This window comes from Bufo gargarizans, chromosome 1 (assembly GCF_014858855.1).
Source record: "Bufo gargarizans isolate SCDJY-AF-19 chromosome 1, ASM1485885v1, whole genome shotgun sequence".
Taxonomy (NCBI): Eukaryota; Metazoa; Chordata; class Amphibia; order Anura; family Bufonidae; genus Bufo; species Bufo gargarizans.
In genome coordinates, this window is record NC_058080.1 from 142148728 (window position 1) to 142220816 (window position 72089).

At 42.8% G+C, this 72089-nt stretch overlaps 1 protein-coding gene across 4 annotated transcripts; it reads left to right on the forward strand.

The window, feature by feature from the left end:
- The first annotated feature begins 16634 nt into the window (after window positions 1–16634).
- On the forward strand, window positions 16635–46033 carry PDGFRA (platelet derived growth factor receptor alpha). Of its 4 annotated transcripts, none has more exons than XM_044299175.1 (24): window positions 16635–16766; window positions 20349–20442; window positions 29382–29445; window positions 31584–31901; window positions 32172–32438; window positions 33616–33746; window positions 35068–35239; window positions 35901–36090; window positions 36462–36577; window positions 36667–36793; window positions 36880–37073; window positions 37484–37578; window positions 37799–37931; window positions 38022–38126; window positions 38250–38360; window positions 38757–38910; window positions 39446–39612; window positions 39756–39865; window positions 39957–40079; window positions 40369–40480; window positions 40717–40816; window positions 40912–41017; window positions 42276–42511; window positions 43205–46033. In XM_044299175.1, the coding sequence occupies exons 3-24, from the start codon at window positions 29394–29396 to the stop codon at window positions 43350–43352; spliced, it is 3267 nt and encodes a 1088-aa protein (XP_044155110.1). In that variant the 5' UTR covers window positions 16635–16766; window positions 20349–20442; window positions 29382–29393; the 3' UTR covers window positions 43353–46033. The 4 variants fall into 4 exon arrangements, with proteins under 4 accessions (XP_044155110.1, XP_044155096.1, XP_044155103.1 ...); XM_044299168.1 differs by lacking the exon at window positions 20349–20442 and adding an exon at window positions 28510–28778 and having other exon boundaries at window positions 16659–16766; XM_044299161.1 differs by lacking the exon at window positions 20349–20442.
- Window positions 46034–72089: the final 26056 nt, after the last annotated feature.

Genomic DNA, 72089 nt, shown 5'->3' on the forward strand with positions numbered 1-72089 from the left:
CGGGCAGATGGACAGATAAGAGTTTCATTTAACAACTCCTCTAAATGTGTGAATCCTTGTTAGGATTTTCAACAAAAGCATCAAGAAGACCACACAGTTCACAGGTTCTGTTCAACAACAATCTTCAATCAACACCAGTAATGAGTAAAGGGTTTCTTCAACATAACCTTTTAGCCATAGGAAAACCAATGGGTCAATACAACCCATCTCTTCTGCTGACTTTCTTCTATAAGTGGACGGCCACACGTTAAAATTTCTTGATGCAGTTTTGGAAGTGAATTCAAAAATGAGAAGAAATAGTATCTATGCTTAAAAGGGTTATCTGAGATTTTGATATGTATGGCCTATTCTCAGGATAGATCTTCAATATCAGATCTTTGGGTGTTCGACTCCCAGCACCCTCACCCATCAACTGTCTGATGAGACCAAAACTATTTCCTAGGCCATGTAAAATTACTAGTGATGAGCTAAGCGAGCTTCGGATGCTATATCCAAAGTCCCTTCGCTCAAAACTTCAGATTAAGGCTACATTCACACAACCGTGGTGTTTTGCGGATCCACAAATTGCAGATCTGCAAAACACGGATACCAGCCCGTTTGCGGACCGCACATTCCACCGCATTCATAGAAAATGCCTATTCTTTTCCTCAATTGTGGACAAGAATAGGACATTTTCAAAAAATTTTGCGGGGCCACGGAACGGAACTTCTATCTTTTGCGGCCCCATTAAAATGAATGGGTCCGCACCCGTTCCGCAAAATTGCGGAACAGATGTGGACTCATTCATGCGGTCGTGTGAATGTAGTCTAATGCTGTACGGAGATCCGCCTCTGTACATTATTAAAATGTATGGCCTCTGATGAGCCAAAGTCAGTTATTCGCAAAGTCGCACAAGACTTCTTTGAATAACTTCGGTAGTTGATTTTTAAAGTGGAAAACCACTTCAAAGCTTGGAACCAGTCAAAACCAAGTTCAGTTTTTAAGTTTTAAAGTGGTTTTCCACTTTAAATATCAACTACCGAATTTATTCAACAAAGTCGTGCGCGACATCGCAAATAACTGATTTCGGCTCATCGGCGCCCATACATTTTAATGGTGTACAGAGACGGATATCCATACAGCATTAATCTGAAGTTTTTAGCAAAGCGATTTTGGATGTATCATCCGAACTTGCAACGCTCATCACTAAAAATCACATTCATCAGTCACATGGCCTAGGCACAGCTTTGTCCCATTCAAGTAAGTGGGGCTAGGGTGCAATACCAAGTACGGCCTCAAAACAATGGCCGGCACTGTGCTAGGTAAGCTGAGAGGAGACCACAGCTCCTTAAACAGCCAGGGGTCAGACCACCTCCAATCTGATATTGATGACCTATCTAGAGGATAGGTCATTAATATTAAACACATGGACAACCCCCTAAACCTAAACCATATTTCTCCATGATGAAAAAAAAATGGCTCCGAAATAAAGGTGTCCTTAGGTTCAGGAATTACATGTGGCATTCCAAAGTAAATTGTGCTCCAGCTACTTATTTTCAGCATCCAGAGCATTAGAATATCTAAGATTATTTGTTGACATTTCCATGGTAAAAAGAAGCTTTCACTATTTATAATTCAATCCTTCCACCTAATCCAGTAATTAGACCACTGGCATCTTGGCAGTTCGGTTCCTTATCCGGATTTTATTTACTTTCCTATTATTTACTCTTTTACTTCATTAAGCATTTACCCAGCGGGATCCGGGAAGAAATATGTTTGCTACCTGGTAAAAGTTCATGTAAAGTCAAACCTAATGAAAAGAAACACTTGAGATTAGTCAGCGATTTAAGAAACGTCCAAAGAATTTAAGGCAGCTTTGTGCACTCGGCAGTGCCCCTTGTGGCAGAGACTTGAACTGCACGTTGCTTTTTTCTTGAGGCGGGGAGCAGCTGGTTAGGAGCCTGCTTTAAATTAGATGATTACAAAATGATGTTTTGCCTCAGGCAAAAGCCTCCTCTGAGGCCCTTTATATGCCACTTGTCGACAAATTAATGGGAGGGTAAATAAAAAGTATATTTGTTTTTTTTTTGAGACAAGACATAAAATGTGCACGGTTACACGTATGAGTGTTGTGCTTAATTTTTCACAAGTGTCCTCTATTACAACTCCCATCTGGCCACATTACACATTATATATAATGTGCATTCCGTCACCTTAGCCCCTTTATTACCTTGTTCAAACAAACATAGCCCAATACTGCTGCCTGCCCCTTGCCTTCAGCCTCCAACTTGTTTGCTTAAGTATATTGGGTCACACTCCAGTTGCGGCGCTGTATACATGGAGCATGCACATGAAATGTGACTCTTTTCAGACCAATTTTCACATCTTTACCCAGTCTGTAAGATATTGAGCAACAGAACGAGAGAGGAAAACTAGGATTTCAGGCTTTATTTTCCCGTAAATACCTAGGGTGTTGGAAAAATGACTTTCTAGTAATCAGATAATTGCTAACAGCAGAGGCTCCTTGCATGCCTTCCTGCAAGAATAGACTTTTTTAGATGGTAATGTCTACACATTTGCCTACCAGGCTCATCCCTCCTGGTGTGACGCTCAGACACGGGGTGCTAATATCACATTAAAGCCTGACTTCAAGCTCAGATATGCTAATTTCATCTATCAGGGTATTACTCCTTCCAGGTAACATCTATTATACACAATTAGCCAGCAGTGACAGGACATTCCATTAGACTACTCAGCCATTTCCTGCCTTGGGGATCTTGAAGACCTTTTGCTGGGGTCCAGTCTTAATTATGTCAGTTGTGTCGCCAACATTTCTATTAGGTATTCTTTACATAAGTTTGCATTCGTTTTAAAGGAGACTGATCATAGCACTGGGACTGTAGCTTTGTTCTCAGGATCAGAACTATTATTTAGCATTCCTATCTATGTGTATTGTGTGATTGGGCACTAAAGAACAGTTCAGACATGAGGCTAGCCATGAAAATGAAAAGAAGATTAAACTGCCTCACAGAACCAATGCCTGATGTGTACTGTCTACCCATATTCATTAGGATAGTGTGGAACCCACTAACATCAGTCTAATGGCTATATATTTAAATACATCCTCAATATAATATAGTTTCTCAGTACATGACCCAAAATTAGCTCTAAATGTTCAAGAAAGGGCCCAAAGCTCATATTAAGACACATAGCATAACACATCTTAATGTAGACAGCGTCATAATAATAGGCTTGACCAATGTGTATTAGAACTAACACAAAAAAGTTGAACTACGGCTCCACCATGTAAATAAATAGAAAATTCTTTATTCAATAAACATTAGACAGACATTATAATATGTAAAATCGGCAGTGAAAAGACATACTTCGCATGTTCCACGTGACCGATGCGTCACATCGGCTGCACGCCTAGCTTCATATTGCTGTGCCAAACCGGCCCCCTTTTGTGACCACCTGACCCACTTATGTGAGTTTCTATTGGAGAGTTGGTCTCCATGACACACCTAATGATGACGGTACTATTTAACCTGCACCTGTGAGGACGCCATAAAAAACGGAGTGTTGCATGAGTTTCTCATCCCCGGAAGAAGCCAGTTCACTGGCGAAACAACGTTGGGAGGAGGCAACTGAGGGATCGGCGCGCACCTTTGGGGTATTTACTATTGCCTGTTCATTTCCACATTTAGTTTACCAACGTCCTTATCGGACTTTTATGTCCGGGGGCTACTTGTTCCTTGTTGGTTCTATGTGTGGCTTTTTGTTTTGACTCTGGATGCCCCTGTGTGTCGATCCCCCAGTCCCCTCTAGGGTTTTATTCCTCATCGAAGTATGTATCTTTACTGACGATTTTACATATTATAATGTCTGTCTAATGTTTATTGAATAAAGAATTTTCTATTTATTTACATGGTGGAGCCATAGTTCAACTTTTTTGTGTGTTAGTTTTGATTAGTGGAGGCTCTTCTCAGTATATTTTTTCTATGACCCGGTGCTAAAAATTGGTGGGCAATGCGTATTAGATATGCAGTAAGGGTTAATATGTCCCTTGTATACACCAATCAGTCATAACATTAAAGGGGTATTCTGGTAATTTCAAGTGATCCCTATCAATAACTGTACTGGGCTAATTCCTGCAGTCTCAGAGAGATAAATAGAGCGGCAGTGTGCATGTCTGACCTGCTGCTCCATTCATTTCAGAGGGCATGTCAAAGTATGGAGCCACCATTCTCGTGATCGTGTTGGTCCCATTGGTATGACCCACACTGAATAGTTGTCCCCTAAAGTTTGAATCGGGGGTAACCTGGTTGGTTTATGCCTTGTGGCATGCAGCTGAAACCCAACCTACCTGTAGTGACCAATGGTTGCATGATTTTGTGGGTAAAACTGAGTACTTACCCTCAAAATTGTTTCAACCTTATGCGGAAGCCATGTCGGATAAATCAAGTCTAGGACCACTGACAAGTGAAGTGAATAGCATTGATTATCTTATTACAATGACATCTGTCAAGGGGTGGAAAATAGTAGGCAGCAAGTAAGGATCTGAATGATTTTGAAAAGGCTCCAATTGTATTAAGGCTAGATAACTAGGACAGAGCACCTCTGAAATGGCAGGTCCTGGCGGGGATTCATGGTATGGAGTCATTAGCCCCTGCCAACATTTGTCCAAAAAAGCACAATCGATGATCTGCTGACAGTGTCTTGAACATCTAAGGCTCATTGGTATGCATTGGGAGCAAAGGCTAGCCCGTGTGGTCCTGTTGCATAGAAGAGTTACTATAGAGCAAGTTGCTGAAAATATTACTGCTGCATATGACAGAAAGGTGTCAGATACACATGGCATGGCAGCTTGCTGTATATTGGACTGTGTATTTGGAGACCGGTCCATGCTGACCACTGCCCACAGCCAAAACTGCTTACAATGGGCATAAGGGGTGCACGGTTGTTTGCTTGCTTGTATCTACCGCAAAGTGTCCTGAACCTGGTCCTCCACCAAACTCTCCACCGCACCCATGCACCCAAAAACACTACAGATATGGGCTGTTGACTGGCTCATGCAGCTTTATATCTGCTCCCCTATTTTCCCAAGATGGCCGGACCATTGTACGAAACAAACACTTTTACCTTTTGTGTCACCCCAAACTCCTCATAGATTGTAAGCTGCTGCGAGCAGGGTCCTCATTCCACTTGTTGTAATTATTGACTGTCTGTTGTTATGTTATTTATGGCTCTTTGTACATGAACCCCTGAACTGTAAAGCGATGCAAAATATGTTGGCACTATATAAATGAAGTTATTATTATTATTATTATGAGCGAATCAGAACTGGACCATGGTAGAAGGTGGCCTGGTATAATAAGTTACATTTTCTTTTTGATTGTGTGGATGGCCGGCTGTGTGTACATCATCTTTCTGATAAGGAACTCGTCATCAGGATACACTATAAAGTCAGCAGAGGCAGTATGCAAGTCAAGTTAATATAAGACATACCATCTACCTAAACATTAGTGCAGACCAAGTACAACCCTCATGACAATGGTATTCCCTAATAGCAGTGGCCTCTTTCAGCAGGATATTGCAATGAGTGGGTTAAAGAACATGACAAGGAGTTCAAGATGTTGACTTGGTCTTCAAATTCTCCAGATCTCAGTCTCATCAAATATATTTGGGATGCTGTAGAACCACAAGTATGATCCATGGAGGCCTCACCTTGCAACTTGCCACAGGACACCTTAAGATGTTTTTAGGAGACCATTCCTCAACGTGTCATAGCTGTTTTGGAGGCAAAGGGAAAACCTACACAATATTAGGTGATTTTTATGTTATGACTGATCAGTGTACATACATCAAATAAGCATGCATATGAATCTGAGGCTATCTATAAGAGGGCCACCAACAACTAGCCCCTTCTCCTAACATTTTTAATTAGGCTCAGCATATGTGAAGACTTTAAGTGAAAAGAATGGTGGCAACATTTCTGATGGAATGGGGAAGGATATAGGTTCATATACCTCACATGGTGATGGTCACTTCACTTTAAAAGGAACACCACTTGAAACATGCTACCAACATGGTCATGGTGGTTATTGGTATCTTGTGCTTTTCTGTGAGGAAATTTCAATGATTGCTTGTTGTTTAGCAATTTTGGTGGAATCTATTATCCTTATACCCACTATCCAGAAGACAGGAAGGTATATGAATGTTAACATAGAGAGATATCAATGTGTATCGAGTGTCTGCTTCCGGTTTTCATTCAGAGAGACAGTTTTTATTAAGAAATAATCCACCTCACATCTTGACAGAAGAAAATTAAATTATGAAATATTTTGGTTGGAAGATTGTAGCAATCTGATTTATGAGCGCTGAAAAATGGCAGATAATAGCATAGAAAATAAAATGACTTACTGTTTAAGTTTAGCAGCTTAAAAGCCTCATTTTTATATAAGAAAACTGAGCATTTTGGAATATCAAGGCCAGTTAATGAGACTTTTTTTTAAACCCACCTCTAATCCCCCCAAAAGATATCTTAATGCTGTAGATGTGTAAGATATAATGCAATAAGGCATACATTATTCACATACAGCCCGCGTACATTAAAGGGAACCTGTTACTATGGCAATGCAGGCAGCATATTATAGAGCAAGAGTAATTGAGAAGATTGATATTGTTTTATAGAAAATGATTCAGTATATGACGATGTATACAGTTATAGCTCTCACTTCCTGACAAGGACTACCCATATGCATGGGCGTAGCTATAGGGGGTGCAGAGGTAGCAGTCGCTACCGGGCCCAGGAGCCTGAGGGGGCCCAAAGACCCTTGTGCCACATAAGAAGACACACAACGCACCGAGGGAAGGGGGGCCCAAGCTGAACTCTTGCACCAGGGCCCATGAGCCGTTAGCTACGCCCCTGCCCATATGACTCCTAAGCCTAGAAAGAGCAGAGATGACAGTGAATAGAAGTTATAATGATTATTGAATCCCCCCCCCCCCCCCCCCCAGAAAACTATATATCAATCTGTTCAGCTCCTCCTGCTCTATAAGCTTTTCAAGGTGACAGGTTCTCTTTAAGGCTAACTTGGCTGATGGCCAATGTGTATGAAGCCTTCTGACCCTTTCCTGCGCCAGAAACATAAACCTAGGAGCTGGTGCAGATATTAGTAAAACTTTATCCTCGTTTTATTGGTGTAAATTATTGTAAATGTTTCAGGCATTTGCACAAACAGTTGCAACTTTTGTATTCCAGAAAACTGGCATACAAATTTTGTAAATGACCCCCAGGGCGTTTTACTCCCCCTCCACATTCAGAACACATGCATGCGCTATCCATATGACATAATTATACTAGATGGGGATACTTGTATAGGTTGTAGTGGGGCAGGACAATTTGTGCACCACCCATGAGCTACAGTATGTTGCGTGGATCATGTTTTTTTTTTTTTTTTTAGTTCTATGTGGTCTTAGGCCTCATGCACACGATTGTGTTTTTGGTTCTCATCCCATCCACATTTTTTGCGGATCGGATGTGGACCCATTCGTTTCAATGGGGCCACAAAAGATGCAGATATCAGACTGTGTGCTGTCCGCATCCTAATGTCCATTCCGCATCCCTACAAAAAAAAAAAGAACATGTGCTGTTCTTGCGGACAAGAATAGGCAGTTCTATTATGGGCCCTGATGTTCCATTCTGCAAAAGACAGAATGCACAAGGCCGTATCCATTGTCCTGTGTTCAGAATATGTGTTCACTTAGGCTAGGTTCACATCACCGTTTCGTTTTCCGCTATTCTGATCCATCAGAAGAACAGAAAACAACAAAAGAAAAAATGTATCCTTTATTTTGAATGTCCGTTATGCGCAGTTATGCTCATTTTTGCATCAGTTTTAGCCATTTTCGTTTTAGACCCTTTAAAAACGAAAATGACAGAAATGGCTAAAACGGATGCAAAATGAGCATAACTGGGCATAAAATAACGCATAACGGATGCTCAGAATAAGGATACTTTTTTTGTTTTCTTCCGTTCTTCTAATGGATCAGAAGAACAGAGAACGAAATGGTGATGTGAACCTGGCGTTAGTGTGCTGTGCTGTACCATGAAACTAAAGGAACATGATGTTTGTTTTTCACCATAATGAAAAGTTTGGGTGGTTTATTTCTGTTTTAATTTTTTACAAAGTTCTTCTATGACATTACTTTTGAGTTGTAGGTAATAAAAATAAGGGCATAATATCTTCTCATTGTGTTCATTCATTGCTCAATGTTCTATACAAAGTGTAAAAAAGATTGCAAGCAGTTTTTCATTTCAATGGGTCCACAAAAAATTCGGACAGCACACCGTGTGCTGTCCGCATCAGTATGTCCATTCCGTAGCCCCGCAAAAAAAAAAAAAAATAGAACATGTCCTAATCTTGTCTGTTTTAGGCATTGTTACAATGGACCTGCCCAAAAAAAACGGATGTCATAAGTTATTTTTGCGGATCCGCAATTTGGGGACTGCAAAACACATACAGTCATGTGCATGTGGCCTTTTCAGTGAGTTCCCAAAAGGATCAGGCATTTTAAAATCCAAAGTTCCACATCCCACTACTCCCCAACATCTGCTGTCAGCGGACAGTGAGGAAATCCCCAAACACATGAAATTATTGCCAAATTCTGCAAAAATTGGCTGCTTCTGACTCATATACATGCATGCTTGGCTCAGCTGATGCATGCATATGGTCTCAATGGGAAGTGAAGAAAAAGTTTCTCCCAGACACCTGCCAGATCTCTTTACTTTTCTCCTGTTCCTTCTTTCCTCCAACATCTGCTGTCGGGACCCTCACATATACTTTATGGCAGGCATGCCCAACCTGCGGCCCTCCAGCTGTTATAAAACTACAACTCCCACAATGCCCTGCTGTAGGCTGTTCGGGTATGCTGGGAGTTGTAGTTTTGCAACAGCTGGAGGGCCGCAGGTTGAGCATTCCTGCTTTATGGGAAAACAAAGGGTTCAGATGACATCCATCTTATGTGTATGGCAACCTCAAGTCATAGTCAGAGCAGACTCTATCTGTTGAGGAGACTGAAGTCCTTTGGAGTGCAGGGGACGCTCCTAAAGACCTTCTTTGACTCAGTGGTGGCATCAGCCATATTCTATGGTGTGGTTTGTTGGGGGAGCAGCTTATCTGTGGCTGAGAGACAGAGATTAGATAAGCTTGTTAAGAAGGCCAGCTCTGTCCTAGGTTGTCCCCTTGATCCAGTGCAGGAGGTGGGTGACAGAAGAACTCTAGCAAAATTAACATCACTGTTAGACAATGTCTCCCACCCCATGCACGAAGCTGTTGTGGAGTAGTATTGAGCACGAATATTCGAATAGCGAATATTAATCGTGAATATCACAACTTCGCTAATTCGCGAATATTTCGAATATAGTGCTATATATTTGCTAAATCGAATATTCGTCATTTTTTAACATCTGAAAACATGATTCCTTCCTGCTTCTTTCTTGTGGGTCAATGAGTCAAGTTTCATAATATTCAAAGCTTTCAGAATATTTGTCGCAATACGCGATTAATTAAATCACATATTATTCGCGATAAATAGAATAATGACGAATATTCAATTTCAACGACTATAAGACGAATATTCAATCGAATATTTGCGAAATATCGCGAAATCGAATATGGCACCTCCCGCTCATCACTATTGTGGAGCTGGAGAGCTCCTTCAGTGACAGACTGCTGCATCCTAGGTGCATGAAGGAACATTATCGGAGGTCCTTCCTCCCAGCAGCGGTTAGGATTTATAACCACCACTGTTCCCAGAAACCCAATAGTGAATTTTTTAAGTAAATTCTGCGTTATGTTTTTCTTGTATTTCACTCTTTAATTTCTAATTACTCTTATTTTTGTTCCTGTTGTAAATGTGATTGCTGCTGTTATGCCAAAATCTCCCGCTGACGGACAATAAAGAGATTTTCTTCTTCTTCTACTCAAAAGGCTCCATGCAACATTGGACTGTTGTACCTTCCAGAGTTGTGGGCGTAACTAACAGGATAACAGGCATGGCATCTGCTATGGGGCCCAACAGCTAAGGGGACCCAAACCACTCAAACATATGGTGCCATTAGTAATGAACTGTATGTAAATGTAATGCAACTCCATTTTAAATGTTACTATAGATTCCCAAGGTTATCCCTGCATTGGGCATTATTCCGTCTCATCAACCAATACCATCTAGTCTGCACCCCTTAGGGGGGGTCAGATCTTAAGGATGACAATACTCATCTTTTTCTGGCTTTACTTCGTAGAAAAGTCAGCAAGATGTAGACAGAGATGGAGCTGGATGTTCCTGATGACATATCGATATTAGATGATGTGGAAAAAGAGGAAAAGCAGATGGCAGAAGAAGGGCTCCCACCTGTAGGGCAGGAGAGCGCTGGGGTTTGGAGAAGTGGGTATGCCAGAGCTGATAAAATTAACCAGCAAGAGATTGCAGCAATAATATAAATATTGTGCCCCCACCTAACCAGCCAAACCCCATACCAGCAGCAGCCCCTGTTTAAAGTTGCCCCACAGCCAATAACAATGAAGAAGGACTATACAGGTCTTCATTATTACATGTAAGGCAGCTGCAGGCTAATTGGTTGTGCTGTTCTTCACCACAGTATACCCGCAACCCGCCCACAACATGGCGGCTCTGTGTGGCCGTACCCTAAGGCAGAGTGGTCTGGGTATACCTGATTAAAAGCGATTTGTGATTAATTAATTTGTAACAAATTGAATTTCTTGGGGAACTTTGGCAAAGCTGCTGAATCTAATTTTTTAAAACTTTGCTCATCTCTAATTGACATGGCCAAGTATATGGGGCCTCATAGTAATTTGTTACACCCCCGACCAGAGGAAATGATTCTAAATGTATCTGTAATAAAGACTATAGTGGTAATATGCTTCAAGGTCAACTTCAAATTAGATCGAGGTACTGTTGTATCAGGTGCCATAATTGTGTCTAAACTTAGGCCCCAAAGGGGGTGCTTTGTGGGCCAGTCTGATTCTGGATATAGGAAGCCGACATTTGGGGTGCTGTAGTTGTATGAATTACATGGAGTGAACAAAGTCATCACTAGTGATTTGGGTTCCTAAATAGTGACTCTGTATGACCCCCTTATACGGTAAGTGTTTCTGTAGATACAGCTAATGCATAGACTACTCCTTCAGATGTCGGATTCCCAACTGCAGCCACACATTTTGTGGGTCATTAAAGTGGACCTGTACAGAAAGCATATCTCATACATCTCTTGAAGTTGCTTTATGACTGTTAATTCTTTCACAATAGCAGACATGTTTTACATGAGCAGTGACCATCATGTCCAAATGATCATGTACATTGATAATGTGTGTGTCAAATGAACATCTGCCCAAATCATTTTGCAACACATTGTAAACTCATTGTAACCGCCATCTGTTAATGGCATGGCACAGAAGCAGTCATTTTCCTTCTGCAGTCGTACAATCCTCATTCGATCCTTTAGGCCTCATCCACACGACTGTGCTGTTTTTTTTTTTTGCGGACCGCAAAATGCGGATCCTCAAAAAGCGGAAGCCGCCCGTGTGCCTTCCGCAATTTGCGGAACGGAACGGGCGGCCCATTGTAGACATGTCTATTCTTGTCCGCAAAACAAACAAGAATAGGACATGCTATATTTTTTTTGCGGGGCCTCGGAACGGAGCAACGAATGCGGACAGCACACAAAGTGAATGGATCCGCACCCGAGCCGCAAAAACTGCGGCTCGGATGTGTACCCGAAAAAACGGTCATGTGCATGAGGCCTAAGTCTTAGAAATATCACATTGTATGAACATTTTGACTTGTCAGAGAATCGGGATCAGTTCATTGAGGACTATAGAAAGCCCCTGCTTAAAACATTGGTAAAATACGCTACTGCTGAGATCAGCGATTGGCTGCAGAGGTCACTTGTTGTCAATGTGATGTCACTGGTGGATCCAGGTAATCTAAGCCCAGCGGGCAGAGCCAGTGTGCTGGCGCTAAACCTGCTACATAAGTACTGCTCCATATTGTTTACTTTCTAGACAATTCCCCTGCAGTGTCGTCCAGTATCTTGCTGAGACAGGACAACCCTTTTATAGAGATATCTCTAAAAATACCAACTCCTTCATTAAATTGCCAAGAGATCCACAAGCAGAACAGGTATCAACACCAAGCAAACCGAGTTGCACGATGCTAGGCTTTGGCTGATCTGGGTAAGTATGCTTTGTGCCTGTCAATCACGGGGAATTGGAGGCAGGGCGTCCTTGTGCCCTATCACCTAAAGTTCCACGTACAGCTTACCCTGGCCTTGTCTACAAGACTATACATTATACACTCACCTAAAGAATTATTAGGAACACCTGTTCTATTTCTCATTAATGCGATTATCTAGTCAACCAATCACATGGCAGTTGCTTCAATGCATGTAGGGTTGTGGTCCTGGTCAAGACAATCTCCTGAACTCCAAACTGAATCTCAGAATGGGAAAGAAAGGTGGGCTACAACAGCAGAAGACCCCACCGGGTACCACTCATCTCCACTACAAATAGAAAAAGGGGCTACAATTTGCACAAGCTCACCAAAATTGGACTGTTCAAGACTGGAAAAATGTTGCCTGGTCTGATGAGTCTCGATTTCTGTTGAGATATTCAAATGGTAGAGTCCGAATTTGGCGTAAACAGAATGAGAACATGTATCCATCATGCCTTGTTACCACTGTGCAGGCTGGTGGTGGTGGTGTAATGGTGTGGGGGATGTTTTCTGGGCACACTTTAGGCCCCTTAGTGCCAATTGGCCATCGTTTAAATGCCACGGGCTACCTGAGCATTGTTTCTGACCATGTCCATCCCTTCATGACCACCATGTACCCATCCTGTGATGGCTACTTCCAGCAGGATAATGCACCATGTCACAAAGCTCGAATCATTTCAAATTGGTTTCTTGAACATGACAATGAGTTCACTGTACTAAAATGGCCCCCACAGTCACCAGATCTCAACCCAATAGAGCATCTTTGGGATGTGGTGGAACGGGAGCTTCGTGCCCTGGATGTGCATCCCTCAAATCTCCATCAACTGCAAGATGCTATCCTATCAATATGGGCCAACATTTCAAAAGAATGCTATCAGCACCTTGTTGAATCAATGCCACGTAGAATTAAGGCAGTTCTGAAGGCAAAAGGGGGTCCAACACCGTATTAGTATGGTGTTCCTAATAATTCTTTAGGTGAGTGTATAATATCACATAAGACAAAAATTCATCTTTGTACTAAACCAATCAAATCTGCAAGGAAGAGTAGCAACTATAATTAGTTAACCATTCATATCGGGAAATACTAAGGGAATCCCTTCGTTGGATCCCATCCCTGACAAGCCTCTAGTTCATCCCACTGGAAACTAATGGACTGAGATAAAAGATGACAAAATCACTAAAGTCCCAGTCCCTCTACCCCAGAACCATGCATGGTGACACCGGCATTAGCACATAGGATCACAATATCCTAACACAGGGATGAGCAACCGCCGGCACTCCAGCTGTTCTGATACTACAACTCCTAGAATCCTCCTTTCACTTCTGTAAGGCCTCATGTACATGACCGTTGAGTGTTTTACGGTCCGCAAATCCCGGATCTGCAAAACACGGGTTGCGTCCGTGTGCATTCCGCAATTTGCGGAACGGCACGGACAGCCATTAATATAACTGCCTATTCTTGTCTGCAAAACGTGGGCAAGAATAGGACAGGTTATATTTCTTTGGCAAACCACGGAATGGAGCAACGGATGCGGACAACACACGGAGTGCTGTCCGCGTCTTTTGCAGACCCATTGAAGTGAATGGGTCCGCATCCGAGCCCCCAAAACGTCAGCTCGGATGCGGACCAAAACAACGGGCGTGTGCATGAGGCCTAAGTGTGCATATTGGGAGTTGTAGTTCCTAACATATACATGGTTTACCAGAGTTGGTCATCTGGCACAACTGTTTGTGGAAACAATAAACCACCAGCTCCTGAAGTTGCATGGAAGTCTGGGGGAAATATTGTTTGGGTCATTGGTATGGTTTTTCTTTTTTAATTGCAACATGCTCCTGGTTTGACATTTTTGACAACTAAAACAAACACCAAGAAAAACAATGTGTGGCTAAAAAAATTGGCACCCCTAAAAAACACCAGAATTTCCTTGCGCTTTTTACAAGCCAAGAAAGGCTAAAAAAAAAAAAAAAAAAAAAAAAAAAAAAAAAATGACGATTCTCGTGCAGAAAAACCACAGCATGGTACCAAAAACCACTGTTAGGGTACAGCCACACGGAGCGGCCATGATACGGTCGGGTTGTGGCCATGTTGTGTTCAATAACCATGTGGCCAATTAGCTGCCTTTCAGTTAGTGCTCATGCACAACGCCGTTGTCCGGCCATTTTGGAATTGTGGCCCGCAAACAGCGGGTCCACAATACACGGGCACTGGCCGTGTGCACCCCACATCACGGATGCGGACCCATTCACTTGAATGGGTCCACAATCCGGAAGGTCGGTGCCGAACGGAGGCACGGGACCCCACAGAAGCACTACGGAGCGCTTCCGTGGGGGTTCTCTCCGTTCCTCCACGCCGCAAAAAAACCCAGGACATGTTCTATTTTTTTGTGGTGCGGACAGATCACGGACCCATTCAAATTGAATGGGTCTGGATCCGTCTGCGGAATCTGCACAGATGATGCCAGTGCATTGGGGACCGCAAATTGAGGTCCCTAATACACGGAAAGGCCAATCAACGGCCGTGTGCATGAGCCCTTATAACGAAGACCGCACTGTATAGTTGATCTTCATTATTAATAACCGCGTGGTAATGAAGGTGCCACACGGCCATTAACAATGAAGACCGACTATAACCGACTTTGCAGTGCAGTCTTGTTTTGCTAAATGAAAGGCAGCTGCGGCTAATTGGCTGTGTGGTTCTTGACTGCAACACGGCAGCCACCCGCCATATCACGGCTGCTCCATGTGGTTGTACCCTTAGAAACCGTGGTTTTTGGTGCAGAACCTAAGGGCCCCTACACACAACTTTGCTCTGGCCTTTGTTGGTGCTGTAAACATGCTGGAATACCTGCATGTGTTCTTCTTTAGGCATATCCGTTTTTTTTTTTCCCGTGACAGTTTTTCAGCCGTTCGTTGCAAGGAACATGCTTGACCACTAGTTTTTATGGTATTTTTCCCCTGTAGAGAAGATGTCAAAACACCCGAAAAAAGGGCTACAGCATGCTGCATTTATGAAAGAAGCCAGAAAGACAAAAAAGCCACAAATAGGTCAGTAACAAAAAAAATGCCTGTGTATCCTGTGCTTCACATTTCCTATAGACCTCCAGCTAACATCTGAAGCTGACGTTTTTTTTCTGTAAAAAAACACCGCAAAACGAAACAAAGTACAGAAAAACATCAGCCAAAAGCAACGTGTAAATGCACCCTCACTGTGGTTTTCTGCACTTAGACTTACTGAGCTACTGCAATAATTAGGAGAAAAATGTACTTGTAAGACAATGAGAACGGCTACATCTGTATGCAGTAATACGCCATTTTCACCAGCAGCAATGCCACGTTCATGCACATTGTTTAGAAGCAGTACGGTATCCTGTTAGCATTCCAAAGTGAAATGCACTCATACATTAGCCTCCAATGATTTCCTGAAAAAGCATATGGAAGCAATAGTGTGTCTCTGCAGTCACCCAAGCTGAAGATATATTAGGGGAGAGAATAAAAAGCTGCAGGCTATATGCTAACCACCTAGAAAACCAATATAACAAATAAACATACCTCTGTATATATATATATATATATATATATATATATATTAATTTTACTGTATACTGGAGCATTACAACAATTTTATTCTCTGTGAATTTTCAAAAATTTGCATAGTGCACAAAATAAATGAACCCCCAAATATGCATGCATCAAATGCAGCGATCCACCACCATGCGTGTTATTGTTATTCAGAGAGCACAGCCATGGCTCTGGACCATTTTTATTACTTACAGGTTATATCCAAATGCATGCATTACAATTTGGCTCTCCAAACTTTATAGTCATTTTTTCAAACACATGGTTGCAATTATCCCCATTCTCCTTGCACTTCTTATAGAAGTTTGGAGCAACAGCGCCCCCTGCCTATGAAAACAGGAAATGTGGATTTTCATTCCAATTTCGGATGTAGATGGAATTATGCTCAAGGCAGCAGCTCTCAATGTTGTTCTTTTAGTAACTGGAATTGTAATAACTTCTATATAATTCATAGATAGGACAGTGCAGTTCTAATCAGTGTAACTAATATGTTTACTATGGAGATTATTTCAGTATGTTTTTTACTGTAAATGATGATCAAAGTCTGCAAAAGTAAGGAGCTAATTGGTTTAACTCTTTGTGTGACCTGTGAATGCAGCCCCCCCATTGTTTATGGTGAAGACCCTCAATCCACGTAGGGCTTGTTTATAGCAAGGGGATGTGTTTGTGTATAGGAAAGTCAGCTAGTCTGCAGGGGGAGTAGACTTTTGTGTAAAGAGGAGGGCTTGCTTTTCTGACATCTCTCAGGATTAGTTTTCTTTTGGAAGGATGGGCTATAGCCCTGGATCAATTACAGGACTCTGAGCTCCAGTTTATTACAGTGCAATCTAGAAGAAGGGTGATCCACAGGATTCTCTGGATTATACTCATTTCATGCCCAGTAGATTTCATATTGACAGATAGCATATACTGGAAAGGTAAGGCAGCACTTCTATCAGTGTGCACCCATGTTCTGATCATGCAGTTTGCATGAAAACTTTTTTCTCATATGTAGTCAGATACTTGCAAGGCATGAGTACATAATATCAGAGGCTGGTAGGTATGGACCATTAGATTAGATTTACAGCTACATATATTATGTTTGTTAGGATTCTGAGGTTCTGAAAGCATCAGGTAGGGCAATGGGTTAACCTCCTAGCTCACTGCAATCCAGTAGTAAGTACAAAAGAAAAGGCAGAAAGATTTTGGCAGCATATCATTTTGGATCCAGTTGGGATGGATGATGGCTGATGTTGAGGAGATGTCTACTAAAGGTCTACTTTGCATGGTTCCTCAAGAAGAATACGTTTCCTGTGTGGATCCTCTGGATGTACAAAGAGCAATTGCTTTGCTGGAGCTAAGCAGATTATTTCATGCTGCTGAAGGTCTCAGGAAGGACTACATCTGCCTGGGGGTCCTGTGGATGGTTCTTCTTTAAGGCTTGCGTGAACATCGGGGCATAAAGCGATTTGCGCTAATGACAATCACATTGTGCAGGGAAGGCTTCCTGCCTAGTTTTTGGAACCTGGATTTCTGGAATTCGGAGCTGGATTGGAACTTTTTTCTCCCAAGATTTGAGGATTGTCTCCAACTTTTTTTTTTTGTATGATCTCATAGGAGTAATACATCAGGGATAGCACCAACTAGTAGGGGGAAATCAGCAATGTGGGGTTCTTGGGTGTGCAATGAGAAAATCCACCTAAGACTTAAGGTAAGACATCCATTATGTCACACTGTAGACTTATATTCTTTGTAATGTGCCCAGTTTCCCTCTCCATTACTTTTTCTCTTTGACTTGGACAACCTGAGTCTATACGCTTGTACATCGTCTACCAAAATATATGTTTTCATCTCCTTGTCAAGTCTATTGCGTTCTGATAACTGGTGGAAATAAAAGGAGTCAACTGGTCTCTACATGGTATTTAAAGACCCCATGGGAGGTATGAAATATCTACAACCTCCTCTTTTCCTCTGTTGGCACCACCAACCAACCCTTGTTTGCTATGTTCTCTTGTCCTCAGGATTATCAGTGCTATGAGATGGTGGCAATGACTGTCTACAAGTGTGTTCAGTAATGAAGTAGTGGTTGATCTGTGGAGAAGTTCTACCATGAAATAGGCTTCCACATTTGTGCTCGGTTTGGCAGGAACCCTATAGAAATGGGCCAGGCTAGTTGGCTGGTGTGCGCGCTGTAGAACATTGTTGGATGTTCCTTCTGTAGCTAAAGCATCCAAGTAACATGACTAAATTGACTGTGATATTTTATGAGAAGAAGTCCCCTAGAGCTAAGATCCTTATAGAAAGTTGAAAGAACTGGATTATTGTTCTTGAAGAGAAAATAGAGATCAGAATATTCAATCAATGATAATGAGGAGTCTTTGGTGGTCTGTAAATGATGTTTCTTCCTAAAACTTTCCCTGGAAGAAAAGTCCTTAGATGTCATGTTGTCATCACTGTAGTGACTCCTATTACCTGTATCTATTCCCAGGCTAATCTAGAGCAATCATGCCCATTGCATTACTCACAAAGAAGTGGGATAGATAAGATAAGAACATTTTAGGAGCCTTGCTGAGTTCTATGTAAGGTTTTTTGCAAGACATAGAACATCTGTCTGCAGATGAGATATGTTATGGGACTATGTGAGGAGAAGGACTTTGCATCCATTCACATCTCTCTCTCCAGGTCTATATATTACCCCACTCTGCTTTGGCCTGTGCAAATCTTATTATAGAAAAGTCACATATATATCTGTATACAGATGTACAGAAATGAGTTTGTCAGTGGTTCAAGTTGAACTTAATGTAACACCTTACCTGTAGTTGCATATAGATATCTACTGCATAAGTGAGAGCATTATTATGCAACAAATTTAAGTCTGCTACATCTGGATATGTGTATTGTGCCCAGAAGTTGGGGATGGGATGATGAATTGATTAGTAATCACTATGATTGTTGTAGGAGATTGTATTAAGACACAGTTATTGGATGATGTGGGATCCTAGGCAGCAAGCTGGCAAGATGGGATGAATGCAAGATACTGGCAACCAGTAGCAGAATTAACTGGGTAACCTTTTTTGGCGGGGAGAGGAAGACTGAAGTAGATTTTTAGATTGGGCCCTTCTGTTCCAACTATTTAAAATAGAGGAAAAAAACGCATGTATATGATTATGATGAATATTGCTGAATTTCATCTGCATAAAATAGTATTCCTTTGGTCAACACCAATAATGACCCTGAGTTGGTGCCATCATCCATAGGATCAATGATCAGTTTACCACCTGGTAAACTATTCGGGGTACATGTAAGTGCAGATGAGAACTTTGTCTACTTTATGTAAACGAATGGATGGCATCAAAGTTGTCTCTGTAGATTGCAACAGACTGATCTAGAGGGAGACGCCAGATCTGTGGTATGGAAAAGATTAGGAGAGGGCGCAATTCACTCCCCCTTCTTCCAGATGTGGCACACTACAGAGGGGGTGGGAGCTGTATTCACAAGGACTGGGGTCTCCAGAAAAGGGGGTTGGTGATGGCTCTGTTTATATTACAGGGTGATGGTGGTCACCAGGAAATTTAACAGAGTAGGGTGGAAAAACTTTTTATTGCATTTTCTTAATTTTTCAAGCTCAAGTTTTTTTTTCCATTTTATTTTTATTTTTTTGTAATTTGTTGAGTGATTAGTACAATAAAGTGAAATAAGGGATAATGATGGACATTTTGGCTCCAGTGGATATATACAGTAGTAAAAAAGAAAAAAAAAAGAAAAAGAAAAACAAATTACCCAACAGTTGTGTGGGCAGCTTGACACCATGATAAAGAGAGGCACAGCTATAAGTCAGGGTGGTGCCTGGCGGATGTGCTGGATAACGCTGGAGCCAGAGCACAAAAGTTCCCTGGAGAGAACTGTGCGCAAACTTTTACACCCTGCTGTAAGTCAACTACACAGGGTTATACTGCCACCTAGTGGTCAGAACGGTTACTCGGTCTGTGTATAAGGCGCAGTCACGTAGAATCTGTCTTTTCCTTGTTTCTTCATCTGCCATCATAACATATTATTTATTTATTTGTTGCATTTATTACTCGTATTAAGAAATATTTTTTTAATATGGAGATATATTTATATATTTTAAATATTTTGTTTACAAATGTATTCTGTTTTATAGTACACATTTTTACATTACATTTTAGTTTTTTTTTATATGTCAAATATATTTATATTTTTATTTCTATGCTTAGATTTATTCGCAACATATGGCAACGTTTCAGTCAGTTTTCCTAAGTTACTATTCCTGCTTTTAGTGCCCAGTTGTTTCTTTTTTTCTTTCTGTGTCAGTGATGTTCTTTCATTTCATTGTAAAATATGACAATTGGGAAATCCAATTTTCTACAAGTTAATTAACATTTCCTACACCAGAGATAACTTCATTCAATACATCGGGGTCATTCTGACTCTAGTTTATATCAGGTTGGCAGTAAAAAAGCACCTGGAAAATAAATTCTGCTTCCCCATGTTTTTTTCAGCTGGTGGAGACTTCAAGTAGAACAATGTCCAGTTCTTCATTGCCTCTGCTCAATCCATCTATTTTGTAGTGTCTTCAGATTTGGCAGCTCCCAGGTGACTGGTTAAGATTTTGATTTGAGGTCAAATACTCCATGGTGTTCATAAATTAAGCTGAGTGCAGACATTACACGTGTAAAGTTGGCTTCATGCTAATGTTTGTTTTTTTTCCTTTTTTTTTTTTGCAGCTGCAATTTTTTTCCAGGGCTGGCCAAACAAACTGTAAAATGTGTACATAGAGTATCAGTATCAGTGTGCATCACTTCTTTAATCAATATGCTTTGTATTAACTGATCATTTTGATTGTTACTATATATATATATATATATATATATATATATATACACACACACACTCACCTAAATAATTATTAGGAACACCATACTAATACGGTGTTGGGCCCCCTTTTGCCTTCAGAACTGTCTTAATTCTATGTGGCATTGATTCAACAAGGTGCTGATAGCATTCTTTAGAAATGTTGGCCCATATTGATAGGATAGCATCTTGCAGTTGATGGAGATTTGAGGGATGCACATCCAGGGCACGAAGCTCCCATTCCACCACATCCCAAAGACGCTCTATTGGGTTGAGATCTGGTGACTGTGGGGGCCATTTTAGTACAGTGAACTCATTGTCATGTTCAAGAAACCAATTTGAAATGATTCGAGCTTTGTGACATGGTGCATTATCCTGCTGGAAGTAGCCATCAGAGGATGGGTACATGGTGGTCATGAAGGGATGGACATGGTCAGAAACAATGCTCAGGTAGCCCGTGGCATTTAAACGATGGCCAATTGGCACTAAGGGGCCTAACGTGTGCCCAGAAAACATCCCCCACACCATTACACCACCACCACCAGCCTGCACAGTGGTAACAAGGCATGATGGATACATGTTCTCATTCTGTTTACGCCATATTCGGACTCTACCATTTGAATGTCTCAACAGAAATCGAGACTCATCAGACCAGGCAACATTTTTCCAGTCTTCAACAGTCCAATTTTGATGAGCTCATGCAAATTGTAGCCTCTTTTTCCTATTTGTAGTGGAGATGAGTGGTACCCGGTGGGGTCTTCTGCTGTTGTAGCCCACCTTTCTTTCCCATTCTGACATTCAGTTTGGAGTTCAGGAGATTGTCTTGACCAGGACCACAACCCTACATGCATTGAAGCAACTGCCATGTGATTGGTTGACTAGATAATCGCATTAATGAGAAATAGAACAGGTGTTCCTAATAATTCTTTGCATCAGAATTGTATATGTTTGCTGCATCTTATTATAGGCAAGTTTAAAGGTATATATTTACATATGACATTTCTGCAACTTAAAATTACACTATAAAATCAGCAGCGTATTTAGGCTACTTTCACACTTGCGTTGTTAATTCCGCTATTGAGGTCTGGCAGATGTTCTCAATACTGGAATTAAACAGATCCGTTTTGATTTTGCAGACTAGGATGCATCCGTTCTGTTAGGATGCGGTTGTGTGAAATCAAAACGGAAAAAAAAAACTATACGTCACCCTTGACTTACATTGTTTTCAGCGCAGGATCTATTTTTGTTCTCAGTTTTATGACCGGAGACAAAACCGTCGTTTGCAGTGGTTTTGTATCCGGTCACAAAACAGAATGCTGCCGGAACGGAACACATCCTGATGCATCCTGAACGGATCTCTTTCCATTCAAAATGCATGAGGACTAAACGGAAACTTTTTTTTCCCGGTATTGAGATCCTCTGCAACAGAACAGAAGTGTGAAAGTAGTCTTTAGGCATGGGGGGGAGGGGGGAGTTCAAAATAGCTTTGCATTGTTTTCAATGAAAAGTTTGAAACAATTATATTTTGTAATTGTATTTTTTTACTTTATTTTTATTATTATTATTATTTATTATTAAAGCGCCATTCATTTCATAGCGCTGAACATATGAGAAGAGGTATACATACATAATACAGACAATTGCACTAAGCATAAACAAGACGAGTTACAGAGTGGTACAGAAGGAGAGAGGGCCCTGCCCGTGAGGCTTACAATCTACATGGTATGGGAGAAGGATTATGTTACTGTTTAAAAAAAAAATGCTTCGAGATGTGGCATGTCACTTAAATTTTTTTTCCAAAACACACTCCAATTGCTATTTGGTGTGTATTTTATAGGCATTTAGGCAGTAGAAAATGCTGCTGAAAAAAGGAACACATCACGCCAAAAACAGCTTTAATTTGGAGGCTGATTTTTATTAAAATACATATTTTTCTGCTTACTGTGTGAACATTGGCTTCCATTTGTCTTAATGTTTTTTTTTTTCTGGTGGCAAGCACATGGATTTCTGCAAAAAAAAAAAATAATCTACCGTGTGTAAATATAGCCTAACACCATGTTTGGGTTCTTCTGTGCTCACTGTATGTCCTGGGAAATGCTCTAAAATGCCCATAGATCCTCATTAGCCAGACATGAGTGTCAGTTTGGCATACAGCTGTCTGATGTACCTCACTATACTGTCTGCCCTATAGTATTGAAAGGTGCAGTCAGTTGCATTTTTAATACAACAGTAGGCAAAATTACACAATTTTTAGGAGTTTTTTGCAATGGCAACCAATGATAGAAATATGGCACAATACAGGCATATATGTAGAAGAGGGCATGAACCGAGCCTTGCTGATGAATTGTCTTCTCGAAGATAAAGGGTTATCCTTTTAACGGCATCATTATCTTAAGGCCTCGAACGTGTGCGCCCCGTGGCCGTGCTGCACCAACCGTACGGCAGCCGCAGCGGTTCGCGGACCCGTTCACTTTAATGTGTCTGCGATCCGCCCGTTCCACAAAAAAATAGAACATGTTCTATCTTTTTGCGGAACGGAAGCATGGGACGAAACCCCACGGAAGCACTCGTAGTGGTTCCGTAAGGTTCCGTTCTGTGCTTCCTTTCCGCATCTCCGGATTTGTGGACCCATTCAAGTGAATGGATCCATGGATGCGGAATGCCCACGGAACGGCAGCCGTCTATTGTGGATCCGCAAATACGGTCTGCAATACAGCCAAGGAGAGCACATGTTAGTGTGAAAGAGGCCTAAGGGCGTATGCCCACGAACGTGTGCGGCCGCAATGCACGGGCACCGACCGCGGGGCAGCCGCATGCGCATTGCGGCCCAGTTCACTTGAATGAGGTCCGCGATCCGCACTACTTTTTTTGCGGTGCGGAGGCATGTACAGTAAGCCCACGGAAGCACTCCGTAGTGCTTCCGTGGGCTTCCGATCCGTGCCTCCGTTCCGCATCTCCCGGATCGCGGACCCATTCAAGTGAATGGGTCCGCGATCCGTGTTGCACACGGCTGGTGCCCTTGTATTGCGGACCCGCCGTATGCGGGACGCAATACGTCAATGGCCTGCACGTGTCAGGCTTCCTTCACATCTGCGTTGAAGGCTCCATATGGAATCTCCATAACAGATTTCCTTAAAAATGTTCAGAAAGATGATAGACACCATGATGGAAATCCAACGGATCCCATCATATTCCCCGTTAATGTCTGTCATATGATGGATCGTGTCTTGTCTTTACCTTCTTTCATAATCACATTCATTTTTCTCCACTCAGTGGAGTCCAAAAGTGCGGCATTGGCCTTGTTCACACTGACTTGTATCCGCTTGTTTTCACTGATTTCACATTTCAGTGTTTACAGATTCAGTTCTCAAAAAAGCCAGATGAAATCACCAGTGCGCAAAATCCATGGATACGTGAAAATGGTTGAGAAATACTGTACGTTCCTCTGATTCTGTACAACACTAGTTTGGATCAGTTTTTCATTCATTTCTATGGGGCACAGTTAACACTTGTGTTTCTTTGCAGTATATTGATTGCTTACAGTAGACCACAGTTGATGCGTCCTATTCATGGGTGCCGGCCAGGAATTTCCGTGCGGATTTCTGTGTGTATCTGCACCAAATCCACATCAAAATCCGCATGTGTTACTTACAAATTTTGTTGTGGATTTGATGCAAATTTACGGTAGTTCTGAAAGCCGCACCAAACATTGTCTGAACATATGACAAGCTTCAGATTTCAAAATCCGCATAGCGGGTCAATTTCCGCACAGAAGAAAAAAGCAAAGTCTGCATGAGATATGTCTAACCTCATACACGTTGCTGGTACCGTACCATGCTGCGGTTTTTCCATGTAAGAATTCGTGCAGAAAAAAACCCACGTAATCTGCACTGACCGAAACTGATGGAAAAATGCTTCAGTCTGCGTCCGTCTTCAATCACTTGTCATCAGTTTTTTTTTTTTATTGGGATCAATGCAGACTGATGTCAATTTATCATCACTTTTTGAATTCCAAAATACGTCCCTAAATTAATAACATCGTCCCGCAGTCACAGTAAAAAAACATGGAGGCAACAATGCCAGTATGAACAGCGTCATTAATATGACGCTCCTGGTGCTTCAATAAGAAAATTACATAGAAAAACGTTTTTTTTTTATTGTAAATTATACTTATTTGTTTTCCTTTTTTTATTTTCAGAGGCATTTGCTGGTGAGGTCTGTTGTATAATGTTGTCAAATATAATGTCGATTTTGTCACATTATATAAAAAAATGGCTGTCTGTAAAGACGCTTTCATATAGTGATGCAAGTTATGCCCATGCTAATACCGTTCTAGTGGTATCTATATTATAGGAATACAATGCACTTTTATTGTTTTTAATCTCTGTAACGATATTTCATTGGTTGTAATATTTGCTTCATAGTTGATTTGGTTATAAAAGTTTCTGAAAATGACTTGATTTTAGGCCTCATGCACACAACCGTTGTTGTGGTCCGCATCCGAGCCGCAGTTTTTGCGGCTCGGATGCGGACCCATTCACTTCAATGGGGCCGCAAAAGATGCGGACAGCACTCCGTGTGCTGTCCGCATCCGTTGCTGCTTTCCGTGGTCCGCCCAAAAAATATAACCTGTCCTCTTCTTGCCCGTTTTGCGGACAAGAATAAGCAGTTATATCAATGGCTTTCAATGCCGTTCCGCAAATTGCGGAATGCACATAGACGCCATCCGAGTATTGCGGATCCGCAATTTGCAGACCGCAAAACACACAACGGTCGTGTGCATGAGGCCTTACTCTGTGAACATATGGACTTGTATTTGCAAAGCGTTTGATCTAATAGCTTCAGAATGAACACTACAATTCGGAAGCCGCAGCTGGCACTGCATCCTGATGCCTACAGCTGTGCCACCCCAGAGAGACACTGGAAACCTCTTCTTTTGTGACATCTGTGTGTAACAGTGACCTCTGGTGGTGACTGTAAGAACAGCTGACGTCACAACTGGCTCTACAGGGCTATCCAGCTTTGCAGAGGGGCTCATGCCAGGGTGTTGCACAATTCCCATGACATTTTTCCCTCCATCCAGGTTTTAAAAAGATTTTCGGTATGTAGTATACCAACAGATTTTGTCATTGCTGTTAATTTTAAGAATTATTTAGACTAAGGCCTCATGCACACGGACGTTTTTTTTTGCGGTCTGCAATTTTTTGGTGTGCGGATTTCACCCTTTTCAATGCAACGGTGAAATCTGCGGCAAATCAGCAAGAGATCCGTAACAAAAACCGCAAGTTATATCATGGCTGCCAATGGCTGCAATTGCTCATCGTCCTGCTACCCATGATCCATGCTGTGGATTTTAACCCTAGATGTTCTTCATCTGTTATTTTAGGCTTATTTAGGCAGATTTTACTTGGCGTGATACAGGGTAGCAATGTGGTACATTTGCTTGCAAAATTGAGGGTGGTGTATGAGTACTTGAGATACGGAAAGCGGCTGTGGTGCCAGTATCAAAATACAATACAATAATAAGTAAGGAGGCTTGTGGGTCAGGCTCCAGATACAGCTCCAGAACTTGCTTTTTGGCTCCCACTATTGTTAGGTGTGAAGTTTTTACTCCAGGTCAGTCACACCCTTATGTATGTGACCCTCTGTGTATGCATGGCTATACAGTGTATATATATATATATATACACATAGTATGGCATCCTGTGGTCACACTCATCATGTTCATGGAAGGATAAATTAAACATTGTTCAGTCGTTAAATGGAGGATGACGACCCAAGAATGTAAACTTTAAGGGGGTCATTTATCAAACTGGTGTAAAGTAGAACTGTCTCAGTTGCCCATAGCAACCAATCAGATTCCACCTTTCATTTTGGACAGCTCCTTTGGAAAATGAAAGGAGGAATCTGATAGCCATTTCTACTTTACACCAGTTTGATAAATTAACTCTTAGTATTCTAGTAAGCACTAATGGAAAACTGCAAAGATCAAGTAAATGTAAAAATGTATGAATGTTATACTATGAAGTCTTCTGCTCCATTTCCCTTAAATGATGTATTTGCCCATGGCAACCAATCAGGTGCCTGCATTCATTTTCCATAAGGCCTTTGAATAATGAGAGGAGGGATCTGATTGGTTGCTATAGGCAACCTTTTCCATCACGTATATATTTCTCTTTTATATCGCTTTCTTCACTTGCTATTTTCCAGCATGGCTCCCATTATAGCTCCAGTCACCAAGCTTTCCCAGAATCCAGAAATCAGAGGACAGTAATGACTGAAGTGATACAGAGACAGGCGGTGTCTCACCAGATAACTATGTAGATCTATTCAGGAGAAGACTGAGTGACAGTCACTGTGGGAGCTGTGATGGCAGCCATATTGTTTGTCACCCTCCTGACATGTCTGTTTTAGTAAAAACCTGTATTCCCCATAACATAGCAATTCTGCAGCATCATTTCTTAGAACTCTGCAATGTGCCATGTGTCTGTTATTCCACCTAGAAATAAATTGCCAACCAGATATTACCATTGCTTTTGCCAAAAGGGTGTGCCCCTGCCCAGTCAGACACTGGCAGCTCTGATCGGACAGTGTGTGCACAGTGACACGCCACCACCTGGTAACATCCAGTTGGCAATTTATTCATAAATTTGTTGTTGTTTGAATAAAATACATTTCTGACAAAGGATGTGTCAGGAGTGGAGCACTTCATATTCCGTTTAAGAAACCCCACCAACTCCTGGAGCCCCCAGTGAAAATATATAGCAGCCTCTGAATGGGAAATGTAGAATTGCATGATATGAATGGCTGACTGTGTAATAGATAGGCTGGGTACACCACAGCAAGAACCACTTTTTGTTAGTGACTCTCCTGCAAGCCCCAGCGGAGCAGAGGATAGGAGTGGTAGTGGCTCAGGCTGCAGCAGTCAATCACAGGGGCAGTCCTCCCACCAATGCACCCTAGGGTCAGGGCAGTGATAGAAGGGTGTACCGTTTCTTCCCTTGGGGCACACCATGATTTTGGGGCTCTTGCCTGATGGTAGTTGGTGTGCCTTTGATGCTAAAGGTTTGGTGTGGGTGCAAGGCAGGAGGTGTGAGCACAATGGCCGGCATACTGTGCTGGAGTCAGTAAGGCTACTTTCACACTTGCGGCAGAGGAATCCGGCAGGCAGTTTCGTCACCGGAACTGCCAACTGATTGCATTATAAGACTGATCAGGATCCTGATCCGTCTTACAAATGCATTGCAAGAATGGATCCATCTGTCCGTTTGTCATACGGACAAACGGATCCGTTTTGATTTTTTTTTTTACACATTTTTATCGGTCTGCGCATGGATCCGGCATTCCGGTATTTTGAATGCCGGATCCGGCACTTATACATTCCTATGGAAAAAAATGCTGGACCATTCAGGCAAGTTTTTTGGGCCAGAGATAAAACCGTTGCATGTTGCGGTTTTATCTTTTGCCTGATCAGTCAAAAAGACTGACTTGAAGACAACCTGATGCATCCTTAACGGATTACTCTCCATTCAGAATGCATTAGGATAACACTGATCAGTTCCTTTCCGGTATAGAGCCCCTAGGACGGAACTCTATGCCGGAAAAGAAAAACGCAAGTGTGAAAGTACCCTAACCAGGCCAGATGTAGAAAATAAATGTCTCTCTTTACTAAGTACAGAATGTACCATCGAACGGTGTCAAAACACAGTTCCAAATAATTCACAGTGCAAATCTTCACCAATAACAATGTATGGTTTTGAGCAAGGATGGGATTTATAGTACTCCTTCTCTCTGTCTTCTTCTCTGCAGAATCTATGGGTGTCAATATTACTTCTGCAGTGCTGGCTGTAATTCCCAATTGAGGGGTACAGGATTGAGATGTGATGGGCCAGCCTACCCAAGCATAAAGGGTGAATTAGCAATGTCCCACTCACTGCAGTAAAGTCTATCAGCTTTGACCAGCAAACACCTTACTGACTCCAATGCTTGGCCATGCAAAATGTGGACCTTCTAGTTCTTCATTTATCTCTCTCTCTCTCTGGTGAAGTCTTTCTCCAAGTGGATAATCCTCAGATAAGGTGATTCTCTGGAATTGAAACCTTGGCCTGTGAGGAGTGGATCACTCAAACTCACAACTAACTATATTGAGCTAGGGGCGCACCTAAGCCCACCTAACTTCCTGCAGGGGCTGAGTTAGAATCATTAACCCCGTCTCATCCATACAAAGATATGCTGGTGTATTACAAGGCATTAACATATCAAACAGCATTAAATAACAAAGCAATTTGCAAGTACCTCGGTCTCTAGTCATATACTACTCATATACTTCACTAATACAGGAGGTGTTCAGAGTGAGGAGCAGTCCTCTATAACATCATGGAAAGGTTGTTTTCACGAGACAGCACCTTTAAGAAACAGCCAAATAGATTTTTTAAGAACTATATGTATTGATAAAAATGCTGAGTTATAATTTGTGTTATCCACACAAGTAGTTTGAGACTCAACATAGAAAGAAAAGCCCGAAATTTCATGTGATGCCAAGGAATGCTGAACTGCAGAGGCTGCCTCAGCCCAGTACATTCAGACTCTGAGGCAGGAATTTGCCATGTACAGTAATAATTTGCCATAAATATGCATGTGATCAGGTGTATTTATCATCTTTTTCTTTTAATTTATTGCAGTTTCCAAAAATAATGGCAGCAGCCACGAGGATGTGCCTCATATTGGGATGTGTCCTAATTATGGGTAAGTGTGTGTCTTTTGTATTGTACAACATCTTGTTAGGAGCCCAAGGCCATGTTACACAGACAGATAATCAGTAGTAATAAGTGGGAGGGGCTATATTTGAATTTGCGATATTTCACGAATATTTGGGCGAACAATCGTCATATATTTGCGAATTTGTAATTATTTTCTTGATTGCGAAACATCGGTAATGTAATATTCACGTAATGCGAGCGAAATACAGACGTGGGTCACTTTTGCTACATTTTCCAAGCTGCTAGCAGTTTCCTTAGGCCCCTTTCACACGAGCGAGTATTCCGTGCGGGTGCGATGCGTGAGTTGAACGCATTGCACCCGCACTGAATCCTGACCCATTCATTTCTATGGGGCTGTTCACATGAGCGGTGATTTTCACGCATCACTTATGCGTTGCATGAAAATCGCAGCATGCTCTATATTGTGCGTTGCGGTGCGATAATCCACGCAACGCAGGCCCCATAGAAGTGAATGGGGTTGCGTGAAAATCGCAAGCATCCGCAAGCAAGTGCGGATGCGGTGCGATTTTCACGCATGGGTTCTAGGTGACAGTCTATTCACTGTATTATTTTCCCTTATAACATGGTTATAAGGGAAAATAATAGCATTCTGACTACAGAATGCAGAGTATAATAGTGCTGGAAGGGTTAAAAAAATAAAAAAGTTAACTCACCTTATCCTCTTGTTCGCGTAGTTCGTTCCCGGTCTGTTCTTTGCTAGCTGTGGGCTTGGGCTAAAGGACCTGTGGTGATGTCAGATCACATGCTCCATCACCATGGTGATGGACCATGTGATTGGAGCATGTGATCTGACGTCACCACAGGTCCTTTAGCCCAAGCCCACAGCTAGCAAAGAACAGACCGGGAACGAACTACGCGAACAAGAGGATAAGGTGAGTTAACTTTTTTATTTTTTTAACCCTTCCAGCACTATTATACTATGCATTCTGTAGTCAGAATGCTATTATTTTCCCTTATAACCATGTTATAAGGGAAAATAATACAATCTTCAGAACATCAATCCCACGCCCGAACTTCTGTGAAGAAGTTCGGGTTTGGGTACCAAACATGCGCGATTTTTCTCACGTGAGTGCAAAACGCATGACAATGTTTTGCACTCGCGCGGAAAAATCGCGCATTTTCCCGCAACGCACCCGCCTCTTATCCGGGCAAAAAACATGACGCCCGTGCGAAAGAGGCCTTAAATGGCTTTATATGCAGATAGAGTGCTCCAATATATTCGCGATTGCGCTAATCAGCACTAATGATGTGAATATTTTGGTGCAATATGTGAAACTTCACATTTTAGCAGGTCTGCATGGATGTATGGACAGCAAAACCTATCACACTACCTAACACACTGCACTGCAACAGCTACACTATATCAGGATATAACCTACACTGACTATCTGTATTATATATAAGCTATCTAACTATCTATCTAATGTAGTGTGGAAAGCACAGAGCACAGCAATGACACTGCTCTCTCTCTCTCTCTCTCTCTCTCTCTCAGAACTTTAAAAAACTGCAGAAAATGGCTGCTGGGGAGTTTCTTATATAGTAAGGGGTAGGCAACTTTCCTATTGGTTGCTAGGGATGTTGCTAAGCTCAGACAAAGACATTGCAGCCTTCTCATTGGCCCACAAGCAAGAAAAGAGGTTACTGATGACGTTCATCACATCAATGTTATTAGTTCCAGCTGGCTTTTCTCTCCTGGAGCTCTCTGGGTCCGGCATTCTCAGATGTTACTGCAATGCCTGCCGACCCCATTGACTATAATGGGGTCCGGTGGAGATCTGACCTCTACCGGCAAATATGCCGGGATTCACGTGGACAAAAACCACTGCATGCAGCACTTTTTGAGTGTCCAAATCCCAGCTTATTTGCTGAGTGGCTGTCAGATCTACACCAAACCCCATTATAGTCAATGGGGCCAGCAGGCATTGTGGTAACATTCGGCAATGCCAGATTCAGAATGCTCCGACAGTCTGTTCTCTTGCTGAAGCAGCCAGCCGGAACGAAAAACTCTAGTGTAAAATTAGCCTAACTAATTATCTATTCTTCCTTACAGAGAACTATGAATTGTTGAGGGTTCCACTTATGGTTTCTTATCTTGTGTTTCAGGTCCGTGGCTTATCTGTGGTGAGCTTCCCCTACCTGTAATCTCACCAACAAGTGACCAAACCCTACGGTTGCATGATTCTTTTTCCATCAATTGCACTGGGGATAGCGAACTGGACTGGGACTTCCCCAGCTCGATGACTAATGACGATAACAACGTGGTCACTCGCAGTGAGGAGAACAACAGCGGCTTATTTCTGTCTGTGTTAGAAGTGAAGAATGCTTCTGCCCATCATACTGGAGCCTATACCTGCTATTACCGTGACCTCCAGATTGATGACAGCGAGATCAAAGGCTCAGAAATATATGTCTATGTCCCAGGTTGGTTTATACCCAAGAATGAAGGAAAACATCCAACAACTACCTTTTAAGCCCCTAAATCGCCCAATGTGAATAGGTTTCTAAAAATGTTCCTGTATAAACTGACCATAGGTTATGCTATATATTAATTAGTGCCATTATAAACAGGCTCCAGTTGGCATCCGTGCAGTACATTGTTCTTCACTACGCATGCGCTGGACAGGTTTCCTTAAAAGTGTGGAAACAGTTTGTACTTATGTATTGATGTGCATTTTCCTTGTTTTCTTTCAGATCCTGCAGTGCCCTTTGTCCCATCTGTCTTGTTTGACCACATCATTCTAGTATCAGAAGATGAAATTGCCATCATTGCATGCCGGGTCACGGATCTCAATCTCCAAGTGACTTTAAGGAACAAAGATGATGGCAAAATTGTACATGCCCTCTATGATAGCAAGAAAGGCTTTCTTGGGATCTTCCCCTCAGGTTCCTATGTCTGTGAAACAACAGTCAGTGGTGTGCTCTTCAAAACCGAAGAATTCATAGTACAAACCTGGAAAGGTACAGGCAATGTCTAGAAATGAATATTTACTTTCATGTAGTTTAATAGACCAACTATACATACATTAGCCGAGATTTACTAATCCTATAGATGGTGTAAGCGTAGACTTATCACAGGGGCTCAGGCTGGATGATACATGTGGGGCAGGAACAGACACTTTTCTATGACTCTATACCAACTATTAGTACTTGGTTTACTTTGAGACAGATCCCTTGTCAAGCAGGTCAGAAAATTGTAGAAACCTTAGATGTGCCAAATTGCGCTAATTTGCGCCACTTTTTAGGTTTTTGACGGAGACATATTAGTAAATCTGGGCCATTGTCCATGTCCTGTCAGAATCTCTGACAGCAATTTTAGTAGCCTGTAATTTTATGGTCTATAATTATGTGGTGTGTCAAGAGGGGCAGTAACCTAACTGGGCCTATGATGAAAACCATCTGAACGAAAACTGGATCACTGTTACAATGTATACAAATAGTTTTGTATTTCTTTCTGTGCACTGTCTGTATGGAAATGTGAGATAACCAACCCTTCTGTCTGTTACTAATTCCAAGTTAATTTATATATCATAAATATAAAAATAATGGACAAATATTCAGGTAGACAATGTATATTCTCAAAACAAAGGTTTGGCCAGTAGGTCCATGATCTCTATAATAAATTATAAACAAGAAGAGAAGTCTTAGGCCCCTTTCACACGGGGCGAGAAGTGAGGGGCGTAAGGTGAACGCATTGCACCCGCACTGAATCCGGACCCATTCACTTCATGTTATAAGAGAAAATAATAAAATGAATAGAACACCTAACCCAAAACCCGAACTTCAGTGAAGAAGTCTGGGTTCGGGTCTGGGTACCACATTCAGTTTTTTTTTTACGCGCGTACAAAACGCATTGCACTCGCGCGGAACATCGGAACGCAATCGCAGTCAAAACTGACTGCAATTGCGTTCCTACTCGTGCGGTTTTCCCGCAGTGCACACCCGACGCATCCGGAGCAAATCCGGAACGCCCGTGTGAAAGAGACGTTAAGGTCCGTAACTCTTAACCTTTATTTTCATTACATACTCTATAATACTCTGTGTTTCTGTAAGTAATGGTTGGGATGGGATATTCACATCTTGGTTCTTAACTGCGGTATTATAATGTGGTGATAAAATTGTTCTTTTTTTCTTGCAGCAAATAAAAACATCAGTGTGGAGATGGAAGCAACAAAGACAGTTTTCAGATCAGGAGAAACCATCACCATCTCCTGTGTTGTCCTTGAAAATGAGGTTGTTAATTTGGAATGGAAATACCCAGGGGAGCAGGTAAGTCATGATCAAAGATTAAAGGGCATCTGTCAGCAGATTTGTACCTATGGCACCGGCTGACCTGTTACATGTGCACTTGGCAGCTGAAGGCATCTGTGTTGGTTCCATGTTCTTATGTGTTCACATTGCTGAGAAAACTGGTGTTGTAATATATACAAATGAACCTCTAGAAGCAACGGGGGCGTTACCATTATACCTAGAGGCTCTGCTCTCTCTCTGCAACTTTAGCACCCTCTCCACTTTGATTGACAGGATCAGATGTGATCACATTTACACTGCCTGGTCCTGTCAGTCAAAGTGCAGAGGGCCGGTAGTTGCAGTAAAAACTGAGCCTCTGGGTGTAATGGCAACACCTCAGTTGCTCCTAGAGGCTCATTTGCATATATTAAAACATAATTTTTCTCAGTAATACGGCCAAATATGAACACATGACAAACACAGATGCCTTCAGCTGCCAAGCGCACATGTAACAGGTCAGCCAGTGTCATAGGTACAAATCTGCTGATAGATGCCCTTTAAGGAGTCTTTAAAGGGGTTGTCCAGGTTCAGAGCTGAACCTGGACATCCCTCCATTTTCACCCAGGCAGCCCCCTGACATGAGCATCGGAGCAGTTCATGCTCCAATGCTCTCCTTTGCCCTGCGCTAAATCGCGCAGGGCAAAGGCATTTTTCTGAGTTCCGGTGACGTACCGGGGCTCTCTATGGGGCTGACAGGAACCCCGGTGACGTCACCGGCACTGATGGGCGGGATTTGGCTCTGCCCTAGCCAGTAAAACGGCTAGGGCAGAGCTAAAGCCCGCCCCTCAGAGCCGGTGACGTCACCGAACACACTGCTGGGCGGAAGTTACCGCCCGGCAGTGTGTTATTGTAAACACAAGAGCCTGTGCCCTGCGCGATCTAGCGCAGGGCACAGGAGCGCATCGGAGCATGAGATGCTCCGATGCCAGGCTCAGGAGGGCTGCCGGGGTGAAAATAAGGGTATGTCCGGGTTCAGCTCTGAACCCGGACAACCCCTTTAATTCTGCACATCAAAGAACAGCTTCTGCTCCCTAACACAGTTATATCATTTTCCCTCACCGGTCACTAGAGATGCTCATTGCATTAAGATTTTTACAGCTTCCACTGAATTCAGTTCTAGATCAATATATCCATATACTTGGAGCACCACCTAGTGGTGGTTGCAGGCACCCAGAGTTTCAACATTTAGTCAGGTTATGACTGTGTAAAGGGAACTTGAATCTGTAGGAGTAAAAAATAATAATACTCCAACCACTATTAAGATATGTTATAAATGAATGAATGTTTCCTGTGATTGCAGAGGAAGGTCGGTATCAAAAAGGTTGAAGAAACCAAACTTCCTAAGGTGAGGCTGGAATATACACTCACCATACCAAATGCCACAGTCATGGATTCTGGGGAATATGAGTGTGTGGTCACTAGTGCTATAGATGATGTTACGGAAGTGGAAAAGATCAGCGTGACAGTTCATGGTAAGTATGAGGCGATAGAGAAAATATTGGATAGCTGTGAAATATACTTTGACCAATTTTTGAAATTAGCGACCAGTGATCAGTTGGTTGAAATTCACCACAAGTATCTGATGGACATTTCCCCCAGTAATCATACATGTGTTACAATTCTCGAATGCAAGTAGTAGCATATGTATTGTAGATTAATTCATCAGTTGCCGTTGGTTGAGACATTTCGTTTTATCATTCATCATTGATTCTTTTGTGGGTGTGTATTTAGACTAGCCAGTAATTATCATGGTCATCATCATAAGATGTTTAAAGCAGGAATTTTTGGAATGTGGAATCTTCAACCCTAAGGCCTCATGCACACGACCGTTGTTCTGGTCCGCATCCGAGCCACAGTTTTTGCGGCTTGAGTGCAGACCCATTGACTTAAATGGGGCCGCAATAGATGCGGACAGCACTCCGTGTGCTGTCTGCCTCTGTTGCTCCGTTCCATGGCCCCGCAAAAAAAAATATAGCATGTCCCATTCTTATCCGTTTTGCGGACAAGAAAAGGCATTTCTACAACGGGCCGCCAGTTCCGTAAATTGCGGACTGCAAAAAACGGAACGGTCATGTGCATGAGGCCTAATTCTTATTATAACTAATAAAACATTGCTCTTTTGCTTACTTACAGATAAAGGGTTTATAAACCTGACACCTAACTTTGGATTACTGGAATTTGCCAACCTACACGAAGTAAAAAGTTTCTCAGTGGATGTTCATGCTTATCCAATTCCCAAAATGTTCTGGTTAAAGGACAATTTAACACTAAATAAGAGCCTGACAGAGATCACCACCAGCACACTTGTTACAGAGGAAGCTCGGTAAATCTATAGATTATTAAAAAAAAAATTGCATCTTTATAATGCACTTGAGTGGCTCGCATTACATCAGTCTTCTCCAATGTATGGCTGACCAGCCATTGCAATACTACAATTCCCAGTATGCTGGGCCAGTTTTAGTGGATTGCAAACTAGTCAATGGCCCAGGGACTAAGGGTTTTTCTAGGGGACCTCCATTGGTGGGGCTCAGTCCTTGACAATAAAGGGACCCCACTTTGCTTGTTGCCATGGGCCCTATTTTGTTTAAAACTGCTCCTGGGCCTGCGCATTATAAATCTTAAATTTTTCCTACTGGAATGTTTATTTATTTTAATTTTTTTATTTCGATTCAATCTAATTCTTCTTTTGCACAGGTACATAGCCATGTTGCAACTCATACGTGCCAAGGAAGAAGACAGTGGGCTTTACACACTTGTAGCTCAAAATGATGCCGAAAATAAAACATACTCATTTGAACTGCAAATTAAAGGTGAGTAGAACCAAAAAATAATCAAATTATATATTTTTAAAAAATGAAAAAGAAAAAACTTAAATGATCTTATTTTTAAAATCTTGTAGTCCCAGCATTGATATTACAATTGGCGGATGATCATCACGGATCAACGGGTCAGCAGGCTGTGGAGTGTCTGGCTAAAGGGATGCCTGTGCCTGATGTGGAATGGATGGTCTGCAAAGATATCAAAAGGTAGTAAATATATATATTTTTTATATATATTAGGACAATTACATTTATTTTTATCATTCTGACAATTGATATATTATGTAATGTAGGTGCAATAATGATTCCTCCTGGTCCATTCTGGTAACCAATGGTTCAGAGATCAGCATGGAGACTCATCAGGACCATGACAACATCATAAAGAGTCAAGTGACCTTCAAGAAAGTGGAGGAGACGGTGGCAATTCGGTGCATAGCAAGGAATGATCAAGCTGCTGTGGCAAGGGAGCTGAAGTTGGTCGCACCTTGTAAGTCATTTACCAGTTACCATGTTCAGAAATTCTATTGTAGACTTGTATTTTATAGCAATGTCTGACTATAAATCTCTAATACTGAATCCCAAATGTCGTAGACATCTCTGACGTAACCTTACCTCCAAGACAAGACATTACACTATGTGTTCCCTTTGCAAAAAGAAGACATGGCACGGCTTTTATATAGTTATAGTACTAGTTTAGTAGGGCGTCGGAAGGGAGGCTGCATAAAAGAACTGCTCTATATCATATGGACAACCTGAAACGGCCTTCTAGCCAAAGAAGAATTTCCACAAATTGTGGCTACATAAGATGTGCCTATTATGGGAGATTTACTTTTTTTCTATGATTATTTTCTGATGATCTGAATCTTAAATTAATCTATGATTTATTTTTCTTTATAGCACTACGCTCAGAACTAACTGTAGCAGCTGCAGTGCTGGTATTGCTGGTGATAGTCATCATCTCACTCATAGTCCTTGTCATCATATGGAAACAGGTAAGGGACCAACTTGCATGTGCTATTTATAATACTGGTGTCCCCTCAAGTGACAGGGGCCTTTGGATCCATTCCAAGTATCAAGCCCTGGAGGCAACTGTAACCTTTTTCACCTCCTATAACTAAACAAATAATAATTTGTCTATTGCTAAAGCCATATAATGCAATAGTAAGTATATATTAGTTATTATAAAATATCAAACCTATCTTTTATTTTCAGAAACCAAGATATGAAATTAGATGGCGAGTCATAGAGTCAATAAGCCCCGATGGACATGAGTATATCTATGTGGACCCGATGCAACTGCCCTATGATTCAAGATGGGAATTTCAAAGAGATGGACTTGTTCTCGGTAAGAGCATTTGTTGATAGTTGAGTATGGTTGAAATCCATTGCTTTCTGTATCTGTGTGAGTTAATGTACTTAATTTGTTTTTGCGCAGGGCGAATCCTCGGATCTGGTGCCTTTGGTAAAGTAGTGGAAGGCACTGCATATGGACTTAGTCGTTCACAGCCTGTGATGAAAGTAGCTGTAAAAATGCTGAAGCGTAAGTACAAATTATTTATCTATCTATCTATCTATCTATACATCTATCTATCTATTTGACTATATTGCTATTTTTATACTTCTGGAGTTAGTTTAAGGCATTGATTTGTACTTTTCTCAACAGCTACTGCAAGATCAAGTGAGAAGCAGGCTCTTATGTCTGAACTCAAGATAATGACACATCTTGGAGCCCATCTGAACATAGTGAATTTGCTGGGTGCTTGTACCAAGTCAGGTATGTAATGATTGTTTTATCTACACAAACACTACATAAATTCTTGCGAGTCATGATCACTGGAGTTGCTCAGGCGCAACTGCCTAGTAAATCATTTTCAATGTTAATACAAGGGTCATATGTCAGAACTAAGGCCTTGCCATAATTTTTTTTCTCAAGAAATTCCCCTCTAAACTACTTACTTTGACCTCATTGCCCTAGCTGCACACCATTGTTTGCTTTATTTCCCCTCCAGGTCTGGGTACCCCATTTAGATTTTCAATGTGGACTTTTCACATTATGTATTAATACAGTAAAAACTAAATTCCCTCAATTCTAGTGTAGTATCAAGCCATAGGCAATTCATGTTATCCATATATAAGTAATATCTATAATGCGCTGCTCTTTTTTTTCCAGGACCTATTTATATTATTACTGAATATTGCTTTTATGGGGACTTGGTGAATTACCTGCATAAAAACCGAGATAATTTCCAAAGTCGACACCCAGAGAAGCCAAAGAAAGATCTTGATATCTTTGGTCTGAACCCAGTTGATGAGAGCACAAGGAGGTAAGTTACCATCTCCACCCTGTTAATATAACATCAGCTATGATAGCCCATAGTTGGATGGTGGCTTTTTAGTTTTCTACCAACATATATACCTGCATTAAATGTTATGTTAGGTTAGCTGAAACTGAAAGTGTGTGACCAGATGAACAGGAATAGCTTACCCTTGTTCTGTGGGATCTTTCTACACAATAACGGTACAGCCATACAGAGCGGCCATCACACGGCTGGGTTGTGGCCATGCTGCGATCAAGAACTGCGCGGCCAATTAGTCGCAGCTGCATTTCATTTAACTAATGAAGACCGCACTGTATAGTCGGTCTTCATTGTTAATGGACGTGCGGCACCTTCAATATTGCACTATACAGTGCGGTCTTCATTAGTTAAATGAAAGAAAGCTGCGGGCTAATTGGCTGCGTAGCTCTTGATCAGAGCACGGTCTCAACCCGACCAGATCACGGCCGTACCCTAAGATGCATAATTCTTCCTGGACAGAGACTCCAAAGAAAATTGAAAACCATATCTTCTTACATTGCAGCTATGTGATTTTATCATTTGAAAACAATGGTGACTACATGGACATGAAGCAGGCTGACACCACCCAATATGTGCCTATGTTGGAGATAAATGAGGCGTCCAAATATTCTGACATTCAGAGATCTCTGTATGACCGCCCTGCCTCTTACAAGAAGAAGCCCATGTCAGGTAAATTCTAATAATTTTGCGAACAGAAAAGTATAAATTTAATACATAAAATAAAAAATATATATAAACAGACAGTTGTAAAGATAAAAAGTTTCACTTTACTAAAGTTGTGCTCATAACCTTGATGTCATTTTTTAAAACAGAAGTGAAAAACCTCCTCTCGGATGATGGATTTGAGGGCTTGACTCTACTGGATTTACTCAGCTTTACATATCAGGTTGCCCGCGGCATGGAGTTTTTAGCATCTAAAAATGTACGTACAGTAAACATAGTGAACTCCTCTATGTTCTACATACCTTCTTCTAAAAACCCTAATCTCACTAAACTTTGCTTGTCCCCCGCAGTGTGTACACCGTGACTTGGCAGCTCGCAACGTCCTACTGGCACATGGGAAAATTGTGAAGATCTGTGACTTTGGTCTAGCCAGAGACATCATGCATGATTCCAATTATGTATCAAAGGGCAGTGTATGTATCAAATCTACCCATCATTTACAATGTAATATAGATGGAACAATATAATTACTATGACCACATTTCAGTTTAGAATAGAAATGACTAGTGTACATGTAGTTCAAAGTACAGTAAATTACATGTCATTCATCTTCAACCCCTAAATCATTCACTACATGGTGACGCTCCTATAGAACCACTCCCAAAAGTTTACTGGATCTAGTCATAAAACTGAAATTATTGTGTGGAAAACAGTTGAAGTTCTGTGGGTGACATTAAGTTTTTGATGTCTTCTCCTGCACAGACTTTCCTCCCGGTCAAGTGGATGGCACCAGAAAGTATCTTTGATAATCTCTACACAACGCTAAGTGATGTGTGGTCATTCGGTATCCTGCTTTGGGAAATATTCTCCCTCGGTAAGTAAATTATGATGGTAAAAAATTGCCTTGTTGAGGTAGATTTATCCAAAGCAACCCATGTGAGAAGCCAAATTGTCCTATGTGTTTTCCACCTAAAATAAATTCTTTAAAAAGAACATTATGTGTATTTCTTATCATGCTGCCTTTCTTAAGTGTAGCATTTTTAAATACAGCTTAAACTGGTCATATATTGGCAGAAGAGCATACATCTTAATAATGTATTGTATTTGTAGGTGGGACACCTTACCCGGGAATGGTGGTCGACTCTACATTCTATAACAAAATAAAAAGTGGCTACAGAATGGCAAAACCTGACCATGCTACTCATGAAGTGTAAGTACACTGACTTCTACTGGATACCAGGCTGATAACTCATGGTCTTTATGATGACTATTACATTCTACTATGTTGTTAATCTGTTTCTGTAGATATGACATTATGGTGAAGTGTTGGAACAGTGAGCCAGAAAAGAGACCCTCATTCTATCATTTGAGTGAAATAGTCGAAAGTCTCCTTCCTGGGGAATACAAAAAGGTATTTTTATATCCTATATGCAAATAGCTATCTCCCAAGGAAAGGGAACCATCTCACTAGTGCTACCTTGTGGAAGTAGCTCCCTATGAGTCAAAATCAGATTTTTTAACAAGCCTTGGAATATAACATGGGAAAATTCCAATCCACCTATCTATCTATCTATCTATCTATCTATCTATCTATCTCTCTCCAATATCTACATCCTATAGATAACATTTTTATATAAGTTAAATATATATTACCAGCTATGGGGGCGGGGGGTTGTATAATTCTGCATCGTATTTCTTATGGATAAGGATAGTACGATGCTTGTGGTGTATATTATTCTGCAAAAAAGAGAAACCCAGTACTAGAAAAATGAACCAAATTAGGAATACCCAGCTTCTTTGGACCATAAACAGTGGAAATATTGTGGCCATAAGTGATCATATTTGGCCTGAAAATATTATGCTTGATTCTTGCATCAAGCTAAGGCTTATATGACATCAGCCTTTCTGCAATATCCTGACCATGTATTAGATGTAGCCTGTAATGTATATGTTACTTCGAATGGGGGTGTTTTGGCAGCTGGACACTTCTAGAAACCCTCAAGAGAAAAGACAATAAAATTCTTAGGCAAATGAAAGACAACAGAACAAATCAACTTTTTCATCCTGAAAAATAAAAAGCTTTTGTTATATGTTTGCACTCAATTACATTAGATTGTTTGGTCACTGTTGAAAACTATGGAACTTACCAATTAAAAGTGACTTCTCTGTTCTAGACTATGTAATTATTGATAGGAAGAAGTAGGAGATATACCTGGCACCCCCACCAATCAGCTGTCTCAGGCCATGACCACACACTGGCACTAGAAACTGTACCGTGGTCAGAAGGCTCCATCCATTGTGTAGTTTCCAGTGCCTGCATACTGAATCTCAGTTCCCATAGTGAGCTGCAATATCCTAGAACAGGCATTTCACAGTGCACGGAACTTGGTGATTCTGGTTTCGTTTCTAGCACTGGTGGCTGATCGAAACAGCTGATGAGTGGGGATGCCTTGTATCGGACCCTTACAGATCTGACGTTCAGGCCTTCAATATCTAAGTCCCAGAAAACCCCTTTAATGGTGGAGTGACTTGATGTTTAATGTTAGAAGTTGATTCTGTATATGGTGTGAGTTGACATTTTGTGTTAGAAGTTGATTCTGTATAGATTGAAAGTTCTGGTTGATATGGATGTACATATAACGAGAACTGTGATTTTTCCACTTTTTCAGTGTTATGAGAAAGTTCTTCATGACTTCTTAAAAAGTGACCATCCTGCCGTCACTCGTATGAGAAGTGATAGTGACAATTCGTACATCGGAGTGACCTACAAGAATGAGCACAAAATGAAGGACAGAGAAAGCGGCTTTGATGAGCAGAGACTTAGTGCTGACAGCGGCTACATTATTCCCCTACCAGACATTGACCCAGTGTCAGAGGATGAATCCGGCAAGAGAAACAGGCACAGGTAATTTACCTATTATTCATAGTTATGGATGGAATACACACATACCATTTCATAGAATCATACATCCATGTACGATGTGAACTTGGAACCTGGTGAGACAATTTAGCTTTAGTGATGTCAATAGGTCAATACGAGTCAACATTGAAATCTATAGTTATAATTAAGTCACTAATACTATATCTCACAACACAAATAAAGTTATAGCCTTAATAGTGATGTGAATAATATACAACAGTGGGGCATTACTTGATATGAAAAGCTAAATAGCAAGTAACATAAACGACACTTGCTAATTATCTTCAGTGCTAGAAATCAGAGCACCTCACTTTGTCCAACATATCAGAATATATTTCATCTGAAAAATGTACTAACAGTACTGAATATACAGGTCAGGAACCTGTAGGCACCAATTGTCTGGCACATCTTAAAGGAGCTGTCTGGGAATAAGTAGTTTTTACCTAATAACCACAACCTTCCTCAGTAAGCAGAAGACTCAAAGTTACCTACTCCCCTGCTGCTCCGGTCCTCGGCGATAGCTCCGGCGTGTCCATCTTCTCGTTCCCGACATGTTTTCTTCCAGTGCATAATAGGCATGGTCATATATCCTGCTGCAGGAAATGACTGGCTTCAGCTGTGAATGCTGTTTGTGGATACATTTTATAACATATTAATACATTCATTTTTTATTTCTAGCTCCCAAACATCTGATGAAAGTGCAATTGAAACAGGATCTAGCAGCTCCACATTTGTCAAGAGAGAGGACGAGACCATTGAAGACATTGAGATGATGGATGACATTGGTATAGATTCATCAGATCTAGTTGAAGACAGTTTCCTTTAAGATAAAAGTCTCGGAATTCATTTTACTAACCACATCATGAAATGATACAGGAAAGGCTGTGAAGTCCAGGGATTCTATTTTTTTACTCAGAAAAACCACTTTGTTGCAATGGACAACATGAGACCGAGCAATTTGCCTTGCCATCCACACACCAATGTCACAGGTACCGTTTAGGAACTATTGCCTGTTTCGGAGGCCGTAATTCAAACTCTTCCCAATGCATTTTATCAACGGTACATCTTAGCATCTCAGTATATTTTTCCTATATATATATTTTTTTTACATTTGTGGACGGACATGAAAACAGTGGCTTTGTACTTCAAGGGCATTCTTTATTCCAACAGACATCAACCTGCAGCTGAATTTCACCAATGTATTTATGTAAATAATGAAGAAATGGATGTATCATTGGGACTAACTAGACCACTCGAGACTTCTATGTGCTATATTTTGTACCAGGAGCTGCTGTTCTAACATTGGCAAAGACTTTTTCAAACCACTTAAAGAGACTTAAGACATCTCAGAATATTTGCATCTCTTCAAGGTTGCAAATGTAAACCGAAAGGTTGGGGTTGTCTATACCTCATCTCTATAGACACCATCCTAAATGTTGTTTTGTGCAAAGTAACACAAATAACACTATTAACACTAAATGATTTTTTTTAAATCATGGGAACTATTATTTTTAATCCGACTGACTTTAAGGACTACCTTAACTAACAGGAAGCCGGGGGTATTTTTCTGTGCATTAATAGGGTACTTCTTACATATTAAATAACGGTTTAAGCAGAATAATATATAACAGAACTGACTTTTGATTTAGGAGAAAACAATTGACCACTAGAGCCTCCGTAGAAAAGACAGAGCTAAAATAGATTGTGACTTGTTCTAGCATAGTATTTTTAAACTTTTAACTACATAGATGTGTGTAATTTTATAAGGAGAACTGGATTCATCTCCATCAGCCCTAGTACAATCTATAAAACAAACTGGTATAGAAATACTCCGGAATAGCTGCTGTTATATAGCTCAATAGGTTGGAAGTCTACATCAAATTCAACCTTTGTAGTCTTGGCTTAGAAAAATTCAGTAACTATGGAAAATTTGGTTCCAGAGTAAAAGAAAAAGCCTGACCCTTAAAAAAAACATGGGTCAATAATTTACCATGGTGCATGGAGCCAGAAAAATATCCAGAATTTTAAATGTGTGGTTCAAAGTGCGAGAACATTTTAGCAAATTTATTTCAGTTCGTGAAAATGCAGAAGGACAAACTCATCTCATGAATTATTGCTATCAGTAATTTCTACAGTTCCCAAAACATACTAAAAACAAGGTCCACTAAAATCCCTTTAGGGTACAGCCACACGGTGGCTTTTGGAAAAGGTTTTGAAGCAGATCTGGCTGCAGGGTTTTCAGCCAAAGCCAGAAGTGGATTCGAAAGAAATTAGAAATTTAAAGAAAGGATTTATACTTCTTATGGCCTTGGTAGAAAATCCTGCAGAGAGATCTTCTTTAAAACCTTACTATTAATGGATCTGACCAGTTAACAGTGGATGAATTTGCATGTAGTAAGGTAAGACCCTCCAATAAGGCAGGTCGTAATGCAACAATGACATCAAATAAACCTCTATCATTGGAGGAATCTCAGTTACCTTATTCCTATTTCTTTTGGTCGTGTGACATTCCAGATTGATTTGCAGTTCTGTCTTGGATTATCAGAATTTCAGGGCCATATGATGCTGGAATACAGACGTTTTTGCTGGATCTGAAAAATATTTTTTGCTACCTTTAAATTTTCCTAGAGAGGAACAGTGTTAGACACCTTGCACACATGGGAATGTCATATACAATTGATTGCAGTTTTTGTACCTATTAGGTTGGGTCCATTCACATCACCGTTTAATTTTCAGTTCTTCTGATCCATCAGAAGAACAGAAAAATAAATAAAGGCTGAACTTGTTTTTGCAGGCATTTTTATTCCATCGAAAATAACAGATTTCAGACATTAATGGCTAAAATGGGGGCCAAAAGTGAATAAATGAGCATAACGGATGCTTAAAATACAGGATCCGTTTTATATTTATTTTTCTGTTTTTCTGATGGATCAGAAGAATGGAAAAATAAAAGGTGATGTGAACCCGGACTAACATTGTTTTTTTCTAACCATTAACCACATATGAATCTAGGTTGTTTTAACACAATCCAGCTGATATACAATGTAAACTGGAAAATGGTTCAAGGAACCAATGAAAAGGACCAAATGTACTTGTGTTTATCGGTGTTTGGGTTGTGACTTCACTATACATTCCACCAGATATTATAACATTATTTGTTGTAGTAATGGGAGCAGAAATACTGCCATATATTGTTATCATGTTACAATCCCATATTCTCCAGGAAACAGGAATAAATGCTTTTCAATGAGTTTTATGTAAAAAAAAAAGTCCTACTTTGTTATGAAGGACGTAAGCTAATATGATGTTATACATCAATTTGTATATTTTATTACAATATAGTCCTTAAATACTGCCAAAACAATTATGTTAAGCTGTATCACTGCCTTTGTTATATGTGTTTTGACTGTGATGTACTCCACAGATGCGTTAACTGTTGCACTTTTAAATGTCCAAAATTATATTTTAGAATAATAAAAACCTATGTGTTTCTAAGATGGAACAGAGGACGCTGGCTAACTGGATGTTATTCCATTATATTGCATGTCAATGTCAATCAACCCCTGATATGTCTGTAGCAGTGGCGTAACTATAACTGACTGGGCCCCACAGCAAATTTTTACAGTAACTAAAAAAGAAATAATCACCCCTCTTCTCCTCCTGCGTGCGCCTCTGCTCTTTGTGCAGCACTGCGTACGCACTACACTGTGACCTGATGTTGCACAGCGTCAGGTCGCAGTGTGCTCCTATGCACACCACTTCCCATCCTGAAGGTGTGCAATGCCAAGACTTAGTACAGTGGAGGTGCCCGAAGAAGAACAGGGGGTTGTGAGTAATAACAAATCTAGGACTGGGAGCATTATACTCACCGCTCCCTGGGCCCTGAAAATAAATACATTTGTCCTCCTCCCGGGTCCCTTCCTGAGGTCAGGCACTGTAGCAGCCACTTCCCCTGCTTCACTGCCCATACCCCTGAAGACGCCAAGGTATTTGGCGAAACATGTCGGGGGGCAGAGAGTAAATAATTTGTGTTTTAGCCAGCGTGAGCCATGTCAAGCAATGAAATTTGATATATGAATCAAGTAAACACTAGAGGAGCAGTCACTGTTAGGAGGCAGCGCACTGTGAAATTAACAGTGTGCACTAAACAAAGTACGGAAGATTCTAAGTAAGTGGCAACAGTGTAAATAGACACACAGTTATAACTGAAGGTCGCCCTCTAGTGGTATTACTTTAGTATAATATCCTAACTACAGACTGATGATAGCTAGTGACAGAGCAGGCACAGCTGATAATTTAAATTCAGTTCCAGTAAATTTTATGGACATGTTCTTATAGAGGCCTATAAATGGCAGTGCTCCATAGGAATATACTGAATTTCCCATACACTACTGTATTAAATCACAGTAATGTATGGGAGAAGCAATCCGATGATCACATGGTTAGGTCCTGGGGGGGTCTCAAGTTAAAAGTAAAAAAAAAATTAAAACAATAAAAAATATAAAAAAGCAAATCACCCCCTTTCCTCATAACAATTATCTAAATAAATAATAAAAAATGAACATCATTTGCACCGCCGTGTCCCAAAGTGCTTGAACTATTAAAATACAAACATATTTATCCCTTACAGTGAATGCCGTAGTGGAAAAATATTTTAAAATGGCTGATTTACCATTTTTTTTATTGCTTTACTTCCCCCCAAAAATAAAAAATAAATGTGTTCAAAAAAGTTATATACACCCAAAATGGTATCACTGAAGATGACAGATCGCCCCGCAAAAAATGAGCCCTCATATGGCTTCATAGATGTAAATGTAATGGGGTTCAGAATATTGTGATGAAAAGAAAATTTTTTTTTTTACAAAGTTTTAATTTTTACTAAAACACATGAAAAACTGTTCATATGTGGTATCGTTGTAATTGTAGTGACCCAGAGAATGAAGGGCATTGGTTAGTTTTACTCCATAGGGAATGCTGTAAAAACAAAACCCATAAAGCTATAGCAGATTTCTGTTTTCTTTTCAATTCCATCCCATTTGGAATTTGCTTCCAGTTTCCCACAACATCATATGCGATATTAAATGCTACCATTAGAAAGTATAACTTGTCACGCAAAAATAAACAACTTATATGGCTATGTGAACATTAAAAAAAATATATGGCTCCAGGAAGGTAGGAAATGAAAAATGAAAATGCAAAAACAGAAAATTATCCGAGGCTGAAAGGGTTAAATACTCAACTATACTGAGTTCCCCCAACAAACCGAGCGGAGCATGTCTGCCCACTCCTACCAAGAGGAGAGGAATGGAATAATAACTTCCATTCATCATGCCAACCATACCTTATCGCTGCTGAAGCATACGGCAGATACATAAATCATAATATGACATGAATACAACTACAATAAGCAATTTGCAGATACCCCCCAGGTGTGGGGTACTGTACATGGCTATATTATATGACCCCCCACATGCATGCACACACACAGAAGAGCCCTCTTGATCAGAAGTGTTCATATGTAGTGTTGAGCGAACCCAAACTGCAAAGTTCGGGTCCATACCCAGACCTGAACTTTGCAGCAAAAGTTTGGGTTCGAGTTCAGCTGTGAGTAGTGCAGGGACAGGAAGCAGCTAAAGCGAGGGAGAGTGCTAGGAATCTCATCTGGCTATTTATTCTGTGGGTGACCAAGAGTGATTTATTTGTGGGTGCAATACACCAGCTTTGTCCCCCTGACACAGAAATATGATAATTCATCTGGCTGTTAATTCTGTGGGTGACCTATAGCGATCTTTTGTGGGTGCAATGTACCATCTTTGTTCTCCTGACACTAAAATATAATAATCTGTCTGTTAGTTCGTTGGGTGACATATACCCATTTTTTGTGTGAAGTATACCTGCACTGCATACATGACAGGGAAATTATTATAGTTAATCCATTTGTTAGATCGGTGGGTGACATATACACATTTTTTGCGTGAGGTACACCTGCACTGCATCCGTGACTAGGAAATTATTATAGTTAATTTGTCTGTTAGTTTGGTGGGTGACATATACCCATTTTTGGTGTGAGGTATACCTACACTGCATACATGACAGGGAAATTAATATAGTTAAAGGGATTCTGTCATGAAGTTTTGGCCTATGGAGCTGCGGACATGCACGGCTAGATCGCCGGTAGCATGTCCGCAATATATCTGTCATATAGGGCTGTGTGCTTTTAATGTCTTTAAAAAAGGAATTTATAGATATGTATATGAGTCTTGTATGTGTCCAAGGGGCTGTACTAACCTTCCTGGAGCCCAGCCACGCCCACCTGTGAAGGAGCCCAGCACCGCCTGCGTCCTCCGAATAGATTGCCGGAGTCTCACGATGCGCGAGCTCGCGCATGCGCAGTTCTTTCCCTGGGGCTGCGGTCCTTCACAGGTGGGCGTGGCTGGGCACGGCTAGGCTCCACGAAGGTTAGTACAGCCCCTTGGACACATACAACACTAATTTACATATCTATAAATTTCTTTTTTAACCGCCTCCCGACCATGTAACGCACGGATGCGTCCGGGAGGCGGTCGATTCATTCCTCCTGGACGCATGCGTGCGTCATCTCGCGAGAGGCGAGATTTCCTGTGAACGCGCGCACACAGGCGCGCGCGTTCACAGGAACAGAAGGTAAGCGAGTGGATCTCCAGCCTGCCAGCGGCGATCGTTCGCTGGCAGGCTGGAGATGCAATTTTTTTTATCCCCTAACAGGTATATTAGACGCTGTTTTGATAACAGCGTCAAATATACCTGCTAACTGGTCCTCTGGTGGTCCCTTTTGGTTGGATCGACCACCAGAGGACACAGGCAGCTTTGTAATAAGTAGCACCAAGCACCACTACACTACACTACACCCCCCCTGTCACTTATTAACCCCTTATGAACCCCCTGATCACCCATATAGACTCCCTGATCACCCCCCTGTCATTGATCACCCCCCTGTCATTGATCACCCCCCTGTAAGACTCCATTCAGACATCTGTATGATTTTTACGGATCCACGGATACATGGATCGGATCCGCAAAACACATACAGACGTCTGAATGGAGCCTTACAGGGTGGTGATCAATGACAGGGGGCTGATCACCCATATAGACTCCATGATCACCCCCCTGTCATTGATCACCCCCCTGTAAGGCTCCATTCAGAGGTCCGTATGATTTTTACGGATCCACGGATACATGGGTCGGATCCGCAAAACACATATGGACGTCTGAATGGAGCCTTACAGGGGGGTGATCAATGACAGGGGGGTGATCACCCATATAGACTCCCTGATCACCCCCCCTGTCATTGATCACCCCCCTGTAAGGCTCTATTCAGACGTCCGTATGATTTTTACGGATCCACGGATACATGGGTCGGATCCGCAAAACACATACGGACATCAGAATGGAGCCTTACAGGGGGGTGAGCAATGACAGGAGGGTGATCACCCATATAGACTCCCTGATCACCCCCCTGTCATTGATCACCCCCCTGTCATTGATCACCCCCCTGTAAGGCTCCATTCAGACGTCCGTATGATTTTTACGGATCCACAGATCGGATCCGCAAAACACATACGGACGTCTGAATGGAGCCTTACAGGGGGGTGATCAATGACAGGGGGGTGATCACCCATATAGACTCCCTGATCATCCCCCTGTCATTGATCACCCCCCTGTAAGGCTCCATTCAGACGTCCGTATTATTTTTACGGATCCACGGATCGGATCCGCAAAACACATACGGACGTCTGAATGGAGCCTTACAGGGGGGTGATCAATGACGGGGGTGATCACCCCATATAGACTCCCTGATCACCCCCCTGTCATTGATCACCCCCCTGTCATTGATCACCCCCCTGTAGGGCTCCATTCAGACGTCCGTATGATTTTTACGGATCCACGGATACATGGATCGGATCCGCAAAACACATATGGACGTCTGAATGGAGCCTTACAGGGGGGTGATCAATGACAGGGGGGTGATCACCCCATATAGACTCCCTGATCACCCCCCTGTCATTGATCACCCCCCTGTCATTGATCACCCCCCTGTAAGGCTCCATTCAGACGTCCGTATGATTTTTACGGATCCACGGATACATGGATCGGATCCGCAAAACACATACGGACGTCTGAATGGAGCCTTACAGGGGGGTGATCAATGACAGGGGGGTGATCACCCATATAGACTCCCTGATCACCCCCCTGTCATTGATCACCCCCCTGTAAGGCTCCATTCAGACATTTTTTTGGCCCAAGTTAGCGGAAATTTTTTTATTTTTTATTTTTCCTTACAAAGTCTCATATTCCACTAACTTGTGTCAAAAAATAAAATCTCACATGAACTCACCATGCCCCTCACGGAATCCAAATGCGTAAATTGTTTTAGACATTTATATTCCAGACTTCTTCTCACGCTTTAGGGCCCCTAAAATGCCTGGGCAGTATAAATACCCCACATGTGACCCCATTTCAGAAAGAAGACACCCCAAGGTATTCCGTGAGGGGCATATTGAGTCCATGAAAGATTGAAATTTTTGTAAAGGGAGACAAGGGAGACTTTGTGAGAAAATACAAAAAAAAAAATCAATTTCCGCTAACTTGTGCCCCCAAAAAATTATTTCTATGAACTCGCCATGCCCCTCATTGAATACCTTGGGGTGTCTTCTTTCCAAAATGGGGTCACATGTGGGGTATTTATACTGCCCTGGCATTTTAGGGGCCCGAAAGCGTGAGAAGAAGTCTGGGATCCAAATGTCTAAAAATGCCCTCCTAAAAGGAATTTGGGCCGCTTTGCGCATCTAGGCTGCAAAAAAGTGTCACACATGTGGTATCGCCGTACTCAGGAGAAGTTGGGGAATGTGTTTTGGGGTGTCATTTTACATATACCCATGCTGGGTGAGAGAAATATCTTGGCAAAAGACAACTTTTCCCATTTTTTTATTCAAAGTTGGCATTTGACCAAGATATTTCTCTCACCCAGCATGGGTATATGTAAAATGACACCCCAAACCACATTCCCCAACTTCTCCTGATTTTTGGTGTGAGGTACACCTACACTGCATCAGTGACAGGGAAATTAATATAGTTAATCTGTCTGTTAGTTCGGTGGCTGACATATGCCCATTTTTGTGTGAGGTACACCTGCACTGCATCCGTGACAGCGAAATTAATATAGTTAATCCATCTGTTAGTTTAGTGGGTGACATACCGTATTTTTCGCCCCATAAGACGCACTTTTTCGCCCCCAAAAATCGGGGGGAAATGCCCCTGCGTCTTATGGGGCGAATGCGGACAATTTAACATCGCTGGATGCGATGTAGCGTACGCTGGGGCCGGGGGAGGGACTGGAGGAGGAGCTGGGGGCCGGGAATAGCGGCGGGGCGGTGCAATCAATGTACTATAGCCCCGCCCCGCCGCTCCGATATACTAATATTAAATGTCTTATTCGATTAAAATGTATTAGATATGCCCCCTCACTCCTATATTGCTAATTGTACCTTAAATCATATTCCTAGCTTCTGTAATGCAGGACGGGCGGGCGGCAGCGTGACTCCCTGATGTCACGTGCCTGCGCCGCCTACTTTATGAATGAAGCAGGCGGCGCAGGCAAGTGACGTCAGCGAGTGACGCGCCGGCCGCCCGGCCTGCATTACAGAAGCTAGGAATAGGATGTAAGGTACAATTAGCAATATAGGAGTGAGGGGGCATATCTAATACATTTTAATCGAATAAGACATGTAATATTAGCACTGGGGGCGGCAGAGGCGGGGGCGGCGGCGGGTGGGTGAGCTGATCTGTAGATGGCACAGTTAAGGGGGGGGGGTGTCTGTGGATGCCACTGTTATGGGCTGGGGGGCTGTGGATGCCACTGTTTTGGGCTGGGGGGCTGTGGATGGCACATATATAACAGTGCCATCCACAGATCCCCCCTGTAACAGTGCCATCCACAGATCCCCCACCCCCTGTAACAGTGCCATCCACAGATCCACCCCCCTGTAACAGTGCCATCCACAGATCCCCCCCCTGTAACAGTGCCATCCACAGATCCCCCCCCTGTAACAGTGCCATCCACAGATCCCCCCCTATAACAGTGCCATCCACAGATCCCCCCCTGTAACAGTGTGTCAGTCATCCACAGATCCCCCCCATAACAGTGTCAGTCATCAACAGATCCCCCCCATAACAGTGTCCGTCATCCACAGATCCCCCCCATAACAGTGTCCGTCATCCACAGATCCCCCCATAACAATGTCCGTCATCCACAGATCCCCCCATAACAGTGTCCGTCATCCACAGATCCCCCCCATAACAGTGTCCGTCATCCACAGATCCCCCCATAACAGTGTCCATCATCCACAGATCCCCCCATAACGGTGTCCTTCACAGATCTCCAGTAATAGTGCCACCCACAGACCACCATTAGTTCCAAACCCACCAAAAGCTAAAAATAATTTTTTTCTTATTTTCCTCCCCAAAAACCTAGGTGCGTCTTATGGGCCGGTGCGTCTTATAGGGCGAAAAATACGGTATACCCATTTTTGGTGTGAGGTACACCTGCACTGCATCCGTGACAGGGAAATTAATATAGTTAATATATCTGTTAGTTTGGTGGGTGACATATGCTCAATTTGGTGTGAGGTACACCTGCACTGCATCCGTGACAGGGAAATTATTATAGTTAATCCGTTTGTTAGATCGGTGGGTGACATATACCCATTTTTGGTGTGAGGTACACCTGCACTGCATACATGACAGTAAAATTAATATAGTTAATCCATCTGTTAGATCGGTGGGTGACATATACCCATTTTTGGTGTGAAGTACACCTGCACTGCATATGTGACAGGGAAAATTAATATAGTTAATCTAAACAAATAAATAAAGGAATAAATAATAAATAAAACAAATAAATAAAGGAAAACAAAAAAACAAAAACAGTCTTGGCTATCTCCTCCTCCTCCGCTGCTTCCATCTACACTGCCACGTCTACCACCTCCTCAACCTCCTACTCCACTTTGACCTCCCCTCCGCCTCCTAGTTCAAGATTAGTATATATTTTTTTTCCATTCTATGTTATTTTAAGTCATTTCCCTATCAACATTTGTTTGCAGGGCAATTGTCCTGCTATTACCCCCATTTTGCTTCCTTCTGCAGCCCTCTAGCCCTGCAGCCCTCTAGCCCTTATTATGACGATTTTACAGCCATTTTAGTGCACCAAAGTTCGGGTCCCCATTGACTTCAATGGGGTTCGAGTTCGGGTCAAGTTCGGGTCCCGAACCCGAAATTTGACCCGAAGTTCGTCCAAACCCCTATAAACCCGAACATCCACGGGTCCGCTCATCCCTATTCATATGTTAACAACCACTGTGCTTTCTTTGAAGATGGAACAAGGTACAGTGGAGATAAAAAGTCTACACACCCCTTTTAAAATGTCAGTTTTCTGTGTTGCAAAAAAATGCGTTTAGGGCTCTCAAAAGTGGTCCAAAACGGATCAGTTTGAATTCTAATGCATTCTGAATGGAAAAGGATCCGCTCAGAATGCATCAGTTTGCATCAGTTCAATCTCCTTTTCACTTTGGAGACGGATGATGAAACTGAGCCAAACGGATCCGTCCTGGCACACAATGTAAGTCAATGGGGACGGATCCATTTTCACTGACACAATCTGGCACAATAGAAAACGGATCCGTCCTCCATTGACTTTCAATGGGGTTGAAGACGGATCCGCCCTGGCTATGTTAAAGATAATACAAACAGATCCATTCTGAACGGATGCAGACGGTCGTATTATCTGAATGGATCCGTCCATTGATGGATCCACACAAAACGTGAGTGTGAAAGTAGCCTAAATCATTCCAGAACTTTTTCCACCTTTAATGTGACCTTTAAACTGTACCACTCAATTGAAAAACAAACTGAAATCTTTTAGGTGGAGGGAAGAAAAAAATAAAAATAAAAAAATAATTTGATTGCATAAGTGTGCACAACCTCTTATAACTGGGGATGTAGCTGTGTTCAGAATTAAGCAATCACATTCAAAATCATGTTAAATAGGAGTCAGCATACACCTGCCATCATTTAAAGTGCCTCTGATTACCCCCAAATAAAGTTCAGCTGCTCTAGTTGGTCTTTCCTGAAATTTTCTTAGTCGCATCCCACAGCAAAAGCCATGGTCCACAGAGAGCTTCCAACGCATCAGAGGGATCTCATTGTTAAAAGGTATCAGTCAGGAGAAGGGTACAAAAGAATTTCCAAGGCATAAGATATACCATGGAACACAGTGAAGACAGTCATCATCAAGTGGCACAACAGTGACATTACCAAGAACTGGACGTCCCTCCAAAATTAATGAAAAGACGAGAAGAAAACTGGTCTGGGAGGCTACCAAGAGGCCTACAGCAACATTAAAGGAGCTGCAGGAATATCTGGCAAGTACTGGCTGTGTGGTACATGTGACAACAATCTCCTGTCTTCTTCATATGTCTGGGCTTTGGGGTAGAGTGTCAAGACGAAAGCCTTTTCTTACGAAGAAAAACATCAAAGCCAGGCTACATTTTGCAAAAACACATCTGAAGTCTCCCAAAAGCATGTGGGAAAAGGTGTTATGGTCTGATGAAACCAAGGTTGAACATTTTGGCCATAATTCCAAAAGATATGTTAGGCGCAAAAACAACACTGCACATCACCAAAAGAACACCATACCCACAGTGAAGCATGGTGGTGGCAGCATCATGCTTTGGGGCTGTTTTTCTTCAGCTGGACCTGGGGCCTTAGTTAAGCGTGACAACGACCCAAAGCATACATCCAAATCAACAAAGGAATGGCTTTACCAGAGGAAAATTAAAGCTTTGCAATGGCCCAGCCAGAGCCCAGACCTGAATCAGATTGAAAATCTGTGGGGTGATCTGAAGAGGGCTGTGCACAGGAGATGCCCTCGCAATCTGACAGATTTGAAGCGTTTTTGCAAAGAAGAGTGTCAAAGTCAAAATGTGCCATGCTACTAGACTCATACCCAAAAAGACTGAGTGCTGTAATAAAATGAAACGGTGCTTCAACAAAGTATTAGTTGAAGGGTGTGCACACTTATGCAACCATAATATTTTATTTTTACATTTTTTCTTCCCTCTACCTAAGGGTCCATTCACACGTCTGTTGTTTCTTTCCTGATCTCTTCCGTTTTTTGCTGAACAGATCTGGACCAGATCTGGACCTATTCATTTTCAATGGGTCCTGAAAAAAAATCTGACATTGTGCTGTCCGATTTTTTTCAGGACCCATTGAAAATGAATGGGTCCAGATCTGGTCCAGATCTGTTCAGCAAAAAACGGAACAGATCAGGAAAGAAACAACGGACGTGTGAATGGACCCTTAAAGAATTCAGTTTGTTTTTCAACTGAGTTGTACAGTTAACAGGTCACATTAAAGGTGGAAAAAGTTCTGAAATGATTTATCTTTGTCTCATATTTTTACAGCACAGAAACCTGACATTTTAACAGGGGTGTGTAGACTTTTTATATCCACTGTATATTCTAGGCTTCTGAGGTCGTTTAGCATAAATAATTACAGATTTACTGTAAGGGTCCATTCACACGTCCGTTTTTTCTTTCCTGATCTGTTCCGTGTTTTGCGGAACAGATCAGGACCAGATCTGGACCCATTCATTTTCAATGGGTCCTGGAAAAAATCGGACAGCACAATGTGTGCTGTCCGTTTCCGTTGTTCCGTTCCTCATGTCCGTTTAAATATAAAACATGTCCTATTATGTTCCTAAAAAATCGGATCCTGGTACAATGCAAAGTCAATGGTTCCGCAAAAAACTGAAGACATTCGGATGTCATTCCGTATGTCTTCCGTTTTTTGCGCAATCCGTTCTTGGAAACACATAGCAAATTTATTTATTTATTTTTATTTTTATTTTTTCAAAGAAATCCAAACAACTTTATTTGATTATTGAAATGTATACATGTTTCCGTTTTTTGCGGATCCGCAAAAAACAGATGACATACGGAAACATTTTCAGGAACAACGGATTCGCAAAAAACGGACCGAAATTCGGATTATAGAAAAATACTGACGTGTGAATGTAGCCTAAGGGTTCATGGGAACAACTGTATTATTGCTTCTGACCAGTTCTAAATGGTATAGAGCCATAATATGAAGGAAATATGGAGATTTCCATACCTGCTTTTGACATATTTTGGTATTTTCCCCCACAAAAGTCAATAGCAAATGAAAAATCACACTGGTGAGTTGAAAATACTGTACAGGTACTATGTGAGTGCCATTTTTCTCCTCTAAACTGTTGACAAGCAGAATTGGTTTTCAAGAAGGAAATGTTTGAGAATTCATAGGGTACCTCCACGGAATATTGTATGGGAAGATATTGTCAGAAATATTGTTATGTCAGAGGTTTGTTCCCCTCTGGAGCCCCTTTGCTGTCATGTGACTGCTGGTATTCAGGGGAAAAAGGGGGGTTAGGATAACACCTACCTTCGGGCCCTTCCCCTCCCCAACTTATCCTATAACAAAGGACACGGACAACCTTCAACTTTATAACTCTCTTTTACTGGGTGATTGTCGGCCACAGCTCACATTATACAGGCAATTATAAACTCCTCCTCCGAACCACTCCTTCTGTGTGTGTGCCAACCCCTGAACATCAGAGGGCACGTGCTCCAGATCGTCTCCCATCAAGCTTCAGTTCTCCACATTGCCGCCAGCTGTGACTTCCTAATTCCGCACCACTAGGAACCTCGAAAAAGGAAACACAATATGACCAACCAGGCATTAAAATCACAAACCATAACACAGGGCGGGCGGGCGGGACCAGCTTCCTTCACCGAACAGAGGAAGAGGCAGGAGCAGGGGAGGGCGTATTTATCCTCCACAAAGGCCACCTCCCCTTCCTTCTACTAGCCACACCACCTTGCCATTGAACCCGTTCCTTTCCATTCCCCCATCTGCCACATAATCCACCAGGAACATCCCATATATGGGCCCTCTGACCACCTTAGGGAAGGATAGGGGAACCATCAGTCCCTCATCACCCTCCCTAAAACTGTCGGGTGCTCTCCAGACTGCTGGTATTCAGGGGAAAAAGGGGGGTTAGGATAACACCTACCTTCGGGCCCTTCCCCTCCCCAACTTATCCTATAACAAAGGACACGGACAACCTTCAACTTTATAACTCTCTTTTACTGGGTGATTGTCGGCCACAGCTCACATTATACAGGCAATTATAAACTCCTCCTCCGAACCACTCCTTCTGTGCGTGTGCCAACCCCTGAACATCAGAGGGCACGTGCTCCAGATCGTCTCCCATCAAGCTTCAGTTCTCCACATTGCCGCCACGGAGGAGGCCGAATTATACAGGACTCCGACCACCACCCAGTAAAAACAAACCTTGCTCTATCCCGTCTTGGATGCCGGACAAAAATATGTCCAAACCGATATCCGTCAGGTGCACGCCATCCGGCCTCATCAGTGCCCTGTTGTCTCCTTCCAGCTGACGGTGACGGACCGTCACACCCCCTCGAGAACGCACAAAGCGCGAAATGCGAGCATTCAGCGTTTTCCGGCACCTCTCAAGTGCCTCACCATCACGAGCCCCGTGCCAGACCACTCGTGGAATAACCTCCGACCACACGATGACCAACTCTCTAAAGAAGGCCGGGAACCGCTCTATGTCAGATCGCATGAGCGCCATTAATTCCATCAGCTGAAGGGCACATAAGTCGTTCCCACCCGCATGAATAACCAGTATTACCGGACCAGCGGACCGGAAACCCAAATCGACCACCTCCGGCAAAAGTTGAGACCACCGAAGGCCCTGAATACCTTTCCAAAAAACATCAACTTCCCTGAATCCCAAGTTCCGGCCTCCGTTCCGCTCTCTGCGCCGCCCAGAAAATATAAGAATGGCCCAATAACCACACCACCGGACGAACAGCACCTAAAAGACAAAAAGAAAAACATAACCACCGTACAACTGCAACCACCGAACCCCTCTCTTCCAAACTTTTTTTTTTTTTTTTTTTTTTTAATTCACACCAGCAAATCCGGCCGAATATATCGCGCAAAACAAGCAGAACGCCACCTACCAATCCGCATAACTTCGGATTCAGCTAGCCCCGCTCTAGCCGCCTCCGTTGCCGCCCCGATCCTAAAAGAATGAGTACCAAACTCACTAGGAACAACCCCCACCCGCCTCAGGCATTTGCGCAAAACTGAGGAAAATTGAAATTTCGTAAATGGGGACCCATCCGCGTGCGCGAGAAAATTCACTCCCCCCGCTCTGACAGCCATATACTCGCCCACCACCCTAACTGGGCAAGCTACTCCAACCACTGGTAAAATTGGCAACCACACCCCCGCCCCCAACTGATCCGTTTTCGACCTCTTAATATGTACTCTAAGAGCATTATTCGCCAACACCACATCCGACTGCAACAAACCCCCAGCTTTCGAACCGGATGGAGCAACCAATTCACCCGCCCTCAGGGCCGCAAAAAAGGCTAAACAAAAACTAGCCGCCACCATAGCGCCCTCAAATTCCGATGAACACACAGTCCCACAACAATCAATCATCTTGCAAAGCAGCGCGAAAGAAACAGGCCGTCTATCATCCCGCACCACATATTCCTTCCGCCATCCTTTCATAGCCTGTCGCACCACAAATAACTTCGTCACATCCGTCCAACCACATAATTTGAAATAGAACGCCACCCCGGACAGCCGCCGCCGCGCAACATGGGCAGAAATCCCCATAGACCTCATTCTCAGCAACCACTCCACAGTCACCTCCAGGCGAATGTCATCCCTCCCAACCACATTTCTCGCCCCACACACCGCCAACCATTCAGCCCAGGCCTTACCATGTGCCTGCCACGTTGCTGGCGACACTGACGCACTAACGAGTGACATCAGCTGTTGACCACTACTTGCCACAGGAACTGGGGGCATACCAGCCCATCTACTGCCGCCTCCGGATGCAACTCCCGAAACACCTGCCAATTAAAGCGAGAAAGAGCATCAGCGATCCGATTGTCAACTCCGGGAACATGCCTGGCCCTGAAATAGATATTCCGCTCCAAACAACGAAGCACCAAATGCCGCAGCAACGCCAGCACTGGAAGGGAGGAAGAAGACAGACAATTAATACACTGCACCGTACTTAAATTATCTGACCAAAAACAAACATGCCGGTTCTCTAAGCGTCCTCCCCAAATCTCCACCGCCACTACTATAGGGAACAGCTCCAACAGTGTAAGATTCTTAACCAAGCCCAAAACCCGCCACTCCTCTGGCCAGGAAGCCGCACACCACTCCTTACCCAGTATCGTTCCAAAACCACCCGAGCCAGCCGCATCAGACCACAATTCCAACTCCGAATTCGATACCATCTCATCGATAAAGCAAGTGTGCCCGTTGTAGGAACCTAGAAAGGACCTCCACACCCTCAGGTCAGCCTTCAATGATCTCGTGAGCCGAATGCGATGCCGAGGGGATCGGCTCCCCCGCGTAGCCAAAGAGAGGCGCCGCGAAAAAACACGACCCATAGGCATGACCCGACACGCAAAGCAAAGCAAACCCAGGAGGGACTGGAGCTGCCGCAAAGTCACCTTGTCAACCACCAAAAAACCCTCAATCAAACCCGCTAAAGTATTCAATTTGTCTGCAGGAAGCCGAAACACCATAGCCACAGAATCAATTTCAATCCCTAAAAAGGAAAGACAAGTCACCGGACCCTCCGTCTTTTGCACCGAAATAGGGACTCCAAAACGTGCCTTTACCCTCAAAAACGTGGTCAGCAGGAGCTGACAGCCGTAGCCCTCCTGTGGTCCCACAAAAAGGAAATCATCGAGGTAGTGAATCACTGACGTCAAACCAGCCTCCACCCAAACAACCCATTCCAAGAAGGAGCTGAACATCTCTAAATAATGGCACGAAATGGAGCACCCCATAGGCAAACACATGTCATAGTAGAACAGGCCCTTAAAGCAACCGCCAAGCAAATGGAAATAATCAGGGTGAATGGGCAAAAGCCGAAACGCAGATTCAATATCCGACTTCGCCATTAGGGCACCCCGCCCCGCATTCCTCACCAATGCCACCGCCCTATCAAATGATACATACGTTACCGACGCCTCCTCAGGGAGGATGGCGTCATTCACGGACATACCCCGCAGATGAGACAAATGATGTATGAGACGAAATTTACCCTGCTCTTTCTTGGGAACAACACCCCATGGTGACACCCGCAAATTAGCAAACGGTGGGGCAATAAAAGGCCCCGCCATCCTACCTGCGGCCACTTCCTTCCGCAGCTTCTCCACCAAAACTTCCGGATGTTCCCTGACAGACTTAAGGTTATCAGAGAAAACCGGGGACCTATTAAGAACAAACGGTATAAAGAAACCCTCAGAAAAACCATCACGAAGCGTACCTGCAGCCGCCCTATTGGGGTACCTGTCTAGCCACGGCGCCATCTCTACTACGCTGACCGGCGCCCTTCTGCTCAAAGACAGGAGGGACTCTTCCGGGCCTAACCTAGGACTTATTACATCTCCCCGCTCCGTGAGGGCCCCCGCAAGCCGAGCATTCATGTTTATACTTGCACAGACCGGCGTATTTGCAAAACCCCTCATTGAACAACCAGCATGCGCCCGGTCGTCTAACGGCCACTGATCCCTGAGCCGTGGAAACCCCGACACCAGCGGCCGCCCCTGAAAAGGGAGGGGGTCGCTGCGACACCATCAGCCGAAGCCACACATCCGTGGCCTTAACCCCCCATCCCAGCTCCGGCTGCAGCGCCAACCGCCTCCTAAATTCCTCATCATACCTCCACCACGCACTGCCCCCATGCGCCTTATAGGCACTATATATAGTATCCAGGTATATGAACAACTCCACACAGCGATCAGGATGACGCTGGCCCATAACACAACCTAAAACAGCAAACGCCTGTAACCAGTTGTTCATAGTCCTGGACACTTTCATTCGTCTGTCATACGGCTTGTCCAAAAAGCGTTTCTCCTTATCCACCGTGTGTTGGTCCACCGATATCAAGGACCAAATGTCCACATATTGGTTCGACCAAATCTTCTCCCTCACCGCTTCCTCCAAATGCGAACCCAAAGGACTAACCCCACAGAAAAAGGAATCCTTGTGCACGCCCGCCAGCATCGGAGGGGAGAGCCCCGCCGGGGGGGAAACCGCGTCGCCCGACACCGGCACGGCTACCGGCGACACAGCCACTGACGCCGCCGGTGACGAGGAGGCAGGCAATCTTTCCAACAAGGACTTCAACAATGCTTCCAGCCCAGCAGTAGCCCCGCTATTGCCCCACGCCCCAGCAAAGTGGTACTCACCAGCCAGAGGAGGGACAGGAGCCGCCATCGCAGGTACAGGACCGACATCTCCATGAACCGCCAAATTCACCAGGCTAGCGGCCCTGGACACTTCAACCGGAATTGGCCGATCCCGTCGGGGACGCGGTGAACGCACAGACTCCCCTGAGGCGCCCGATGACCCATCTGAGGACGACGGGGAGCGCCACCGAGAGGATCTGGACCACCTACTACGCCTAGACGACCGGGATCCATGCCGCTGACGGCGACTACGGCGATACCGCCGCCCCCCGCTCCTGCCATCAACCGATGAGGAGGGGGACAATGACACCTCCCTGCGCCTGCGTGTCCGGACATGAGTGGAGGGGGCAGCAAGTGGCTGGCTAAGTGGAAGGGGAGAGGGCAATTGCGGGGCACCCATCACGCTATCGCTGCCAACATTCGAAGAAGGCATAATGGCCCCATGCAGACCAGGCCCTGCACCCCCCACCAAAACGTGCACCGGATCCCCCTGTAATAATCCCCCTGAACAGGAAGGAGGAGGAGGTAATAGTGGGGCTGGCTGAGACTCAGGAGGGGTGGGAGGCCTATCCCCCTCATCCAGGGCACTGTTACTGGACCCCATTACACCCCGAACGCCCGCCTGCACTGCCGTTGTACACCGCAACTGGAGCGGCAAAACGGGCGGAAGCGGAAGGGGCGGAGCCACATGCCGGCGGCGCGAGTCAGACCCCGGCCGCCGAACAGAAGCAGCGCGCCTGCGCACTGGAACTTCAGCCGCCGCAGCACGGGAGGAGGGAGGGGAATGCCCCAAGCGGACCGGAGGCCGGTGAGTACGACCTGACCGCCGCTCCGCCGGCGCATCGCCGAACGCACTGGGGGGGAGACAGCCACCAGCGGTGCCACCACCGCATCCAAAACAGCAGGCACAGGAGGGACGGAGGAAGCAGGAGCGCTCAGGCCGCTCAAAAAAGAGCGCAGCCAGCCTTCCCCTTCCTCACTAAACCTAGCCAGGAGCGCTTCACGTAAGTGAACATCTCCTGCGGCCATGACTCTTGGGGACAGGGAGCTAGCAAACCTACCAGCTTCCTTCACCCAACAGAGGAAGAGGCAGGAGCAGGGGAGGGCGTATTTATCCTCCACAAAGGCCACCTCCCCTTCCTTCTACTAGCCACACCACCTTGCCATTTAACCCGTTCCTTTCCATTCCCCCATCTGCCACATAATCCACCAGGAACATCCCATATATGGGAAGGATAGGGGAACCATCAGTCCCTCATCACCCTCCCTAAAACTGTCGGGTGCTCTCCATACTCACCAGTTCCACACTACCTCATCAGTGGTCTATGCCCTTCATCTTCCTCACCTGCCACCTTGGAGCTCTTGGTCTGGGTTTCAGCTAGGCCTGTGTGGCCTGTACGTCCTTCCTGCAGCTTCTTTTGGTGTCACTAGGAAATGTCCTCTTGGTTTTAAAAGGGCCAGCTAGCACCCTTTCTGTGCTCCCAGCCTATGGCAGCCTTCTCAAGAGTATTTAAGCCATCCTCGCATAGGGGCAGATCCCTGAGCAATTAATTCTAGTTAGCTAGTTTCTGGCAAAGGTGCGCCATTGTCTTGTTTGCCCTTTCCGTGTACTGCTCTCTGCCTGTTTGACCCTTAGCTGTCTGGCTTGACCTTTGCCTGTGCTGTCAATGCTTTGACTGATGACTTGATCGCACAAACGCTGTCTTGACCTCATTTTGTCACTGACTACAGTTCTTCCCAATCTTTCAGTGTCTCTTGAATCTCGTGGGTCCACAAAGACTGCTCCAGGAGGTAGAAGACCAGTAGTTAACCTGCAGTGAAGTCCAGATTCCTGTATAGGGGTCAAAGGGGGGTCAATCAGCTCCATGGACACAAATACAATGAAATAGCAATAGGTGTTCAGTGAAATCAGTTTCCCCCAGGGCCCTCGTGTCTGAGGGGGCCCAATGGCTCCAATAAAAAAAGACAGCAGTATTACAAATGGAACATGGTAGATAAGTGCCTTTGATATATATTTTACATTGAGCTTTAAGTTACATCTCTGGCTGAATACATAAAAATAAAATCATAACTAAAGTGGGAACAGAAACTGTACTAACAAATAAAAAACAATATCACATTTCTATATTGTAGAATATATGGAGCATCTCTTTTGAACATATACATTACACTATCAACTGGGTAAAGTGACCCAAAATACTATTCCTCTTTTGTCCACTGGGTGTCAGTATAGAAACATAGAATGTGTCAGCAGATAAGAACCATTTGGCCCATCTAGTCTGCCCAATATACTAAATACTATGGATAGCCCTTGGCCCTATCTTATATGAAGGATGACCTTATGCCTATCCCATCGATGCTTAAACTCCTCCACTGTATTTGCAGCTACCACTTCTGCAGGAAGGCTATTCCATGCATCCACTACTCTCTCAGTAAAGTAATACTTCCTGATATTACTTTTAAACCTTTGCCCCTCTAATTTAAAACTATGTCCTCTTGTAGCAGTTTTTCTTCTTTTAAATATTCTCTCCTCTTTTACCTTGTTGATTCCCTTTATGTATTTAAAAGTTTCTATCATATCCCCTCTGTCTCGTCTTTCTTCCAAGCTATACATGTTAAGGTCCCTTAATCTTTCCTGGTAAGTTTTATCCTGTAATCCATGTACCAGTTTAGTAGCGCTTCTCTGAACTCTCTCCAAAGTATCAATATCCTTCTGGAGATATGGTCTCCAGTACTGCGGACAGTACTCCAAATGAGGTCTCACTAGTGCTCTGTAGAGCGGCATGAGCACCTCCCTCTTTCTACTGGTAATTCCTCTCCCTATACACCCAAGCATTCTGCTAGTATTTCCTGCTGCTCTGTGACATTGTCTGCCTATCTTCAAAGGGAACCTGTCACCGGGATTTGATGTATAGAGCTGAGGACATTAGTTGCTAGATGGCCGCTAGCACATCCGCAATGCCTAGTCCCCATAGCTCTGTGTGCTTTTATTGTGGAAAAAAACGATTTGATACATGCAAATTACCCTGAGATGTGTCCTGTACGTGAGATGAGTCCAGCGTGAAGGAGCCAAGCACCTCCCCGCATGCTCCGAATCTCCTCCTTGCTCCCCGACGTCAGAAAGCCAGAGCGCCGTAATTTAACGATGCACTATCTAGCGCATGCGCAGTGTCCTCATAGTGTTCCTTCCCTGTGCTGGCATCACGAGATTATGGCGCTCTGGCTGTCTGAAGTCGGGGAGCAAGAAGGAGATTCTGAGGATGTGGGATGGTGCTGGGCTCCTTCACGTTGGACTCATCTCACGTACATGACACATCTCAGGGTAATTTGATTATAGATCAAATTGCTTTTTTTCCATAATACAGTCAGGTACATAAATATTGGGACATGGACACAATTCTAACATTTTTGGCTCTATACACCACCACAATGGATTTGAAATAAAACAAACAAGATGTGATTTATCTGCAGACTGACAGCTTTAATTTGAGGGTATTTACATCCAAATCAGGTGAACGGTGTAGGAATTACAACAGTTTGCATATGTGCCTCCCACTTGTTAAGGGACCAAAAGTAATGGGACAGAATTATAATCATAAATCAAACTTTCACTTGTTAATACTTGGTTGCAAATCCTTTGCAGTCAATTACAGCCTGAAGTCTGGAATGCATAGACATGGGTTTCATCCCTGGTGATACTCTGCCAGGCCTCTACTGCAACTGTCTTCAGTTCCTGCTTGTTCTTAGGACATTTTCCCTTCAGTTTTGTCTTCAGCAAGTGAAATGCATGCTCAATCGGATTCAGGTCAGGTGATTGACTTTGCCATTGCATAACATTCCACTTCTTTCCCTTAAAAAACTCTTTGGTTGCTTTTGCAGTATGCTTTGGGCCATTGTCCATCTACACTGTGAAGCTCCGTCCAATGAGTTCTGAAGCATTTGGCTGAATAGGAGCAGATAATATTGCCCAAAACACTTCAGAATTCATCCTGCTGCTTTTGTCAGCAGTCACATCATCAATAAACACAAGAGAACCAGTTCCATTGGCAGCCATACATGCCCACGCCATGACACTACCACCACCATGCTTCACTGCAGTTCCTTTCCTTCTCCATACTCTTCTCTTCCCATCACTCTGGTACAAGTTGATCTTGGTCTCATCTGTCCATAGGATGTTGTTCCAGAACTGTAAAGGCTTTTTTAGATGTCGCTTGGCAAACTCTAATCTGGCCTTCCTGTATTTGAGGCTCACCAATGGTTTACATCTTGTGGTGAAACCTCTGTATTCACTCTGGTGAAGTCTTCTCTTGATTGTTGACTTTGACACACATACATCTACCTCCTGGAGAGTGTTCTTGATCTGGCCAACTGTTGTGAAGGGTTTTTTCTTCACCAGGGAAAGAATTATTCGGTCATCCACCACAGTTGTTTTCCATGGTCTACCGGGTCTTTTGGTGTTGCTGAGCTCACCGGTGCGTTCCTTCTTTTTAAGAATGTTCCAAACAGTTGTTTTGGCCACGCCTAATGTTTTTGCTATCTCTCTGAAGGGTTTGTTGTGTTTTTTCAGCCTAGATGGCTTGCTTCACTGATAGTGACAGCTCTTTGGATCTCATCTTGAGAGTTGACAGCAACAGATTCCAAATGCAAATAGCACACTTGAAATTAACTCTGGACCTTTTATCTGCTCATTGTAATTGGGATAATGAGGGAATAACACACACCTGGCCATGGAACAGCTGAGAAGCCAATTGTTCCATTACTTTTGGTCCCTTAACAAGTGGGAGGCACAAATGCAAACTGTTATAATTCCTACACCGTTCACCTGATTTGGATGTAAATACCCACAAATTAAGCTGACAGTCTGCAGGTAAAACACATCTTGTTCATTCCTTTTATAATCCATTGTGGTGGAGTATAGAGCCAAAAATGTTAGAATTGTGTCGATGTTCCAATATTTATGGACCTGACTGTAAAAGCACACAGAGCTATGGGGACTGGGTATTGCAGATGTGCTAGCGGCCATGTAGCAACCCATGTCGTCCTCAGCTCTATACATCAAATCCCGGTGACAGGTTCCCTTTAAGTCTTCTGAAATAATGACCCCTAAATCCCTTTCCTCAGATACTGAGGTTAGGACTGTATCACTGATTTTATATTCTGCTCTTGGGTTTTTACGTCCCAGGTGCATTATCTTGCACTTATCAACATGAAATTTTAGTTGCCAGATTTTTTACCATTCCTCTAGTTTTCCTAAGTCCTTTTCCATTTGGTGTATCCCTCCAGGAACATCAACCCTGTTACAAATCTTTGTGTCATCAGCAAAAAGACACACCTCACCATCGAGGCCTTTCACAATTTCACTGATAAAGATATTAAACAATATGGGTCCCAGAATAGATCCCTGAGGTACCCCACTGGTAACAAGACTATGGTCTGAATATACTCCATTGACTACAACCCTCTGTTGTCTGTCTTATCCATATAACCTAAGAGCAATTGCATTGGTACAATAGAGGGGGCAGCCTTTGATTTTGGTTTCATAGTTAAAACTTTGTAAATTAAAATCATATTTTATACGGCTTATTAAAATCTCCCTTCTGAGCCAACCTGCTACTCATAGTGCTCATACAATATACAGTGTCCATTATATAGAAAGAAGCAGCTGTTACATGTGCTATGTATGGCATGGACCATGAGCAATACTAGGCATGTTAAATTCATAGCTGGTACCTATGACAATAAACAAGATTGTTTCTATCCACTGACAGCAAACATGGATTTTGAAATAGTAAGGAATTGAAACACAATGGGGGGAGTTATTAAGACTGGGGTTTCACACGCCTGCTTTTATCAGACGCGTGAAACATCTGTCTTAAATCTTCACCATAATTTCAAGACAAGATCACTTGCTACACTTTTCCATTAAAATAAACTGGTCACAATGTGACCATGATTTTATCATGATCGATGAAACTTCATATGGCCATTGTCACACCACTGTTATGGAAAACATTATTAGCATGCAGTTCTTACATGTACCACCAGATGTCAGTATTTCACTAGATTTTTGTTTCAAGTATGGACTAAAGCACTTTGAAATTAAAGGGAATCTCTCACCATTACCTTGGACTATTATCTGCAGTAATACATGCATAGTACTGCCAATAAGAAGTCCAGATCACAATTTTGCATTTATTAACCTGCTGTCAAAGTTTAAAGCTACATTGAAATGCACTGTCAGGACTGCTGTGCATGCGCACATAAGTCTCCTCAATTATACTGGCATGGCACTAACTAAAAATAAATGGTGATCTATACTCCTTTTGTGTAGTACTAGTACTCATGCAGTATGGCAGATAAAAGTCCAGGATCATGGTGACAGATTCCTTTTAATGTCTCCAAATTACACTGGAAAAAATTAACTAGGCTTTTGTTGTTTTGCTCTTTTTTTATTATCATTATTTTATTTTGTTAAGCAACATTTGTGGACTAATATGCCGAAGGGCAAACTGTTTATGTTCTTTGACTTTCATGTCAACAATGGAAACCAGATGAACATAGTGCTGAAAGGAAACAGAACTTCCTCCTGGTCCTTTGCGGGAGTTGATTGCACTATTTTTATACAAATCTCTGAATCCTAAATTTAATTACAAAATCATTTTGCTTTGCAAAATTGTCATTTGGTTATTAAAGGGATCTCCATTATTGTGTGGATAAAACTAACTCGCCCAATAAAGAAAAGCTGATGAGCGTCTTACAGGTTTCAGACTGGATTCCGGGTCCAGAGAATGATTTGCTGGCGTCACAGCGAGCTGACTAGGTTATGGTGCTTATGATGAACTGTCCGTTCTCTGGATCTAACACCCTGACCTCTTATGAGTCTACTGAACTGGACGTGAAGCATTGTAATGAATCTAGGCCTTAGTCCAGGGGAGCACCACCTTCTTTGGTCTGAGGACTGCATTGTCCGACTGCCTCATTTCAAGGCGCTGCAGTAAAATTTTGAATGCTTAAACAGTGACAGAGTTGTAGGGTGGTCGGAGCACAAAACAATTTTTTTGTGGTTGCTTTTTTCAGTGGTGGCACTCCAGATGGGGGTGGGGCGGGGGCACTCTGGAAGGAGTTGCACTCTGCTGACACTATTAATAAAGAGGGCACTCTGCTGGCACTATTAATAAAGAGGGCACTCTGCTGGCACTATTAATAAAGAGGGCACTCTGCTGACGCTATTAATAAAGAGGGCACTCTGCTAGCACTATTAATAATAAGAGCACTCTGCTGACACTATTAATAAAGAGGGCACTCTGCTGACACTATTAATAAAGAGGGAACTCTGCTGGCACTATTAATAAAGAGGGCACTCTGCTGGCACTATTAATAATAAGAGCACTCTGCTGACACTATTAATAAAGAGGGCACTCTGCTGACGCTATTAATAAAGAGGGCACTCTGCTGGCACTATTAATAAAGAGGGCACTCTGCTGGCACTATTAATAATAAGAGCACTCTGCTGACACTATTAATAAAGAGGGCACTCTGCTGGCACTATTAATAATAAGAGCACTCTGCTGACACTATTAATAAAGAGGGCACTCTGCTGACTCTATTAATAAAGAGGGCACTCTGCTGGCACTATTAATAAAGAGGGCACTCTGCTGGCACTATTAATAATAAGAGCACTCTGCTGACACTATTAATAAAGAGGACACTCTGCTGACACTATTAATAAAGAGGGCACTCTGCTGACACTATTAATAAAGAGAGCACTCTGCTGGCACTATTAATAAAGAGGGCACTCTGCTGGCACTATTAATAATAAGAGCACTCTGCTGGCACTATTAATAAAGAGGACACTCTGCTGGCACTATTAATAAAGAGGGCACTCTGCTGGCACTATTAATAATAAGAGCACTCTGCTGACACTATTAATAATAAGAGCACTCTGCTGACACTATTAATAAAGAGGACACTCTGCTGGCACTATTAATAAAGAGGGCACTCTGCTGGCACTATTAATAATAAGAGCACTCTGCTGACACTATTAATAAAGAGGGCACTCTGCTGACGCTATTAATAATAAGAGCACTCTGCTGACACTATTAATAAAGAGGGCACTCTGCTGGCACTATTAATAATAAGAGCACTCTGCTGACACTATTAATAAAGAGGGCACTCTGCTGGCACTATTAATAATAAGAGCACTCTGCTGACACTATTAATAAAGAGGGCACTCTGCTGACACTATTAATAAAGAGAGCACTCTGCTAGCACTATTAATAATAAGAGCACTCTTCTGGCACTATTAATAAAGAGGGCACTCTGCTGACACTATTAATAAAGAGAGCACTCTGCTAGCACTATTAATAAAGAGGACACTCTGCTGACACTATTAATAAAGAGAGCACTCTGCTGGCACTATTAATAATAAGAGCACTCTGCTGGCACTATTAATAAAGAGGGCACTCTGCTGACACTATTAATAAAGAGAGCACTCTGCTAGCACTATTAATAATAAGAGCACTCTTCTGGCACTATTAATAAAGAGGGCACTCTGCTGGCACTATTAATAAAGAGGACACTCTGCTGACGCTATTAATAAAGAGGGCACTCTGCTGGCACTATTAATAAAGAGGGCACTCTGCTGGCACTATTAATAATAAGAGCACTCTTCTGGCACTATTAATAAAGAGGGCACTCTGCTGACACTATTAATAATAAGAGCACTCTTCTGGCACTATTAATAAAGAGGGCACTCTGCTGGCACTATTAATAAAGAGGGCACTCTGCTGGCACTATTAATAATAAGAGCACTCTGCTGACACTATTAATAAAGAGGGCACTCTGCTGGCACTATTAATAATAAGAGCACTCTGCTGGCACTATTAATAAAGAGGGCACTCTTCTGGCACTATTAATAAAGAGGGCACTCTGCTGACACTATTAATAATAAGAGCACTCTGCTGGCACTATTAATAAAGAGGGCACTCTTCTGGCACTATTAATAAAGAGGGCACTCTGCTGGCACTATTAATAAAGAGGGCACTCTGCTGGCACTATTAATAATAAGAGCACTCTGCTGACACTATTAATAAAGAGGGCACTCTGCTGGCACTATTAATAATGAGGGCACTGCTGACACTATTAATAAAGAGGGCACTCTGCTGACACTATTAATAATAAGAGCACTCTTCTGGCACTATTAATAAAGAGGGCACTCTGCTGGCACTATTAATAAAGAGGGCACTCTGCTGGCACTATTAATAAAGAGAGCACTCTGCTGACACTATTAATAAAGAGGGCACTCTGCTGGCACTATTAATAATGAGGGCACTGCTGACACTATTAATAATAAGAGCACTCTGCTGACACTATTAATAAAGAGGGCACTCTGCTGGCACTATTAATAAAGAGGACACTCTGCTGGCACTATTAATAAAGAGGGCACTCTGCTGGCACTATTAATAAAGAGGACACTCTGCTGGCACTATTAATAAAGAGGGCACTCTGCTGGCACTATTAATAATAAGAGCACTCTGCTGGCACTATTAATAAAGAGGACACTCTGCTGACACTATTAATAAAGAGGGCACTCTGCTGACGCTATTAATAAAGAGGGCACTCTGCTGGCACTATTAATAAAGAGGGCACTCTGCTGGCACTATTAATAATAAGAGCACTCTGCTGACACTATTAATAAAGAGGGCACTCTGCTGACACTATTAATAAAGAGGGCACTCTGCTGACACTATTAATAAAGAGGGCACTCTGCTGACGCTATTAATAAAGAGGGCACTCTGCTGGCACTATTAATAAAGAGGGCACTCTGCTGACGCTATTAATAAAGAGGGCACTCTGCTGGCACTATTAATAAAGAGGGCACTCTGCTGACACTATTAATAAAGAGGGCACTCTGCTGGCACTATTAATAAAGAGGGCACTCTGCTGACGCTATTAATAAAGAGGGCACTCTGATGTCACTATTAATAAAGAGGGCACTCTGATGTCACTATTAATAAAGAGGGCACTCTGCTGACACTATTAATAAAGAGGGCACTCTGCTGGCACTATTAATAATGAGGGCACTGCTGACACTATTAATAAAGAGGGCACTCTGCTGACACTATTAATAAAGAGGGCACTCTGCTGGCACTATTAATAATGAGGGC

Bases quoted from the DNA above. Each gene is read 5' to 3' on its own strand.
- PDGFRA (XM_044299156.1), top strand. From the start codon at position 17,492: ATGTGGGGTTCTTGGGTGTGCAATGAGAAAATCCACCTAAGACTTAAG. The intron at 39,613-39,755 runs GTAAATTCTAAT...TTTTTAAAACAG, and splicing joins CAAGAAGAAGCCCATGTCAG to AAGTGAAAAACCTCCTCTCG. The intron at 40,817-40,911 runs GTAAGTACACTG...CTGTTTCTGTAG, and splicing joins GACCATGCTACTCATGAAGT to ATATGACATTATGGTGAAGT.